At 45.4% G+C, this 72,089-nt stretch overlaps 1 protein-coding gene across 2 annotated transcripts; it reads left to right on the plus strand.

The window, feature by feature from the left end:
• Positions 1-5,482: 5,482 nt before the first annotated feature.
• LOC146870401 (uncharacterized) lies at positions 5,483-46,587 on the plus strand. Of its 2 annotated transcripts, XM_085599667.1 has the most exons (4): positions 5,483-5,579; positions 20,121-20,283; positions 36,189-36,420; positions 45,882-46,587. In XM_085599667.1, exons 2-4 carry the CDS (start codon positions 20,225-20,227, stop codon positions 46,179-46,181), a joined length of 591 nt encoding a protein of 196 aa, XP_085455793.1. In that variant the 5' UTR covers positions 5,483-5,579; positions 20,121-20,224; the 3' UTR covers positions 46,182-46,587. The 2 variants fall into 2 exon arrangements, with proteins under 2 accessions (XP_085455793.1, XP_085455794.1); XM_085599668.1 differs by lacking the exon at positions 20,121-20,283 and having other exon boundaries at positions 5,500-5,579.
• The last annotated feature ends 25,502 nt before the right edge of the window (positions 46,588-72,089 follow it).

The raw sequence follows: 72,089 nt of genomic DNA on the forward strand, positions 1-72,089 counted from the left end.
TGTTTGGAGAGAAGACAGAAGGGCAATTAAGACAAAAACACTAGTGTATCAAAATAGTAAAAAAACAGACTTGCTTGTCAAGGATCAACCCTCATTTTCTCAAGGAGAAGATGAAAATTTATATTGTGTATGCAGGCAAAGAAATGACCCCCGACAACCATATGCCCAGTGTGATTCATGTAAATAATGGTTTCATCCAACTTGTATTGGCTATAAAAGCATTATGGATATAGCATCTATTTCACCATGGTTTTGCCCTAAATGTAAAGCAAAAAAGAACAGTGCCAAGAAATTAAGATTCACAGACTTTGTTTCATTTGCATCTCCTAAAAGATTATTCACATCACAATTTAAGTCTTGTACGAATTCAAAAGAATTAAGTCAAATCTTGCCTATTGAGAGTGGGAATGATAAAGATGTCTCTCAGCCAACTGTGTTAAAGCTTGTTATAACTTCAAAATACCAAAATGAATATGCAACAGTAAATAAAAAAACAGAGGACTCTTCTGAAAAAGCAATTTTCTAAAAAAAGCAAATACTTTAGCCATACAACGTTACAAAAAATGATGCTAACAGACACATCTATGGCTAGTATAAAACAGGAATGCAATCTACCATCAAGATTTAAAATAAAACTAACTAAAGAAGAATGGAAACAGATAAAACCAGAGAGCAGGCAGGGGTATCGTCTGTTATTGAATGGCTCGTCTGACTTAATTTGCAGCAAGCTTAATGAAATTAATAAATTCTGTGTGATTTCTTTCAAATACAATAGAGTCAGATCCAAAGGGTCGCGAAAAAAGCATCTGTTTTCTGGCGTGGCAAAGGACATTGTAAATTTAGTGGGTGCACCAATTATGATTTCACAATTGCCAAAAAACCCACAAAGCATAGCAATGTCATTATTCAAGTGGAGGTGACTGGTGCAATCAACCATACCATTCAACATTTTCACAAGAGGCATACTCGTGGTCAAGAAAGAGAGAAACTGAAATCCTGTTTAGGAGAGACACAACCTTCTCATCTATATATAAAATCCATAGCTAATGCAGATCCAGAACAACTTTTAGCTGGTAACCTGAATACCGTCAAAACAACTACAGTCTTACAGAAAATTTCCAGTGAAAAGAATCTTAGTAACCGAATGAATAAAAATGTATTTTTAGACTGTCTCGAACTGCAACAAAGACAAGATCAAAAAGAACATAATCCAATTGTGACTGCTCATGCTTTCATTCAATATATTGGCATGAGCCCTCTAGTAATTCATGTGTACAACGATGTTCAGTTACACATGCTGAAGGACCTTCAGGCGTTTGGTAATTGTTATTTGTATCTTGATGCAACAGGGTCAGTCATTGCAAACCCCAAAGAGACCCACCACAGAGTCTTGTATTATGCTTTGTGTCTTCAAACAAAGACACCTACCAATCATACAGCCCCAGTTGCAGAAATGTTTTCTTCAGACCAAAGCACACCAACCATTTTGCACTGGTTAAACTGTGTATGTCGTGATTTCCTCAAGCTGTCCAACCGCAGACTCATCCCACAAAAAGTTGAGGTAGACTTCAGTTGGGCAATGATTCATGCAGCTATGCAGGCTTTCAATCAGATTACGCTTGTTCAGTACCTAAAACACTGTTTGAACATGTGCAGTGCTGGAGAGAAAAATATGTTGACTGTGGTCCATATCTGTGCAGCTCGCATGATTAGACTCGTGGCCAATAAAGTGAGCAAAGCGGAAGCCAGAAAAGAAGCCAAAGAGTTGTTTATGTACTCCTTTGCCCCTTTGCAAAATGCAAGTAAATTGAATGAGATTAAAGTACACCTCAGGAGAGTGCTCTATGTTCTAACAGTGAAAACTGAGACAAATATATATTTTGAATATATGACCGAAATGAGAGCATCAATCAACAAACAAAAAATTAAGCTCTGTAGTGATGATTTAGAAGACACATGGTACGCGGACACTGCAGATGACCTTTTGAAAGAGTCCACCTTAAAAGAGTCTTCTCCATTTTCAACAATATTTCAAAACATTTTATCTGAAACTGAGAAAAAAGCACTGAATTCTGAAAATGAAAATAAAAATCTGAGGCAAAACATGAATTGCTGTCCATACTTTGTTAATTTGTTAGGCAAATATGTCACAACCTTACCACTTTGGAGTGGAATAATGTTAGGTGAAAGACAACATAGAGACACTAATGCAACAGTGGAAAACTGGTTCAGGACCGTAAAAAAAGATGTTTTAAATGATAGGTTACATCGGAGATTAGGTGACTTTTTGCAAATAATGAAAGAGTTTGTTGAGGGGAAAATGCGTGAGATTGCACTAGTAAACATAAAATGTGCCACAGGTGAGAAGTGTAAAAGAAAACAACAACACAACATAACATACACACATGCTAGTGAATCTACTACAGACCACATTGCACATGGAGATGAGATAGGTGTAAGCCTAATCCATGGTTCAGAAGATGAAGGACATATGTTAACCCATAAAGAACAATGGAAAAAGAGGCCGAAAAGGAAAATAAAGCAGGCTAAGTACTATAGCTCACCAACACCTAAATCAGTATTAAAGTAAGTTCCAAGCAACTGCCCACCGTGGTCAGGTACAGGAAAGTTGGGAAGAAGAAGCATTAAATTACGTAACACTTGTACAATTAACAACTTGCTATTTGTTATTCACTTGGCACTACAGAAATATCCTCAGGTTTTTAATGAGTTGATGGCTATAGCACCAAACGAGCCATGGATTCAAGCACTTATGACAGTGCATGCACATTTTACTAAAGGACAGTGGGTGAAAGGAAAGATTCAGTGGTTAAACCAATTTGCACGCTTTAAAGGCAAAAGTATTTGGGATGCATTTGGCACTGAAAACGACCTAGTTGTCTGCCGTCTTGACTATCTTCTAATCACTACTGTTAAAGCAAGATGCAATGCCCCCTTTTGCCCGGAACCATTGATCATGAGACAAACAAACTTGATTGAAGTCTGGTAAGAAATGATTCATTATTCATAGCCTGATATTTTATGTTAATTACGTCTGTGGGACATATATGCCTTCTTTACTTGTTCCCACCACAGATCATGGTGGTGCATTAGCTAGAGTTAGGGCATCTCCAATGTTCATTTCATATAGTCGTGGCTGTATAAGAAAAATCAAGGCAGTAGGAAAAGCTTTTCTGAATGATAATGTCTGACCAAAGATGTGTTGCTTATTAGTTCTTCCGAAAGCCTCCTTGACCGCATGTATTTTTGTCTTTTTCAGTAAAATTTTTGATGAAAGAACATTTCCGATGTAGTATGGGGTATAGATTTAAGCAATGCTAAAATGGCCTTAATAATCTACAGACTGGCCAATAAATTTGTGTGATAAAGAAGTCTGCATGTCATCTCATACTGTCAATTGCAGCAAGTGTGTAAACAGGTCTAATCACTAACCGGTTCCACGAAATACAACCATGAAAAGTGTATCACCAAGTATCCAATGTCTGCACTAAAAAAACATCCTGGTCAAGCAATAAAGTGGATTGTTATGCATGGCTTCCTCTGTGCACCTTTTCGTGAATACCATATTTTAAAACTGGCTATGCACTGCTATAATTCAGAGACAGTGGGAAATAAAACTTGTTTCTCACCGTTGCTGCACCATTAAAGAATTCCAGGCTGTTGTGAGAGCACTTTCTGAGAGCCTGTCAGTGCAGAGTAGCTCTTTGCCTCCATGGATAGCAGAGGGTACCTCTTTAAGAGGCCAGGGACGGGAAGGAGGTAGATGACTCTCATGGCAGTGGGGGTGGGTTGCAGGAGGCAAGGTATTTTTCTATACATTTGGCATAGGCTGTAGAGGCCAAGTATGTATGACTCCCCAATAACTGTGAAGAATTAGAAAAAAGGGCTAGATGAGATTGGGGGCATACATAGCATAAAAATATAGATGCGTAAAATGTTAATTTTGGGGATGCTTTTCGCTTTGGGGTTCTGACTGACATCATAGGACAGTTAAGCTTCACTCTATTTGAGAAAACTCAGAACCCCCTGATGAAAGAATTCCTGTCATTCACTGTTTGACACCGATGACTATATATGTTCCAAGCTTCCACATGGAGATAGGCACTTTCAAGTTATAGGACAGAATCTGGAGCATGCTATGGCAGTACATATGATACCTTCAAATGAAGTCATGGCAGCCACCTATCAAACTGTTCCCTCAATCCAGGTGGGAAAAAGTCCTAAAATCAATTTCTTGGGAAAAAGATGTTGCTTTATTCATGGAGGATTTCTCATTCCGTCCTATCTTGGCTTTCCTAGCAGTGTGTTCCTTGAATGTTGTTTGAGCATGAAGGTTAGCTGAGGGAGAATCAAAATGATTCCACATTGTCTATTAGCTATAGAGTGCAGTCATCTTGGTTCGTGTCAGTGAGATAAGATTGAATTTGTGGTTATCTGAAGCTTTCTTGTGCTGAGCTTTGGACATGTATTCGACATCCAGTTGTGGATAAATTTAAGGCAGGTTTGAGTCAAATAACATCCTTTGGTAAAGAGATTTTTAGATATGGTTGTGTGTTGTTGGCAAATTGATGTATCTTGATGGTGTTGGGTGTAATCATTCGGAGGTGTTATATACAGGTTTTAAAATGATGGCGGAGAAGATGAAACCCTGAAGCACTCTGCATAATAGAGGAAGGTTTTTGGATTTTGCATTTTTTTAATTAATCACCTGCAGTGTATGAGGTTGAGGTAAGAGGGGAAACATTTGAGGTTCCTTGATTGCTTCAAGGTTATAGCTCAGTGCTTGATGGTCAGCTGGGTGCGAGGCTGCAGAGTGTTCAAGCAGTATCAGAAGGCAGGCATAATTTCTGTCATTGATGAGTATTGCCAGGTACATGAAGAGCAGCAGTCTCCATGCTGCAGCTTGGTGTGAAGCCTGAAACTAGACTGATTTAAGTGGTGCTTGGGCACTAAGGTAGCTTAGGCAGGAAGACTTGTGAATGACTCGGTCCCCTTGCTGTTTTTTGTGTTTGGGCCATGTGTTGCATGCTGTAGTCAGTGATCAGGACATCATTGAAGTAAGTCATAATGGATGTGATGAAGAATTCCTTTTGGCTGTGTTGTATGATGACGTCAGGTATATCAGGAGGTGGAGTTATTATGTGCTTTGCAGCAATCTTCAGTACACATTAATGCTTTTCATGCACATACACAATTCAATACAGGCATAGTATTTAAAGTGTAGTTTTTCTATTTAATCTGTGGTCTTTTTACAGAAAGGTGGTTCAAACCACAAAACTCTGCCCTTAGCTTTTCAGTAAAACAGGCAACATTTACATTGCAATGTGATAATGTTTCCTGTTTTGGAAGATAACATCAAACCTACTGATAATTATATGTTTAACTACTGAGAATATGTACAATTGGATCAATTTTGATAGCAATTAATAACTAACAATTTGAAAACTAGAGTAATATTTTTTTATGTATTCTAGTTGTGATGATCTCACAAAAATTCAGGAGGTGATGGACAATTGGCTATCAGGACATACTTCTGAATGTAAAAGGAAGATTTCAGGGTAACATTTCCATTAACAATTTATATATTGTATGAACTTTACTGGTAGATGCATACAAGAGGCCAAATGAGAAGAACCAACATTATGACCAGTACTCTTTGCAATATGTAAAGAGGACTGCCTAACATTCTGACCACATATACTTGCTAAATGTTTGCTGCTGTAAAGAGTGTCCCTCAAATACACACTCGTCCTAAACCTGTAAATGTAAATTGATACTTTTATAGCGCACTACTCACCCGCAAGGGTCTCAAGGCGCTTGTACGAATACCGCTGTGGAACCCATCCTGGCTTTCCCTGTGAGGCGTCCACTCCTGGGCACCCCCAAGGTGGAGGCCAGGCATCCTTAGCATTGTGGGGGCCGTTGTGGAGATTAAGCAAGCTATTGTCCAGAGTTGCACTCCATAATTGGAATGGCACTGAGGCGAGAATTATCAGGTCCGTGGAATTTTTGAGCCCAAGACCCGCCGAGGAATTGAACCCTGGTCCCGGGCTAGACCTCTGCATCAGGGTCTGCCGCTCTAATCATTGAGCCACACTTCTCCACTCTTTTATTGAGTAGTTCAAATGTTAATATTGTATGTTCACTTAAAAAGGTAGTACATGAAATTGTTGACTCTAGTCTCCAACATTCATTCTGATCACAGTTCTCTATATAAAAAGTAAAATGTTTCTTCTGTGGCAATCCTAAAACATACATTTCATTTCCTCCAACACATTACTATGGAAAATCTTGTCAAGATCACATTTTTTAGAAATTGTGTTCTGTGTGTAATAGACACTAGTCTACATGCCGGTTCTAGCAAGTGGGTAAACAAACAGCAGTGGATATGTCACATTCTATTTTACTTAAAAGGCAACAGCCACAGTCCTTGTCTGGGTCAATCCCAAAAAACACTAAATTAACTTGAAATTTGGTAAGTACTTTTCGAGTTATGAATTTTTACAGTTTTCAAAAATGGGCACAGTGCAATTTCTCAAGCGGTAATGTTATCCTATGGAGGAAAGCCATGTATTGTGTTTGAGCATTTGACAACGACTTACAGGACTGTTCTTGAGGACTTACGGTGAGTATGTTGCAGGGTCCAAGGCCACTCTAACAGGTCACCTTAGAAAGCTCAGGGGCGACTGGGTGTAGAGGTGTGTTACGGTGTTGGGTGTCCCATTCACTTAAATAGGGAACGGTTTGGTTACAAAGAGGCTGCAAGCTGGGACCTGGAGAACAGTCTGGGGAACCCACAGTGGGGCTCGACACTCGAGATGCTCGGGCATGTATGGGCACCATTGGTCTACTTCTCCATGGGCTGTAGGGCTTGGGTGCAGTGGTGTCTTTTGACGTCAAGTTCTGATGAAGGAGCTACTTGTTTTGGAAGGGGTCTACAGACAGAGGCAGCAGGCGGCGAATGGAAGTCCAGTGTGGGCAAACCCAAGTGTGGGCTTAGCTCTTGTGGGTCTGGGGACCCTGTTGTCACCGTCATTTCCTTTGGACTCAGGCTGTGGAGTGCAGGTGCATGGTTGCTTTGAGGCGTCGTGTGGTAGCGGTTGCAATCTCATGTCTTGTTCTTTGTTTTGCAGAAAAGATACAAACAGGACAGCTGGGCCACTCATGTTGGGGGTCTCTGTGTCCCTAAAGTCCCTTGATGTGCAGGTTAGTCTTCTTCAACGTTGGTGTCAGTACTGGATAGAACAAGCTTTGTTTTCTGCCTGGGGTCCAGTACCCAAGGTATTGGTCATGTGCGGCTTTTGTTGGTCCCAGTGTCCTCCAGATAAGTGGGGGGACTGGTCAGATCTTCAGTAGCACAGGGTCCTCTTCCTAGGAAGCTGCTGTGTGGGGCTGTCTGGTGAGTGGCAACTCGGTGGACTGCACCTTGTGTCTTTGGTGCCTGCTGCTGCAGGGGAGTAGCTTCTCTACTCCAAGGGAGTTTTCTCATGCAGTTTTTGAAACGCTGGCAGCCCTCCTGGTTTCTTGGTGTCTGCACAGCGGAAGGATGAATCTGTTTCTTCCACGATTGTTGGGGGCAGCAGTCAGGTTGGCAGGGTTGGTGCCAAGTCAGTTTTGATGCTTGGTTCTGGTGACGGGACTCTTCTTTGTCCAATTCTGTTCTTGATCCATCAAAAGTCTGTAGTCTTGGTATCAGGGGGTCCCCTAAATACTCAATTTAGGGCCATTAAGGGGAGCGAGGGGAAGTAGCCAATGTGCTTCTTATCTCTGAGGTCACCACACCTCCTAGATGACCACTTCCTTCAGGGAGAGGGCATTACCCTATCAAACAATTCCTAATTCCACCGCACACAAGATGGTGGAATTCTAAATTTGGTGTTCACTTCAGGCTTGGCCACCCTAGAGCTGTGTCCAGCCTGGCAGTGCAACAAGCCTCCTGTATAGATAATTTTCTTGCATGCCTTGGTGCCAAATGGGGTGTAGACGAGGGGGGTTTGGCAGCCCCTCGCCTCTGAGGGAAGCTACATTTGCATATCAAAAGCGACAGGCTCTTTGAAGCTTCCTGCCTTGGAATGCTAATTTACCAGCCTTCCTTAGAGGAGGAGGTGATAACACCTCTCCCCAGAGCAGGCAATGTTTCTGTACTCTGAGAGCAGCGCTCTCACCTACTAGGGGGTCAGAAACACATCTGTGGTGGCAGTTTGGACTGGACCTGTCAGCCAAAACTCCAGAGTAGGTTTCAGGAGGTACCTCTAAGGTACCCTCTGGGTGCATGTATTAATAAATCCATCACTGTAATCAGTGTGGGTTTATTAGTACGAGGTGCTTGATACCAAACACCCTATGTTTCAGTGAAATCATTATGTAGCTGGGGAACTCGTTTGGAGCAGTTCCCAGTACATACCTTAAGATGGCTTACCTGCTCACTTGCAATATCTAGTAATATAACTAGACATCACCGGTGCATATCTGGTCATGCAGATCTGTCCTCACATAAAATATAATGCACCCTACCTTAGGGCTCAAAGTTCTGCTATAGGGGTGACTTACATATATTATATGTAGTGACTTTGGCCTGACACACAGAAGTGTGTCATGCCAAGTCTTCACTCATGGTTTGCACCATGTTACACAGCATGCATTGGCAGTCTGTGTTGAATTTGTAGGTGGGTCCCTTACGGTGGCATCAGATATGCTGCAGCCCTTAGAGACCCTATTTTGTACCTCTGCCCTAGGTACTTGGAGTACCATTTACTAGGGAGTTACATGTCTGCTGAAGTACTTGGCCAACTGTAAGACAATTGGACTTTACCTTGTTTTAGGGAAAGAGCACAGGCACTGAGTTCTGATTTGCAGGCATCGGTCCCCTGTCCGAGTTGAAAATCAGTATCTAGTAGCTAAAAAGAGGGAAAAAATGTTGTGGGGGGTGGCGACTGCAACAAAAGCCCAGTTCCCGACACTAACATCTTTAATAGCTTTTTAATATCCAAAACAAAACAATAGACAATGATGCAGTACAAAGTATTCATGGATGTTCATTAGAATAATAAAAAAATTAAAAAAACACCAACATTATCTCAACTTGTGCCTGAAAGTTATAATACAGTAACCAGGAAATCGGGGATCATCCACATATTCAAATAAGTATAACTTCATGAATTAAGAGGTAATGTACTGGCTAAGCACCTCGTACATATACACATCTTGCTCCGAGTTTGGAGCTGGCACTCTGGGCCTTTCCAATCACGAGTAGGCAAGTACTTAAGGACCCTCGGAGAGAGAGGCCAGGCTTAGGCATGAACTTCTTCTCTATATTTTGGATGTTGTTCCCCATGTCTTGTTGAACTCCAGAGGCCACGACACTCAAGGCAGTCTATTGTCTGATTTGAGCTCTTTTTCCAAGGTAAGGGAGTCCCAGCTGACCATGATTTTATATGCTCCTGCTCTAAGCCTCAGGCATTATGATGTGGCAACCTCAGCCTGCACCCACTTCTAAAGTTCTCTTTTCTGACTCTCGAGAGCAGGAAGCTGTGCTGCCTTCCAGTTTTGTGATATTGCTTATTTGCCAAGCAACAGGGCAGAATCAACAAACTTACAGTTGGACCTGCCAATTTCTAGGCATGACTATCAGTCCCAGCAAGCAAACTTTCCAATTACACAGATTCCCTTTGCGTGCCCATTTGCTTTCCTAATTTGTTACCTGCAACCAGAACGTCTCGGACCATATGACAAAAAGATGTATATGCCTTATGGCAGCTGGGGCATTAGTGTGGAGCCCGGGGTATGTCATAGTGAGGCAATCAAATGTAAGATAAGTGTGATGAATGTCACTAAGTTGCAAATATTGGAATTTCTATGTTTCAAAGATTTTGTCGTGTTTTTGGAGAGGTTATTCGGATACTTAATTACGTAGCTGTTAGTCCCTGACTTCTCTAGTCTGAGGTCCATTCTGGACTGAGCGAGGAAGGGCATGATGGAAAGAGAGTAGGTCATGTGGTTAAGATGAGAGGTCATGGTATACAGGGTTCCTAAGTGTAATCCTCACCGATGGTGTATCAAGTAAGGAAAGACGGGATCAGAAGAGGGCCGTAGCGTTAAAGCTAATGGTAGCAGTGAAAACAGTAATAGCAGTAATAGGGCCTCTGAAGGGTGCAGATAGCTGAAGGAGGCGCGGGATTCGAAGAGGGCCAATGATGATCAGCTTCCACAACACCTTCAACTACAGATCTGTGGTCAAACGCGTCAAACCGTGGGAGTAGGGGTGAGCTATTGACCTTTATGGCTAGCGGGATCCTAGATAAAACTGCTTTGAGTGAGGGAGAGAGGGTTTGGGTAATGCCATTACCATTGATGCCTGGGGGAGCCAAAAGGAGTTTCCCAGAGGCTCTATGTGCCTGCGGAAGTACCTTTGATCAGGGTTTGGCCCTTTTGGAGGAATAAGGTTTAAGCGGTAACTGGGGTCATGCTACAATCAGGGATCGGCCATTATGGAGGAATAAGCGTTACAACAAACAAATGATGGACGGAATGCTGAGAATGCATACATTCTCCCCCAGTCAAGAGATCTGGGTTAAATCCATCGTTCTTTTGCCCACTACACCACCCCAGTTTAGACATGGCCATATGCAAATCAGTCTTGACCCTGTGCCTCATGGGAACAGTCCAACCCGAACTGCCAAGCCATGTCTTCCCTGGACCGGAATTAAGCATCCTAGGACCGGTTTCTGGCTATCAGCCGTCATCAGCCAGGATAGCTTGACTCCAGTGGCGTAGTGAGCACGGGTCCCACGTCTGGGAATACCCATCCCACTTAGGGCGAAAAGCGTTACAACAAACAAATGATGGACGGAATGCTGACAATGCATACATTCTCCCCCAGTCAAGAGATCTGGGTTAAATCCATCGTTCTTTTGCCCACTACACCACCCCAGTTTAGACATGGCCATATGCAAATCAGTCTTGACCCTGTGCCTCATGGGAACAGTCCAACCCGAACTGCCAAGCCATGTCTTCCCTGGACCGGAATTAAGCATCCTAGGACCGGTTTCTGGCTATCAGCCGTCATCAGCCAGGATAGCTTGACTCCAGTGGCGTAGTGAGCACGGGTCCCACGTCTGGGAATACCCATCCCACTTAGGGCGAAAAGCGTTACAACAAACAAATGATGGACGGAATGCTGACAATGCATACATTCTCCCCCAGTCAAGAGATCTGGGTTAAATCCATCGTTCTTTTGCCCACTACACCACCCCAGTTTAGACATGGCCATATGCAAATCAGTCTTGACCCTGTGCCTCATGGGAACAGTCCAACCCGAACTGCCAAGCCATGTCTTCCCTGGACCGGAATTAAGCATCCTAGGACCGGTTTCTGGCTATCAGCCGTCATCAGCCAGGATAGCTTGACTCCAGTGGCGTAGTGAGCACGGGTCCCACGTCTGGGAATACCCATCCCACTTAGGGCGAAAAGCGTTACAACAAACAAATGATGGACGGAATGCTGACAATGCATACATTCTCCCACAGTCAAGAGATCTGGGTTAAATCCATCGTTCTTTTGCCCACTACACCACCCCAGTTTAGACATGGCCATATGCAAATCGGTCTTGACCCTGTGCCTCATGGGAACAGTCCAACCCGAACTGCCAAGCCATGTCTTCCCTGGACCGGAATTAAGCATCCTAGGACCGGTTTCTGGCTATCAGCCGTCATCAGCCAGGATAGCTTGACTCCAGTGGCGTATTGAGCACGGGTCCCACGTCTGGGAATACCCATCCCACTTAGGGCGAAAAGCGTTACAACAAACAAATGATGGACGGAATGCTGACAATGCATACATTCTCCCCCAGTCAAGAGATCTGGGTTAAATCCATCGTTCTTTTGCCCACTACACCACCCCAGTTTAGACAAGGCCATATGCAAATCAGTCTTGACCCTGTGCCTCATGGGAACAGTCCAACCCGAACTGCCAAGCCATGTCTTCCCTGGACCGGAATTAAGCATCCTAGGACCGGTTTCTGGCTATCAGCCGTCATCAGCCAGGATAGCTTGACTCCAGTGGCGTAGTGAGCACGGGTCCCACGTCTGGGAATACCCATCCCACTTAGGGCGAAAAGCGTTACAACAAACAAATGATGGACGGAATGCTGACAATGCATACATTCTCCCCCAGTCAAGAGATCTGGGTTAAATCCATCGTTCTTTTGCCCACTACACCACCCCAGTTTAGACATGGCCATATGCAAATCAGTCTTGACCCTGTGCCTCATGGGAACAGTCCAACCCGAACTGCCAAGCCATGTCTTCCCTGGACCGGAATTAAGCATCCTAGGACCGGTTTCTGGCTATCAGCCGTCATCAGCCAGGATAGCTTGACTCCAGTGGCGTAGTGAGCACGGGTCCCACGTCTGGGAATACCCATCCCACTTAGGGCGAAAAGCGTTACAACAAACAAATGATGGACGGAATGCTGACAATGCATACATTCTCCCCCAGTCAAGAGATCTGGGTTAAATCCATCGTTCTTTTGCCCACTACACCACCCCAGTTTAGACATGGCCATATGCAAATCAGTCTTGACCCTGTGCCTCATGGGAACAGTCCAACCCGAACTGCCAAGCCATGTCTTCCCTGGACCGGAATGAAGCATCCTAGGACCGGTTTCTGTCTATCAGCCGTCATCAGCCAGGATAGCTTGACTCCAGTGGCGTAGTGAGCACGGGTCCCACGTCTGGGACCCGTGGATTTAACGATGGATTTAACCCAGATCTCTTGACTGGGGGAGAATGTCTGCATTGTCAGCATTCCGTCCATCAATTGTTTGTTGTAACGCTTTTCGCCCTAAGTGGGATGGGTATTCCCAGATGTGGGACCCGTGCTCACTACGCCACTGGAGTCAAGCTATCCTGGCTGATGACGGCTGATAGCCAGAAACCGGTCCTAGGATGCTTGATTCCGGTCCAGGGAAGACATGGCTTGGCAGTTCGGGCTGGACTGTTCCCATGAGGCACAGGGTCAAGACTGATTTGCATATGGCCATGTCTGAACTGGGGTGGCGTAGTGGGCAAAAGAACGATGGATTTAACCCAGATCTCTTAACTGGGGGAGAATGTCTGCATTGTCAGCATTCCGTCCATCAATTGTTTGTTGTAACGCTTTTCGCCCTAAGTGGGATGGGTATTCCCAGACGTGGGACCCGTGCTCACTACGCCACTGGAGTCAAGCTATCCTGGCTGATGACGGCTGATAGCCAGAAACCGGTCCTAGGATGCTTGATTCCGGTCCAGGGAAGACATGGCTTGGCAGTTCGGACTGGACTGTTCCCATGAGGCACAGGGTCAAGACTGATTTGCATATGGCCATGTCTGAACTGGGGTGGCGTAGTGGGCCAAAGAACGATTGATTTAACTCAGATCTCTCGACTGGGGGAGAATGTCTGCATTGTCAGCATTCCGTCCATCAATTGTTTGTTGTAACGCTTTTCGCCCTAAGTGGGATGGGTATTCCCAGACGTGGGACCCGTGCTCACTACGCCACTGGAGTCAAGCTATCCTGGCTGATGACGTCTGATAGCCAGAAACCGGTCCTAGGATGCTTGATTCCGGTCCAGGGAAGACATGGCTTGGCAGTTCGGGCTGGACTGTTCCCATGAGGCACAGGGTCAAGACTGATTTGCATATGGCCATGTCTGAACTGGGGTGGCGTAGTGGGCAAAAGAACGATGAATTTAACCCAGATCTCTTGACTGGGGGAGAATGTCTGCATTGTCAGCATTCCGTCCATCAATTGTTTGTTGTAACGCTTTTCGCCCTAAGTGGGATGGGTATTCCCAGACGTGGGACCCGTGCTCACTACGCCACTGGAGTCAAGCTATCCTGGCTGATGACGGCTGATAGCCAGAAACCGGTCCTAGGATGCTTGATTCCGGTCCAGGGAAGACATGGCTTGGCAGTTCGGGCTGGACTGTTCCCATGAGGCACAGGGTCAAGACTGATTTGCATATGGCCATGTCTGAACTGGGGTGGCGTAGTGGGCAAAAGAACGATGGATTTAACCCAGATCTCTTGACTGGGGGAGAATGTCTGCATTGTCAGCATTCCGTCCATCAATTGTTTGTTGTAACGCTTTTCGCCCTAAGTGGGATGGGTATTCCCAGACGTGGGACCCGTGCTCACTACGCCACTGGAGTCAAGCTATCCTGGCTGATGACGGCTGATAGCCAGAAACCGGTCCTAGGATGCTTGATTCCGGTCCAGGGAAGACATGGCTTGGCAGTTCGGGCTGGACTGTTCCCATGAGGCACAGGGTCAAGACTGATTTGCATATGGCCATGTCTGAACTGGGGTGGCGTAGTGGGCAAAAGAACGATGGATTTAACCCAGATCTCTTGACTGGGGGAGAATGTCTGCATTGTCAGCATTGCGTCCATCAATTGTTTGTTGTAACGCTTTTCGCCCTAAGTGGGATGGGTATTCCCAGACGTGGGACCCGTGCTCACTACGCCACTGGAGTCAAGCTATCCTGGCTGATGACGGCTGATAGCCAGAAACCGGTCCTAGGATGCTTGATTCCGGTCCAGGGAAGACATGGCTTGGCAGTTCGGGCTGGACTGTTCCCATGAGGCACAGGGTCAAGACTGATTTGCATATGGCCGTGTCTGAACTGGGGTGGCGTAGTGGGCAAAAGAACGATGGATTTAACCCAGATCTCTTGACTGGGGGAGAATGTCTGTATTGCCAGCATTCCGTCCATCAATTGTTTGTTGTAACGCTTTTCGCCCTAAGTGGGATGGGTATTCCCAGACGTGGGACCCGTGCTCACTACGCCACTGGAGTCAAGCTATCCTGGCTGATGACGGCTGATAGCCAGAAACCGGTCCTAGGATGCTTGATTCCGGTCCAGGGAAGACATGGCTTGGCAGTTCGGGCTGGACTTTTCCCATGAGGCACAGGGTCAAGACTGATTTGCATATGGCCATGTCTGAACTGGGGTGGCGTAGTGGGCAAAAGAACGATGGATTTAACCCAGATCTCTTGACTGGGGGAGAATGTCTGCATTGTCAGCATTCCGTCCATCAATTGTTTGTTGTAACGCTTTTTGCCCTAAGTGGGATGGGTATTCCCAGACGTGGGACCCGTGCTCACTACGCCACTGGAGTCAAGCTATCCTGGCTGATGACGGCTGATAGCCAGAAACCGGTCCTAGGATGCTTGATTCCGGTCCAGGGAAGACATGGCTTGGCAGTTCGGGCTGGACTGTTCCCATGAGGCACAGGGTCAAGACTGATTTGCATATGGCCATGTCTGAACTGGGGTGGCGTAGTGGGCAAAAGAACGATGGATTTAACCCAGATCTCTTGACTGGGGGAGAATGTCTGCATTGTCAGCATTCCGTCCATCAATTGTTTGTTGTAACGCTTTTCGCCCTAAGTGGGATGGGTATTCCCAGACGTGGGACCCGTGCTCACTACGCCACTGGAGTCAAGCTATCCTGGCTGATGACGGCTGATAGCCAGAAACCGGTCCTAGGATGCTTGATTCCGGTCCAGGGAAGACATGGCTTGGCAGTTCGGGCTGGACTGTTCCCATGAGGCACAGGGTCAAGACTGATTTGCATATGGCCATGTCTGAACTGGGGTGGCGTAGTGGGCAAAAGAACGATGGATTTAACCCAGATCTCTTGACTGGGGGAGAATGTCTGCATTGTCAGCATTCCGTCCATCAATTGTTTGTTGTAACGCTTTTCGCCCTAAGTGGGATGGGTATTCCCAGACGTGGGACCCGTGCTCACTACGCCACTGGAGTCAAGCTATCCTGGCTGATGACGGCTGATAGCCAGAAACCGGTCCTAGGATGCTTGATTCCGGTCCAGGGAAGACATGGCTTGGCAGTTCGGGCTGGACTGTTCCCATGAGGCACAGGGTCAAGACTGATTTGCATATGGCCATGTCTGAACTGGGGTGGCGTAGTGGGCAAAAGAACGATGGATTTAACCCAGATCTCTTGACTGGGGGAGAATGTCTGCATTGTCAGCATTCCGTCCATCAATTGTTTGTTGTAACGCTTTTCGCCCTAAGTGGGCTGGGTATTCCCAGACGTGGGACCCGTGCTCACTACGCCACTGGAGTCAAGCTATCCTGGCTGATGACGGCTGATAGCCAGAAACCGGTCCTAGGATGCTTGATTCCGGTCCAGGGAAGACATGGCTTGGCAGTTCGGGCTGGACTGTTCCCATGAGGCACAGGGTCAAGACTGATTTGCATATGGCCATGTCTGAACTGGGGTGGCGTAGTGGGCAAAAGAACGATGGATTTAACCCAGATCTCTTGACTGGGGGAGAATGTCTGCATTGTCAGCATTCCGTCCATCAATTGTTTGTTGTAACGCTTTTCGCCCTAAGTGGGATGGGTATTCCCAGACGTGGGACCCGTGCTCACTACGCCACTTGAGTCAAGCCATCCTGGCTGATGACGGCTGATAGCCAGAAACCGGTCCTAGGATGCTTGATTCCGGTCCAGGGAAGGCATGGCTTGGCAGTTCGGGCTGGACTGTTCCCATGAGGCACAGGGTCAAGACTGATTTGCATATGGCCATGTCTGAACTGGGGTGGCGTAGTGGGCAAAAGAACGATGGATTTAACCCAGATCTCTTGACTGGGGGAGAATGTCTGCATTGTCAGCATTCCGTCCATCAATTGTTTGTTGTAACGCTTATGGAGGAATAAGGCATAAGCGGTGACAGGGGCCAAGATACAAACATGTTAACATGATGTTGGAGCTCCGGGGGAGCTCAGCGGGCGAAGAAGGACTCCCATGAAGTAGTTAGGCCCTGCTGAGGCATCGATGAACAGGAAGCGGCCATTTTTAGACCATGCAGGAAAATGAGAAAACGTGGGTTCCTGCAATCATGATATAATAGTGTTGGAGCTCGGCAGAAGCTCTGAGGGGTAGAAAGGTCACCGGTGAGGAAATGGGAATGCACCGTTAATCCGGTTATTTCAATTCTGGGCAGGGGGCTGCCATTTTAGGAAAATCAGGGTTGAGATATTATAGTGAAGGCAATGTGCTGGCACTTACCCCATCCTCGTGGCGTGGCAATGCGATATATGTGAACATCAAATCAGCACGCCTGAGGAGAGCGAGACCAGGCAGCTTGTTGCGTCGGAGGTGTGCGCTCTCATGTGCTCCCTAAGCAGTCTGAAGCGGGAGCAGCCGCGGGCAGAGTAGTTACCGGGCCGGAGACCGAGAGCTACGAGTACCCTCATATTGGTGGTGGCCGGTTCACGATAGGAGTTTTGGGGGCTCAGAGGACAACAAGCAAAGCAAAGAAGGAGGTTAGGGGGCTCAGAGGTCTGCAAGCAAGGTCCGGGCGACGATTTACGTCCTTGGTATAGGGAATGTGAGAGTCCTGTTCATGACGGAGCTGTTCTTTAAAGTAGTCGGCTTCTGGTGGGAGTGAGAGGGGCTAAGAGCCAAAGTCAAAGCAAGCCCGTCTGCATAGATCAAAAGTGGCAGCCGATGTGAGGCAGGATAGACCGGAGGCAGTCATCCCCAGCCATCTGTAGACCACCAGCTGCAGAGTCGAGGTGGTGTGCAGGGGGGTCAGCTGGCAGGCCGGAGAACCGAAGCATACCAAGCCCCAGGACAGCGGGCAGGGGTCGAAACAGAAGACGGGTGCAGCTGACTGGGTCTGCAAAGACTAGACAGGGAGACAGTAGGTGCTAGCTCAGCTCCACTCGTCAGCAGGCTAAACACGGAGTAGTCGACGCAGGCAGGCAGTACCGGATTTATGGCCGCCCTGTCCCAGTCGCCCGGCGACGTTCCAGTAAGCAGTAGGCACCAGGGCAGTCACAGTAGCGCTGGGACGGTCCCAAAGGGAGCGGTCCCAGATGACCGTCTAGGTCAGCAGACAAGCAAGGTAGGCAACAGACCGACATCCAGACCCCAGATCGACAATGATGGCCCAGAAAGCAGCGGACCTCAGTCTCCGAGAGTCAAGTCCAACTCGTCGGGAGGCCACCAGGGGTGAGGCAGAGAGGAATGCCAAAAGCTGGCAGGCAGGCAAAGTTAGCGGTTTGGAGGTGAAGTTCTGGCAGGATCGATCAATACCATCCCTGGGGGGTGAGTCAGCTTCATGGCGGCTGGGGTCGTCTCAGCCGTGGATCAGTCTCCACTGGGCCCTTCTCAATCCGTGGCTTATGGATGAGCAGAAGGAGGGCACAACGGCTTTGGTTGTCAAACGTCGGCAAGGATCGTGAAAATAGGGCAGGTCCGTCCCGGACGATCCCTGCTGTCGAGATCAGTGAAGGGTAGCGTGTCGTCGATCCCGGTGGGCAGAGTTTGCCAAGAACATTGGGGCAGATGAGCTGTCGAGGCTCTACCGCTCCTGGGCCAGCAGTTTCACAGCAGGTACGTGGCTTCAAAACTCGGTATCGATCCCTTCTCTGTCGAGATCAGTGAAGGGTCGCAAGTCGTCGATCCCGGTGGGCAGAGTTTGCCAAGAGCGTCGGGGCACATGAGTCGTCGAGGCTCTACTGATCCTGGGAGAGCAGTTTCACAGCAGGTAAGTGGTTTCAAAACTCAGTATCGCTGTGTTGAGTGTCGCATGCAGATTGTAGGTGAAAATTGTGTTTTGATGGCTGGTTATCCGAGGGATATCTACCGATAAGGTAATCCCTAACCAGGAGCTCTAGGAAAGAGCTCCTACTCGGCGGCCATCTTGCTACCAGGGTCATGAATTACATTTGATCTAGCATTATAACCTTTTAACTTATTATGGGAACTTGTGAGCTGAAATCATATAATGGACCAGTGCATTTACAAAAGGCACAAAACTATGCCCACAGCACATGTAGATAGCTGAGCAGTTTCTCCCAAGTAAGACCCCCCTGCCATTCCCACATGTACCCCTTATCTCCAACCAATTGGCTAACCCACGCTTCACTCCTCAGGGGTTTTTGCCCTTTTACTCCCTCGCTGTTGGAGAAATACTTAATTATTTATCAAGTCCATAGTATGTTCTCCATTTCCCTCAGACCTTGTGAATCACTGCATTTTTGTCTAGTAAAATATATTTCGTATCATATGACCACAATCCACACCATGTAGCAGTGTATCATCCTTGTTTTCACTAAGATTATGTTTTTTTGTTCCCAAAGGACATCAAATTCTCAAGCTTCTTGCACTTAGACACTTTTAAGGAGTTGACCACATCAGCATTGCCAGAGAGCATATTACACAGGCGAATTCTAAATGACCTAGTGTCCCTACATCAAAGATTACCATGTGCTGGGGCACCAGACTCTGTTTCACTTAGTGTGAAATGCGTTTGGTGAAACCTCTGTGGCTGAGTCAGGGACGAGAGGTTTAGTGCATCCCCTAATCAAAGCCCTTCCACAGCATGGATAAGCTTGCAAATGCTCCCCAGGTACACCATAGTTGGCCCTTCACCTGACACCCTGGCCAACCCACCACCTCATTAATTGTTATCTACTATGGTATCTAACTCACATTTATCACATGATCAGGGCAAGTGGTAAATATGAGAGGAGGGTGCCACAAGCTAGGAAAACATTTCTTGTTTATCCCTGTAGCTCATGGTCAAGCAAGCGATTCCTCTTTCTGTGGACTTCAACTCAGAATGCTCAGATCTTGGTTGGAGATATCATCTGGAATTGGCAATTTTAAGCCCAGGAATTTTCACGCTTGACTTTGGGCAATTTGGAATGGGACCTTCAGGATGTAAGGTCTTTAAATCTTTTTAATTACTAACTCCTCAAAGATCAGTGGCTACATAGATGGCTTCCTCAACTATTGCCCTCTTCTACTCTGTCATACGTCATTCATGTTGGTTTTTCAAGTACAGTGTTCTGTTAACAATTATAATAAAGATTTATTATTTGATGGTGAATGAGGGTTTATTAGCCGTTTATTCTGTCAACAAGTTGGTAACACTGTCCTAAAAAATACCAACATAAAGAGTTACAGTATAGCTTACTGTCATGCCAATAACACTTATCTAAAGGGTATATTTACATTTTTTTTAAACTGTGGATCACGTGCCTTAGATTGATTAAAAATTTGAATGCATGTTTTCTTCTCAGGAAAGAGATACAGTGTCCTGGTATGAGGACGTATTCCAACAGAAAGTTTGAGCACGGTCTGCCATGCATATTGATTATTGCAGCTTCAGCACCAACAAAAAATAATGCCACATCACACCCCAATTCCTGACGATCTTCAAATTATTAGTATACAAGGCTGCAGGTAAGTCAGTTGAATTTTTAAGAGAGGCATGGACTAGTGCCCAGGAACCCACAACCAAAATCCTAAAAGACATACTCCCTAAAGCCTACAAACGCACCATAGGCCAACTAACACATATACCTACTTTAAAAATGTTTAATGGCACAAGCAAAAAAAGGCACCAGCAATACTCCTCCTGCCCCTATAAGATATCTAGACTTAGTAATACCTGAACATTTCATAATGACACCTTACAAGGAACTTTTCCTATTATATGGCAACATAAACAATGATAAAGGAATCCTAATATCTTCTGCAGCAAATAACATACTAATACTATACCATTGTCAAACCTAGATGATGGATGGGAACTTACGTGGTACACCTTCAAAATTTGTCTCAATCCATTCACTCAGAAATGCAACATACATGGTGAATATCACAACACAAATATTCCTTTTATAGGTGCCCTACCACCAAATAAAAAAGCAGCACTTACTATGAACTCTTAGACCACACTAAACATAAAAAATATATCTACTACCCACAAAAAATAATCATAGAATTTGAACAAGCAGCCGGTAATCATCCCCTGCAGCAGAGACCCTCACGTGCAATCCATGTTTATATAGCCATTTAGTGCCTCAGTCTTGTAATCGATGCTCTGTTAGCTGCCTCACCCCTCCTGGTGCCACAGTTAAGTGTTATGAAAATGTTCGCGCTCACTGAAAAATGCCTGGACCTAAATTGGCGGCTGGCATTCAACCCCCGCAACACCGTCCTTAACCTTCCAAGTTATGTGCTGATAGACATTCAGCCCAGCTTGCCGCCTCAACAAGAGTTGGCCAATTTAGATTACTTCACCATGTTAACTCCGCCACTTCATGACCCTCACATGAAAATGCCTAGACCTAAAACTGCCTGGAACCTAAAATGGCGGCCGGAGATCGACCCTCTTTGGAGTACCACAGATTGGTCCGGAAACTGGCCGACCCCGACAGTGCGCCTACGGAGATCGACAGCATTGAAGGAGCCTGCGGAGTCAGAGGAGGCTGTTCCAATGAGACTTGCGATGGCAGGCTCATTATCTGGAGAGCCCATGTAACTTCACTCTGCCTTTTTGCTATCGAGAACTAAACAAAAGTCTCAACCACAAATAAAACCACTTGAAACTAAAGAAGGACCCTGGCTCTACGTTTACAATGTTTCAGCGGTAATCAAAGAAGGACTTTGACCCTACCTCAAGAGATAAGAATTGAACGGCCATCTTTGAACAACGCTTTGAGCTCCCTGTTTCTGTAATAGGAAACAGACTCCCCGTCACCCTGCCTCACTATATTCGCAGAAATCATGACGCTAATCCTATTTGCTACATCCCACTGACCACTGGTTTCCCCTAAAATATTCAGATGCTGCTTCTCTCCTCTACCTTCCTGCCTGTTTTTATCCTCGTTAGGTATCTCCTTTTGGTCCTGATATGTCCTCACTCCTGTTGGTTTATTTTCACTCGATTTCCGGAATATGCACCCCCCTCTTATTATACTTCTTTGCGCTATCGCTACCCTAGTGGCCCCTTTTTCTACCCCCCATACCACGCCATCACCTCATCTCCTTATCATGGCTTCCATTCGAATTAAGTCTGGAATTAACGGCTTCAAAGTAATTTATCCCCCTAATCTGTCCAAAGCAGCAGCAAAAAAGTTCAAGCATAACACCATTGAACAATTTACAGATTCCCTCTTTGTTGACCAATTCCATAATGGGCGTCTAGGGAAGATCAAAAATGACTTCATTTTCTTCACTCACGACATCGCTTCCTGGTCCTCCAGCTTCTTCAATTCCTTCAACGTCTCCTCCTCCTCTTCTTTCACACATGGGAAGCGGTTAAAAATGTCTCCCTCCGCTTGCTTTAATGGCTCTCTCACCATTACACTTTATAATAATGGCACTGTCATGATCTAAGCTGCAGACTCCTGTCTCTCTCTCTTTGACCACCTCTTCCACTCCCTTCGTCCCACCCCTGCGACTACGATCGCTCTCGATTCTTCTTCTTCTTTTTCTTCTTGCTTGTCCTCTTTCTCCCTTTCTCCCCCATGACCCTCATACATTCCTTAAGACAGCTCTCCCGGGAGTCACAGGTCTACCCTTTATATACCCCTTCTCTTGCTCCCTCCCCTCCCATTCTGCCCCCTTCCCAACTTGATCCCCCCTTACCTCGTCTGCTTTACCTCCCGCTTCCCCTCCCCACCCTGCATCTCCCCAATACTCCAATTCCATCTCCTGCCCCCTAACGCCCCTATTCCTACCCATTTCCCCCCTACTTAATCCACCTTTCTGACAACCAGAACTTCTGATCAACTCGCCTTACCCATCCCCTTTCCTCCCCCATTCTCCTCATCCCTTTCTGCCCTTCCCCTTCTCTCGTACCTTCAATTCTGCTCTTACACCTCCCATCTCTCTACGACCTACACTCCCCCCTCCTATGCCTCACCTGCCTCCCCTCTTTGTAATTACACCCTCTTCCCTCCCTCTGACCTTATAGTCCTTCCTCCTATGCTTCACAACCCTGTTTTCCCTCTTGGTAATTCCGCCCTCTTCCCTCCCTTTGACCTCACAGTCCCTCACCCCTCCCACAACTACCATTTAGCCCAACCCCCTACTCTGCCTGGTGCCTGTCCCCCTACAATCACCTTTCATAGCCCATGGTACCTGGCCTGCACCCTCTCTCTTCTCCCCATTCCTCTGGCCTTCCATTGACCTCCCTCCCTTCCCTGTACAGCCCCTTCTCCTCTCAGCTTACCGTATCCCTGGCCTTCCCTTAACCCCCCTCCTCTCCCCCTCCACCTCTCGCCCTCCCTTTCTACTTCTCAATTTTCTCCTCCTACTTTTGATCTCTATTCTTCACCTCTGCTCAACACCAGTAAAAATATCACTGTAACTCCATCCACTCCTTTCTACCACCATCTTTCCCCACCTTCGACCCTTGCACCCCGACACTCTCCCCAGTCCCCCTCATCCCCTTGTCCTCCTTTGCATACTTCACTCCCTCCCCCACCTTTGACCCTCGCACACCAACACTCTCCCTGGTCCCCCATATCCCCTATCCTCCTCCGCCTACTACACTCCCTCCCTTAACCATTGAGTCACCCAACACTCTGTGCTCAGCCCACCTATCCCTGGTAACTAAACTTGATTCTCTCATCTCTTCCATTTCCCAGCTTGAAGCGTCCATTTCACTTTTAAGTGCTAAGATATCCCCCTCCCCTAATATCCAGAGGAGTTCCCTGCTAGCGTGCCCCAATAAAGCCAACCACAGTCTGTCCTCCACAGACATCACCAACTTACTGGCTAGCTACAAGACTACCAACGTCCATCCCCATCCACTCTCCTCTCCTAACAACTGTGAGAAAGTGCCCTCTTTCTTGCATGGTATGCCCCTAATTTTTGCTAAATTGCTGAATGTACTTTTACTGAGTGTACCCTGGACTCCTGCCAATCAGGTGCCCAGGGCCTATGTTCCTTCCTTGAAACACACAAACTCCCAATTGGCAAACCCTGGCCACATGTCAGCCCCTAGTAAATGGTACCCTAGGTACCCAGGGCCTTGTGACCAGGGAAGACCCCTAAGGGCTGCAGCACTGATTGTGCCACCCTTAGGGGCCCTGTACCCTTACACACACACACTGCCTTTGCAGGCTGAGTGTCTGGGTGCAGGACAAAATGAAGAGTCGACATGGCACACATCTCTGTGTGCCATGCCCAACACCCACACTGCCAAGACATATGTCAGTCACCCCTCTGGCTGGGTGCCTTATGCCCATGGTGTGGGCACAGGAGCAGGAGCCCTGTGCCCCTACAGTACCCAGGTCCATTCCCGGGCACTGTAAGTGCAGTGCTGCCATTTCAGAGTACATGGTGCTGAGAGCTCGTCAAACACGAGCTCCACAGCACCATAATGGCAACACTAAAGACTGGGAAGTTTGGTATCAAACTTCTCAGCACATTAAACATACACTGATGCCAGTGTGAGATTTAATGTACCAAGCACCCCAGAGGGCATCTTAGAGATGCCCTCCTACAACTAACCTACAATCCACGTCTGCTCTGAGGCTGCCCAGGCTGCCACACAGCAGACACGTTGCTGGACCCCTGGGTGGGAGGGCCCCTGCTCTCCTGGGCCTGCAACAATGCACATCCTGGGTGAGGTGATAGATCTCCTCCCCCAGGATGAGCAAAGAGAAGCTTCAAAGGCCTGTCGCCTCTAGGAGTTTCCCCAGGCCACTGCAACCCCCCACTCTGGCGGGAAGCTTGGCCGGAAACCCCATACAAGGACAGGGGATGTGCCAGCCTGCCCACCCCACCCCTCAGGTGGGGGAGGCGAGGTGAAGCACATCTCCGGGCTCTCGCCATCTTGAAGATGGGAGGCCCTACCCTATCAGGATTAGGCTACTGCCCCCCTCCCACAGGAGAGGAGCAGGATAGGGGGTGTACCCACCCCAGGACAAGGACCCATTGGTCCCTGGCCTTTACCTACCTGTGACGCCCCTAAATCTAGTATTTAGGGACACCCTGAACCTTCCTTCCCAAGATTCCAGATTCCGAAACTACAAGAAGAGCGAGAAGAAAAGAAGACCTGCCCTGCAGCTGCAAAGGAGAGGGAGACACCAACTGCTTTGGCCCCAGCCCTACCGGCCTGTCGACCTCGGACTTGCTCCTGCTCCAAACCCGGCATCTCTTGTGGCCAGCAACCTCAGAAACCCCGGAGGAGCTGGCTACCTTTGAACTCTGATCCCCTGGGACTCCCACGAGTAGAGGCTCTACTCAGAACCTACCTTTCACCCCTGGCAGCAGCCCGGAACCGCGATCCCAGCCCACTCTGCACTCGCCAAGCCTGGCCGGTGCCGGAGTGAACTAAACCCACGAGGACGACCCCACGGCGACTGTGACCCCGAGTCCGGCACCCAAGGACCCCCCTCGACTATCCTGAAGAAGCTTGCAGCCTCAGAACCGAGTGCCACCCCAACCGCGATCAACAAGAGGGTAAGATTTCCGACATCAAAAGGCACCCCTGCACCCGGCGCCCCACGGCCCTCTGTGCCCAATCCCGGGGTACCTACCTATCCTCCAACTACCAAACTTACCCCTCGAAGTGGTGGTGGCACCCGAAGAGTCCTTGTCCCCGAGCCTGCAGTCTTTTTCCAATCCGGAGATTTCCCATAGAAATCAATTGAGCGCCCGACGGCTCAAAAGCACCCTGCAGCCAGCCGCCCGAGTGGCCCTGGCAGTGAAAACTCTACTCTAACCTACTTCCCCACTTGCCCTGAGTAAGTGACCAGGAGCTCAGCTCCCACAGCCGCGTGGCTTGCCCGACAGCAGCCACCAACCCAGGCCCCCCTATCCCTCATAGGATAACATTGGGCCTAACTCTCTCTGCACCCGGCCGTCCTGAAACCGCTGAGGGTGAACTGACTGTACCTACCTGACACTGGGGGGAACCCCTGAGTCTATGCCCAGAACTTCAACTCTGCCAGTCGAGTACTTACCCTTAAACCGCTAACTTCATTTTCCTCATGGGGTAACATTGACTGGTTTCTTCTTGAAAATTCTTCTAAGTGTGAACTTTTCAAAACTCAAAATATTCACCAAAAATCAACCGAGTACCAAAAACGAATTTACTCACCTGCTCTTAGGTGAGCTCCCAGTGCTGGATCTTGGTGCCCAGCACTGACTCTGAAAAGTACCCACAACTATACTTACCTTTAACTCATTTTTCTTCCATAGGAAACCATTGACTGCTTTTCTGTGAAATTTCTTCTAAGTGTTGATTTCTGCAATGTCTAAATGTTCCTCAAAAATCGTATAACATCTGAAAACGTAATTACTTACCTGTTTTGGATAAATGTCCCAGTACTGAGCCCAGACACCCAGTACTGGATTACAAAAGTAACGATAACCTACTGTCCTGTAACCTATATTTCCTTCCATAGGAAATCATTGATTGTTTGCTCTGAAATATTTTCTAAGTGCTCACTTTTGAAATAGCTAAATATTAGTTAAAAATCAGTACCGTACCAAAGTCGACTTTCAACAGCTGATTCTGAGAACTGACCCAGGACTGGATCTAGGATCCAAGCCTGGAATTACAAAAGTAATCTGAAAGTAATCTGTTGCATATAATTTGAATTTATCATTGAGCTCAATGTATTGTGTTTAGAAATAGAGTTGCCTACTGCAACTATTTGTAACTGTTTACTAAAAAGTTTATTGCATATACAAAAGTATTTGTATGAAACATCTCTTGTCGAGAAAGTATATTTTAATTCCAAGTGTTGGTTCTAAAATAAAACAAGCATATATTTTTTTATATACAAACCATTGGCCTAGAGTTCAGTTATTGAGTGTGTGGAGCTATTTGCTGACTGAGTGTGTACAAAAATTATGCTTTACACGTCCTCTGATACTGCCTTACTGCTCGACCAGGCTACCACTTTGGAGAGTAAGGTTATATCTAACTTTAACCTCTGTTAAACCCTTGGGGTCTGTGGACTCTGTACACCCTGTACCTATTAAGGAACAGTATATACAGAGCCACTTTCTCACATTGGTGGATCAGCGGGGGGATACAAACTTGCATTTGTTGGACTACTTGGTTACCATCTGACCACACGACAGAACTCCTAAAAATTGCCTTTAGAATTCTGATTGGTCTTTCCAAAATTACTAAAAGTCTTGCTAGGGCCTTGCTTAAATCCCATTAGAATTTATACAGTCAGGGTAGAGGGTTAGAACTGTCAGGTTAGAATGTCTCAAACAATCCCAGCTATTAGTGATAATAATAACATGGACCTGGTGGAGGAGCTCGACCTCACACCTTACTTACACTTGTCTTTCAAGGAATTGAGGTCCTTATGCAAACTAAAACAATTACAAATGGGCCTGCATCCAACCAAACTAGGGCTCCAGGAGCTCTTGGCTGAGTATGCTAAGGACCACCCATCTGAACATAGTGATGGCCAGTCAGATGAGGAAAGGGAAGCAGAGGAGGTTGACAACAACCCCTCCATGCTATTCCCTAGGGAGGAGAGGGCACCCATACCCTCCCTTTCAAGGATTAGCATCTGGGAACCTAGAGACTACACAGGTGGCTCTGGTCCCAGAGAGAACACTGGGGGACCCCCCAGTGAAGAGGACATCCTTGTGAGGCTGGCCAAAAGATTAGAGCTAGAGTCCAGGCTCCTGGCTCTAGATAAAGAAAGGAGAGAGATGGGTTTAGCACCCATCAATGGTGGCAGCAATAATAAAAATAAGGATAGGAAGGAAACTTCTGAACTTAAAATCCCCAAAGGGATTGTCCCTAAATTTGAGGAAGGTGATGATATCTCCAAATGGTTCACAGCCTTTGAAAGGGCTTGTGATATCAGAAAAGTGAAGAAACCTCTCTGGGGGGCACTCCTGTGGGAACTGTTCTCTGGTAACTGCAGAGACAGGCTTCTGACCCTTTCTGGGCCAGAGGCAGGATCCTATGACCTCATGAAGAAAGCTCTGATTGAGGGATTTGGATTCACCACTGAGGAGTATAGAATTAGATTCAGGGGGGCTCACAAAACCCAGACCCAGTCCTGGATTGATTTTGTAGATTTATCAGTGAAGACACTGGATGGTTGGTTAGCTGGACATGGTGTGCAGTATTTTAATGGATTGTACAATTTATTCATGAAGGAACATATTTTGAGTAACTGCACAAATGAAAAGTTGCATCAGCATTTGGTAGACCTAGGTCTAATTTCTCCCCAAGAATTGGGAAAGAAGGCAGACCACTGGGTCAAGACTAGGGTGACTAAGACAACCACTGGGGGTGACCAAAAGAAAGTGGTCCCAAAACCTCCCCAGGGGAAAGGTGGTGAGAACCCCCAAGATAAAAAGTTTGAGTCTTCCAAAGGGCCCCAAAAACCTGTTCAGGTGGGTGGGACCCAAACTACTCCCTATGTGCCCCAACCATATAGGGGGAAGAACTTTGATCCCTTAAAGGCCTGGTGTAATACCTGCAAGAAGCAAGGACACTTAACTGTAGCTTGCCCCCAAAACAAAGCCCCTAAGGCACCCAGTACAGCTACTCCTGGGGCAGCAAGCATACAAATGGGATCAGAGGTGTACCCTGAGCAAATCTGGGAACACACTGAAGCCAGTCTAGTCTCCTTGGGGGAAGTGGAGATTGCCACTGTAGCTGTGTGGCCACCCAACTTAAAGAAATACTTGCAGTACCCCTGGGTGAATGGAACTAGGATAGAAGCTCTGAGGGATACAGGTGCCAGTGTCACTATGGTGAAAGACACACTGGTTTCCCCTGAGCAATACTTGATTGGGAAGTCTTACCCAGTCACCAACGCTGACAGTGTCACCACTAGTCATCCCATGGCCATGGTAACATTAGGCTGGGGGGGGGTTACTGGCCTGAAACAGGTAGTGGTCTCTCCAAAGTTGCCAGCTGCCTGTCTGCTTGGAAATGATCTGGAAACCTCAGCCTGGGCTGAGGTTGAACTGAAGGCCCATGCAGCCATGCTGGGCATCCCTGAATTGGTGTGTGTGCAAACCAGAGCACAGAGCAAGAGGAAGGGTGAACAAGTAGGTCTGGAGCCTGGAATAATGGCCCAGCCAACCAAGAGAAAAGGAAAGAAGACTGGGGAACCAGCTTCTACACAGCAAACCATTCAGGACCCCTCTCCCCAGGGAGAGGATTTGGATAGCCCCGAAGGAACTGAGTCCATGGAGCTTGACCCTTACCAGGTTGAACTCTTGGGCCCAGGGGGACCCTCTAGGGAAGAGCTGTGCCAGGGTTAGCGAGACTGTCCCACTCTTGAAAGCCTGAGGCAGCAAGCTGTTTCAGAAGCCAGGGGAGATGTCAGTGGTACCCACAGAGCTTATTGGGAAGAGGGATTACTGTATGCTGAGGCAAGAACCCCTACTCCTGGAGCCACCAGGAGGGTGGTAGTGCCACAGAAGTACAGGGAGTTCCTCCTAACTTTGGCTCATGACATCCCCCTAGCTGGGCATCTGGGGCAATCCAAAACTTGGGAAAGGCTAGTGAGTCACTTCTACTGGCCCCAGATGCACCAAAAGGTGAAGGAGTTTGTCAGCTCCTGTGTCACCTGTCAGGCCAGTGGCAAGACAGGTGGCTACCCAAAGGCCCCCCTCATTCCACTACCCGTGGTGGGGGTCCCCTTTGAAAGGGTAGGAGTGGACATTGTGGGTCCACTTGAGCCACCCACAGCCTCAGGGAACAAATTCATTCTAGTGGTAGTGGATCATGCCACTAGGTACCCTGAAGCAATTCCCCTTAGGACTACTACAGCTCCTGCAGTAGCCAAGGCCCTCCTGGGTGTCTTCACCAGGGTGGGTTTCCCTAAGGAGGTGGTTTCAGACAGAGGTTCCAACTTCATGTCTGCTTACCTAACACACATGTGGAAGGAGTGTGGGGTGCAGTATAAGTTTACTACCCCCTACCACCCACAAACCAATGGCCTTGTTGAGAGATTCAACAAGACATTGAAAGGTATGATCATGGGGCTCCCTGAAAAATTCAAAAGGAGATGGGATGTCCTGTTACCATGCCTGCCTTTCGCTTACAGAGAAGTGCCACAGAAGGGAGTAGGTTTCTCACCCTTTGAACTTCTGTTTGGTCATCCTGTAAGGGGACCACTTTGTCTTGTAAAAGAGGGCTGGGAGAGGCCTCTTCAAGAACCCAAACAAGACATAGTGGACTATGTGCTTGGCCTAAGGTCCAGATTGGCTGAGTACATGGAAAAAGCATCCAAGAACCTTGAGGCCAGCCAGGAGCTCCAGAAGCACTGGTATGACCAAAAAGCTGCACTGGTTGAATTTCAACCTGGGCAACAGGTGTGGGTTTTGGAGCCAGTGGCACCAAGGGCTCTCCAAGATAAATGGAGTGGCCCTTACCCTATCCTAGAAAGAAAGAGTGAGGTCACCTATCTAGTTGACCTGGGCACTAGCAGGACACCCAAGAGGGTCATCCATGTGAACCGCCTCAAGCTCTACAATGACAGGGCTGACATCACCATGCTGATGGTGACTGATGAGGAGCAGGAAGGGTTAGGGGTCATTGAACCCTCTGAGAGCCCCTGGGCCAGCCCAGTGGTTCTAGTCACCAAACCTCATCAACAGGGTGAAAAGAGAGAGATGAGGTTCTGTGTGGACTATAGAGGGCTCAACTCTGTCACCAAGACAGATGCTCACCCTATCCCAAGAGCAGATGAACTGATAGATAAATTAGGGGCTGCCCTATTCCTCAGTACCTTTGACTTAACTGCAGGGTACTGGCAGATTGGCATGGCCCCAGGAGCAAAAGAGAAAACAGCATTCTCCACCCCTGATGGGCATTATCAGTTTACTGTTATGCCCTTTGGGTTAAAGAATGCCCCTGCCACTTTCCAGAGGCTGGTGAACCATGTCCTGGCTGGGCTGGAGTCCTTTAGTGCAGCTTATCTTGATGATATTGCTGTCTTTAGCTCCACCTGGAAGGATCACCTAATCCACCTTGGAAAAGTTTTAGAGGCCCTACACAATGCAGGCCTCACTATCAAGGCATCCAAATGCCAGATAGGGCAGGGCACTGTGGTGTACTTGGGCCACCTTGTAGGTGGAGGCCAGGTACAGCCCTTGCAACCGAAGATCCAGGCCATCATGGACTGGATAGCTCCAACAACCCAGACCCAAGTCAGGACATTCCTTGGCTTGACTGGATACTACAGGAGGTTTGTGAAGGGGTATGGGTCCATTGTGACCCCCCTCACAGAACTCACCTCTAAGAAAATGCCCAAGAAAGTGAACTGGACAGTTAGTTGCCAAAAGGCTTTTGACACCCTGAAAGAAGCAATGTGCTCAGCACCAATTCTAAAAGCCTCAGATTATGCCAAGCAGTTCATAGTGCAGACTGATGCCTCTGAGCTAGGGATAGGAGCGGTCCTATCCCAGACCAATGATGAAGGCCAAGACCAACCTGTTGCTTTTATAAGCAGGAGGCTACTCCCCAGAGAGCAGCGTTGGAGTGCCATTGAGAGGGAGGCCTTTGCTGTGGTTTGGTCCCTGAAGAAACTGACCACAGACCTCTCAGATGGCTAATGCAGATGAAAGGGGAAAATCCAAAGCTATTAAGGTGGTCCATCTCCCTACAGGGAATGGACTTTGAAGTGGAACATAGACCAGGGACTGCCCATGCCAATGCAGATGGACTTTCCAGGTTCTTCCACTTAGACAATGAAGACTCCATAGGACAAGGTTAGTCTCATCACCTTTCGTTTGGGGGGGGGGGTTGTGTGAGAAAGTGCCCTCTTTCTTGCATGGTATGCCCCCACTTTTTGCTAAATTGCTGAATGTACTTTTACTGAGTGTACCCTGGACTCCTGCCAATCAGGTGCCCAGGGCCTATGTTCCTTCCTTGAAACACACAAACTCCCAATTGGCAAACCCTGGCCACATGTCAGCCCCTAGTAAATGGTACCCTAGGTACCCAGGGCCTTGTGACCAGGGAAGACCCCTAAGGGCTGCAGCACTGATTGTGCCACCCTTAGGGGCCCTGTACCCTTACACACACACACTGCCTTTGCAGGCTGAGTGTCTGGGTGCCGGACAAAATGAAGAGTCGACATGGCACACATCTCTGTGTGCCATGCCCAACACCCACACTGCCAAGACATATGTCAGTCACCCCTCTGGCTGGGTGCCTTATGCCCATGGTGTGGGCACAGGAGCAGGAGCCCTGTGCCCCTACAGTACCCAGGTCCATTCCCGGGCACTGTAAGTGCAGTGCTGCCATTTCAGAGTACATGGTGCTGAGAGCTCGTCAAATACGAGCTCCACAGCACCATAATGGCAACACTAAAGACTGGGAAGTTTGGTATCAAACTTCTCAGCACATTAAACCCACACTGATGCCAGTGTGAGATTTAATGTACCAAGCACCCCAGAGGGCATCTTAGAGATGCCCTCCTACAACTAACCTACAATCCACGTCTGCTCTGAGGCTGCCCAGGCTGCCACACAGCAGACACGTTGCTGGACCCCTGGGTGGGAGGGCCCCTGCTCTCCTGGGCCTGCAACAATGCACATCCTGGGTGAGGTGATAGATCTCCTCCCCCAGGATGAGCAAAGGGAAGCTTCAAAGGCCTGTCGCCTCTAGGAGTTTCCCCAGGCCACTGCAACCCCCCACTCTGGCGGGAAGCTTGGCCGGAAACCCCATACAAGGACAGGGGATGTGCCAGCCTGCCCACCCCACCACTCAGGTGGGGGAGGCGAGGTGAAGCACATCTCCGGGCTCTCGCCATCTTGAAGATGGGAGGCCCTACCCTATCAGGATTAGGCTACTGCCCCCCTCCCACAGGAGAGAAGCAGAATAGGGGGTGTACCCACCCCAGGACAAGGACCCATTGGTCCCTGGCCTTTACCTACCTGTGACGCCCCTAAATCTAGTATTTAGGCGCCCCTAAATCTAGTATTTAGGGGCACCCTGAACCTTCCTTCCCCAGATTCCAGATTCCAAAACTACAAGAAGAGCGAGAAGAAAAGAAGACCTGCCCTGCAGCTGCAAAGGAGAGGGAGACACCAACTGCTTTGGCCCCAGCCCTACCGGCCTGTCGACCTCGGACTTGCTCCTGCTCCAAACCCGTGCCAAGCCTGGCCGGTGCCGGAGTGAACTAAACCCACCAGGACGACCCCACGGCGACTGTGACCCCGAGTCCGGCACCCAAGGACCCCCCTCGACTATCCTGAAGAAGCTTGCAGCCTCAGAACCGAGTGCCACCCCAACCGCGATCAACAAGAGGGTAAGATTTCCGACATCAAAAGGCACCCCTGCACCCGGCGCCCCACGGCCCTCTGTGCCCAATCCCGGGGTACCTACCTATCCTCCAACTACCAAACTTACCCCTCGAAGTGGTGGTGGCACCCGAAGAGTCCTTGTCCCCGAGCCTGCAGTGTTTTTCCAATCCGGAGATTTCCCATAGAAATCAATTGAGCTCAAAAGCACCCTGCAGCCAGCCGCCCGAGTGGCCCTGGCAGTGAAAACTCTACTCTAACCTACTTCCCCACTTGCCCTGAGTAAGTGACCAGGAGCTCAGCTCCCACAGCCACGTGGCTTGCCCGACAGCAGCCACCAACCCAGGCCCCCCTATCCCTCATAGGATAACATTGGGCCTAACTCTCTCTGCACCCGGCCGTCCTGAAACCGCTGAGGGTGAACTGACTGTACCTACCTGACACTGGGGGGACCCCTGAGTCTATGCCCAGAACTTCAACTATGCCAGTCGAGTACTTACCCTTAAACCGCTAACTTCATTTTCCTCATAGGGTAACATTGACTGGTTTCTTCTTGAAAATTCTTCTGTGTGAACTTTTCAAAACTCAAAATATTCACCAAAAATCAGCCGAGTACCAACAACGAATTTACTCACCTGCTCTTAGGTGAGCTCCCAGTGCTGGATCTTGGTGCCCAGCACTGACTCTGAAAAGTACCCACAACTATACTTACCTTTAACTCATTTTTCTTCCATAGGAAACCATTGACTGCTTTTCTGTGAAATTTCTTCTAAGTGTTGATTTCTGCAATGTCTAAATATTCCTCAAAAATCGTATAACATCTGAAAACGTAATTACTTACCTGTTTTGGATAAATGTCCCAGTACTGAGCCCAGACACCCAGTACTGGATTACAAAAGTAACGATAACCTACTGTACCTGTAACCTATATTTCCTTCCATAGGGAATCATTGATTGTTTGCTCTGAAATATTTTCTAAGTGCTCACTTTTGAAATAGCTAAATATTAGTTAAAAATCAGTACCGTACCAAAGTTGACTTTCAACAGCTGATTCTGAGAACTGACGCAGGACTGGATCTAGGATCCAAGCCTGGAATTACAAAAGTAATCTGAAAGTAATCTGTTGCATATAATTTGAATTTATCATTGATCTCAATGTATTGTGTTTAGAAATAGAGTTGCCTACGGCAACTATTTGTAACTGTTTACTAAAAAGTCTATTGCATATACAAAAGTATTTTTATGAAACATCTCTTGTCGAGAAAGTATATTTTAATTCCAAGTGTTGGTTCTAAAATAAAACAAGCATATATTTTTTTATATACAAACCATTGGCCTAGAGTTCAGTTATTGAGTGTGTGGAGCTATTTGCTGACTGAGTGTGTACAATAAATGCTTTACACGTCCTCTGATACTGCCTTACTGCTCGACCAGGCTACCACTTTGGAGAGTAAGGTTATATCTAACTTTAACCTCTGTTAAACCCTTGGGGTCTGTGGACTCTGTACACCCTGTACCTATTAAGGAACAGTATATACAGAGCCACATTCTCACAACAACTCTGCTCAATTCACCATTAAGACCATCTCTTCGGTCAGAACTTACCAGCCTCCCTCCCAAGGGGCACCCTTATTGAAGAATCTAATCCCTATCCCCCTTATCAGCCCAAACACTCCCATCACCAAAACAGTTGCGTCAGAGCTACATTGTATGCTCCACAACTGCAGATCTGCAACCAAACACAAACTGGAAATCTCTGACACTATCACCTACCACAATCTCGACATGCTCTTTCTCACTGAGACCTGGTTTAATGACTCCTCTCACACCTTGTTTGATCTTCTGATACCTACCGACTACTCTATCCTCAGAAACGACAGAACAGACAAGATCGGGGGAGGTGTTGCGATTATCTTCAGAAACTCCCTTCAAATCAAAGCCTCTCCCACCATCTTCTTCCGCACATTCGAATGCCTATCCCTAGAACTTCAAGTTCATCGCGGCTCACCCTTCAGGTTCCATGCCATCTACCACCCGCCCGGTAACTGCTCTTCCTTCATGGAGGAATTCACCGACTTCATTAGTGACCAATATTCACAAAGCGACAGGCAGATCTTCCAAGGTGACTTCAATCTCCACTGGGGCTCCGTGGAATACTCGGCTGCCAACAAGCTTGCAACCTTTCTCTCAGCTAACGATCTTGTCCAACACTGCTCGGAAATTACACACGCCAATGGCTCAATTCTGGACCTTCTTATTTCTAAACCAGACCAGCTTACTATTGCTCCCCCTATCCATGTAGACTGGTCAGACCATTTCCTCATTCCCTTCCGTTTTCACCTCTCGCACATTAGAACTCTCGGCCAACCTAAAAGGGCTTCTACCTGGTTCCGCAACACTAAAAACATTGATCTTGAGACTCTGTGTGCTTCTGCTATGCATTCACTTCCTAGTCTAGACCCTAACGCGGATGTCAACGATCTCACTCCCCATTGCCTCTCAATCCTTGCAGTCAAATCGACAATGTCTCTCCACTCCAAAGCAAAAGGAAAAGACCACCCCCTCAGCACCTTGGTTCAATAAAGCTGTCTATGACGAAAGGAAAAACCTTAGAATCTTGGAGAAATATTGGAGACAATCCCCATCCACCTCCAATCTCTCTCTTTTACATTCAGCAAGATCCAAATACCACAAGCACATCTTCCATGAAAAAGCATCACATTTCAGATCCCTCCTCAACTCAGCTAAAAACAGACCCAAAAAACTTTTCGACCTCATCAAAAATCCAAACTGTTCTGCAATAAATGACATGCAAAATTTTCTTCATCGATATTAAAAACTTCACTTAAAAAGATATTCTTACCTATGATATTACTGTCGATGATACCAGCTTTGGATTCCAGACACAACATGGATCAAATTAGGTTTGGGATATATAAACAGTTCAATTACCTTACTCCATTCCTCTGGTTGTCCATTGTTTAGAAAAATGCAAATTTGATAGAGCTTTCGTAGGATACATTCTCTTGAAATGCATGCATAATAAAAAAATAAATGTTGCTAAAAACTTATATCAACTCTGTTTTTACCTAAAATAGGTATAAACCAGTGGCCATCACATACCATGCTGCTGCACACTTTGTGTGCTTTCATTGCCTGTATAGTGATAACTACTGGGTGTTTTACGATGGAATGAAAGAAATGTACAATCCAGGCAATGGCCACACAGTTTGCACAACTGAAGCTATGGAACGAGAAATAACATCATCACATACAGTGGGGCATATTGTTTTAGTTCGCCTGGATGAAGCACCATCTGATGCTACAGAGGTAATAAAGAAATGAGTTAATATAAGAGTTAAAAAATGCTAGTACCACTGTTTTTGATCGCTTACCTAGCAAGGCACCTAACTCAGGTGAACCGATTGATTCTAAAGTTGTCATTCTAAAGTTTTGCGATGGTCATCACTTTGTTCAATAACTGACCTGAAAATGGTAAATCTTTGATGAACATTGACTTCTGCCACTACTGAATTTAGCTCATTATCACAAATAGTTATTGTTCAGTTTTCTTGAGATTCAAAATACACTTTAGCATCATGCAAGTTATAAATATTTCAGTAGCATGTCATATGTTTTTACATAACACCAAAAGCATGTGGTATCATGGGCATTTATGACTGCTATTTCAACTACAGAGCATAGTTGTTTTAGGTAACTCGAGATTTATTTTAGAACACTGATAATAAGGCCCTCAATGAATGTATGGTGTTAACCAAATCAGACATCTTCAGTGGAGCAGGGAGAAGGGATAATGTTATGGTGTGAAAAGCAGGATAATAAATATTTTTTGGTGTCAAAAGCAACTGTTTAGTGGTACCTGGTCCATTTTGGAACGGATGAGTTCTGCTTATTCACTGACATAGTAAAGTTTAAGCTTGTCTAACAAAAAGAGCCTTATAGTTCTGAAGAGCATGATGAATGGTTGTAATATTGGCTATGGGTAAAAGAAGTCCTATAACGTAGTGCACTGTAACCCGAGTGATCACCCTCTTTGTTTTGCTTATTTAATTGGGGTGCTTGAGGCCTCCTCAGATGTTTGGTGGGGACGTAACAAATGCAGTTTCTCTATACAGCTAAGTCACTTGCCTTCAATACTTTGAAAATTGGGAAATAGTATTTTCTGTGTTATCCTTTGTCTCGCTAGGACTAGTGTAGTGATTAAACCATGGCTATTATTTGTTATATCTTTTCAATGGCATATTATTTAACCTTGTTCTATATTCTACACATTTCTTTCACTTCTTTCCCCAGTACCCACAGTCACCTATGGCGTCTGATCTTTGTTTTGGGATCACATTTTTGAACATCAGAAACAAAAGAATCATGTGATAGGAATATGGTGTCAAAACAATCGAGGGCCTGGGGCGTGGCCAAGATGGGGCCTGGTTGAGACGAGCCTCTGTGTCTCGCCACTCTCACGCGTGAGCCAGCCCTGAGTAATGCCCGTAAACTCAAGGGGCCATCGGCGAACCTGCATGGCATCTGACCGCTGGGACCACTGGGGGAGCAGTGGGTGCTAGTAGGTCGACCTCCAAAGGCTTCTTTGGCAAAGAACATTGAGCTGCTGTGAGCGGCGATTGCGGCTGACTGAACATCGCTGGCGTGGGGCGGCAACAAAGAGCCCGTCGCTAACTGCAGTTTAGGCCGGCAGCGCGGTCACAGCAGGGACCCCCCTTTGGGATATTGAGGTGGTGGAGAAGGGCTGTGTATCGCGGACACAGGCAGGTCGGTGTTGCGGCCTGCCCTGGAGCGGAGAGTGCTGCATGGACCGCGACCCACATTACTGAAGCTGACTGGGACCTAAGCGTAGGCCTTGAATAAGCAGTGCGGCCACTCCAGACAGCAAATGAACCTGTGAGAGAGCCACCATGAAATGAGATGATGGAGTGGAGCAGCCCGGGGGTATCACCATGATGTGAGATGGAGGTGAGGAGAGTGGCGGCCGGGGGGGATGGGGGCTCCCGGACTAGCAAAGAACATTGGCGTTTGCAGTCTGAAAAAGCCTGTAGCTGGGACTCCAACCCCCCTTCGCCTTTGACAACTGTGGCAGCCCCACAGGAACAATCACCAAGCACGGCTGGTCGGAGGTCTCGGGCGTTGGGAGAGACGGAGCTTGTTTTGCCATTCAACACACCAGACAGTCATATTGGGGCCTTGCTTCAACCCCAACACGCCTGGACCAACATTCAGACCACTGAAAGCGGTGGGGGGGGTGGCACGCCCATGCCCAAGGTGGTGACTGCTGGCAAAGGGGAGGCTTGGGGGCTCACACTCTCTCCCAGGCGAGGCACGGAGTGCCGGTTGGCAGGCCTTGGGCGAAATCAATAAAGGCCCATATTGAGACTATAAGAATACTGCCTAGACAACTGGGCGGCCTAAGATCCCACTGGACGGCGAGAGCAGACCTCCCCGGGGCCGGGGCTTTGTACCCCCGCCTCCCCCGCATAGAGCACAAGGAAGGAGTTTGGCTGGCAGAGGCACCATTGAACTATCGAACTGGAGTTTGCTCCACTATCCATGCATTCTCAAGGATCTACCTACATGGTAGCAGTGTCTGGATGGAGCAGTCCAACCTCTTTTCAGTGCCTCGCGAGCCTTGCCCCGCTCACAAATGAGGGTCCACCCTCCCCATCTGTTCCTGGAAAGTGCCTCAGAGCCGCTACTAAGGGCATTGGAGACCCCAGGTTCTGGAGGCACCACTTTGGAGTTGTGGGTCACGGCCTCACCTAGAATCATGGCCCCCTCCTGCTGACGGGCCCACAACTGCTGATCAACCTTGGAATGGAGCCCTGACACCTCACAGAGGCCTGAACACGATAACCACCAGCAAAGGGAGAATAGACAGGTCAGTCAAAGACATGCTTCTCAAAACTCCCAGCCCCTCCTCCAAGGGCCACATCCAACAACAGAATGTGGATGACCCCGGAGAAACAAGCGGACCAGAGGCCACCTTCATTGAGTCATTGCTCTCGTCCCTACGGGAAGACCTGCAATCGATAAAGAAAGAGCTGTCCAGTGAATTGAGATAGGTCCGCCAGGATGTAGATTCTCTAGGTGACTAGATCAACACCCTGGAAAAACATGAGATCAGTATAGATGAGGAAATAGAATGCCTTCAACAAGAGGTACTACGCCTACGCGAGCAAAATCTGGATCTCCAAGCTCACACAGAAGATTTAAAAAACCGCTCCTGGCGCAACAACATCCGCCTTACGGGCATTGTGACTGGAGCTCAGGACACAAACATAAGATAAGTGGACATACATAGAGGACTTCGTCCCTGATCTCTTTTGTGCAATTCTGGGATAGACACCAGACTTTGAAATTAAATTGGACCTCACACACCGAGTGGGACCCAGTAGAGCAGTCCCAGCCCCACCCGCCGATATTTTGATGTGCATTCACGACTTCCCCCTTAAGGAACGCATTCTTCGCAAAGCTAGGCAAAACCCCACATTTCAATTCAAGGGCCAAAAACCCACACTTTAACAGGATTTGGTTCTGTCTAATTTGCAGAAACACAAAGCTTTCTGGCCCATCGCTGTTCACTTGCAGGCCTCTGGGGTCTCCTACCCCTGGGGCCACCCAATCAGGTTGTTTTTCCAGTTCCAAGGGGAGCTTTGACAAATACGCTCAGTAACCGAAGCAGGGAAATTGCTAGGAGTTGACCACACCACTACTGACGATGCACAACCAGTCAAGCCAGATCGGAACTGCTGAAGCAGCCACAGCTGGACAACAATCAGACCCTCAATCTCAAGACTATGCCCTGACCACGACAATATGGCTAAAGAAAGACAAGCAGTACTAGCATCAATAGCGGAGGACCTCCCTGGCTCCCAGACGCCATGAATCGGATGGAGTACAGAGCAAAGATATGCCTGGCCTCTTCTTCTCTCATCCAGTACTGAGGGTGCAAGGGCAGGGAGACACGGCCATTGGTACCCTCTGTCCATTATTGCTTGGAGCACGACGGTCTGGACTTTGACTATTCGTGAGATGCTTATTCGATTGTTTGCCACAGTTGGGGTTTGTTTGGTTTTGTTCACCCCCCAGAACTATACATGCTCCCCTTCGTATATGTCTCATCCAACCTCCCTAAGTCCACACATAAGGTGGCAAGAGAATGCGCAGACACCGGGCCCCCCAGGTCAACAGCGAACTTACTCCTAGCTTCTCAACCACAATTGAGTCAACATGGTGGCGGACATCAAAATCCTTACTTTTTAAATGTTAAATGGCTGAACAATCCGATTAAACAAAGGGCTATCTTTTCCTATTTAGAGAATTTGAGTGCCCATATTTGCCTTCTACAGGAAACCCACCTTCTGGATGTGAATAGGCTCTGATCGAAGGCCTTCCCATTTCAGTATTTTTTCTCCAGCAGGGGTGGCGATTCTTGTCTCTCATTCCTTTAGAGGAAAGGTGGGTCCCAAACAGACTGAATTCAAAGGAAGACTCTTAGACCACTCTATAACCATAGATACACAAACTGTCACACTAGGCTCAATCTATGCCCCAAATGAGGGACAGGAGGCTTTCCTCGATCGGGTGGTGACAGAATTGACAAGCTCACCAGACAGGCAGGTGCTGATGGGTGGGGACATTAACATGGTCTTTGGCAACAACTTGGACCGCTCGGCCCAGTGGCAGGGACAATCAGGGGCCCTCTCGAGAGACGGGTCAAGATAGTTATGGGAGATGTGGCTGGTGGACTTCAGGCAGACCCTACACCCTCTTAACTCAGTTTATACATTCCATTCACATGAACATAAGACGTTCTCTAGACTTGATCATTTTATAGGATCCAGAGAATTGCTTCCACTGGCCCAATCCTCAGATACAGAACCTCGCCCACTCTCAAACCATGCGACAGTGACCCTTACGTTAGACACCCCGTTCGCGGGCAGACCCTCACACTCATGGCGGCTATGCGACACATTACTTCAACTGCCCGCCGTGGTACAGCAGCTCACAAAAACACTAGAAGAGGTCCTGACCCTCAATTACACCCCAACATGTCCCTCACCGCCCTGTGGGAAACACTCAAGGTAGTGGCACGAGGGGCCCTTACTGCAATTTCCTTTGCGGATAATAAAATATGCAGGGACAAAAGAGACAATCTTACTAAACAAGTGCGCAAGCTGGTTTACATTCACAAAAGGACGGGAGCTCCACGGGTCTGGCGTCAGCTGGAAGCGGTGCGATCACAGCTAGCTGGCCTGGACATGGACATAGCATAGTACGCTGCCTAGCCACAGAGATTTTCTTTTTATGTGGGGGTGTACAGATGTATACTGCTTCTAGCTAACAAACTACAGGTGCAAAGCCAGGAGGCCACTGTTCAAACTGTGTGGGACGAGACTGGCTCTGAACACACTGATGACTTGTACATAACACAGATGTTCCGTGATTCCTATGCTGATCTCTACACAGCACAACAACTTCCTGGGGAGGGATCATTGGCATACCTCCAAGTGGCAACCCTAGCCAAATTGACCTCAGACAAGATTGGACAGCCCGATCCGTATAGATGAGGTGATTTCTACCATTGTCCGTCTCAAACCTCATAAAGCTCCAGGCCCAGACGAGTTCTCCGCCGCATTTTACAAAACCTTGTGTAATATCATTGCGCCAATATTAACTAAACTGTATAACGCAATTGGCAACTCCGCTGACGTCCCATCTATGATGCTACTGGCTTCCATAGTTGTAATCCCAAAACCTGGCAGGGATAGAAAGCAATGTTCCTCCTACCGACCAATATCCCTCCTAAACTTTGATCTGAAGCTCTTCATCAAGATCTTGACGGCCAGTATAGACCCGATGCTGCCGGGGCTGGTGTAACCCAAACCAGGCATGCTTCGTTGCAACACGACAAAGTACGGGATAACATACGAAGACTGATTCATCTCATAGATAGGGCCCAAAATCAGGATTTGGAACACACACTGCTATCTATCTATGCCGTGAAGGCGTTCGAAAGGGTACACTGGCGATAATTAGAAGCCACCCTCAAACACTTTGGAATGGGGGACCGATTTAGAAAATGGAAATTCAGCAGCTATACCTGCCCATCAGCAGCAGTGCGGGTAAATGGACACACTTCAGCCCCCTTTCCGATCACCAGAGGGATGAGGCAGAGGTGTCCACTATCACCCCTCCTATTCGCTTTTTACATGTAGCCCATAGCACAAAGTGTATGGGAGAATCCCCTGATTAGAAGGGTGTAGTTTGGAGGAGAAAGGCACACAATTAGCTTATATGCAGATGATGTCATCACAACTCTGGAAGACCCCCAGGTCTCAATACCAGCATTTCTTCTAGAGCTTGAAACCTTCTCCCAAGCAGTGGGCTTTAAGGTCAATATACAAAAATCCCAAGCTCTTGGAGTTTCCCTCCGCTCTTCTCCTGTAGAGGCCCTGCAACAGTCATGCCCAATACAGTGAGCGGCAGACTCAATTCCTTATTTAGGGCTCAAGCTGACAACTTCCACCCAGGACACCGCCTCCCTCAATTACAAATGCATGCTTGACAGGAAATACGCCGCTGGAGGCCGAGGATTCACAGAGAACTGACTTATAGACACCTGAGGGAAGTTGGCCTGGGAATACCAAATATATACTGCTACTATCAAGCTACCCAAATTCGGGCGCTCCATCAATGGTCCAGCAATAAAAAAGCACTGGCTTTTCATGGATAGAGCCATAGCTGGCCAGTTACTGTGGAAGATTCCTTTCCTCCACAAGACCCAGCGATCAAAAAGGCTAAACCGCTCCCCTGTCACAAGCGCTACATTGAAGGCCTGGGACTCGACTGATACTAGTTTCGGGCTTACTTCCTTCCCCTCGCCCCTGACACCGATTGTCAACAACCTGGATTTCACTCCAGGTCTCAACACATTAACCTTCAACCACTGGGACCGAGAGGTTTGTAGATCACTTGGCCACATCTTTGATGAGGATGGCCATATGTCTTTTGAGAGCTTCTGCACCGACATGGCTATGCCGGAATCTGAATGCTATCATTATCAACAGGTGAGACACTGGGTTATGCATCCCACAATATGACCTAAAGTTCAAAGACCCCTTACCCCATATGAGAAATGCTTGCTCACCAAAACCTGTAACACACTCCTCATTACCAAGCTATAAAACCTCATACGCCCACCGGAATAGATTACTAAATACCCAGGACAAAGGCGCTGGGAGACAGAACTGGGGCGCACACTTACTCATAGGGAGTGGGGTGATATAAATCACTGTGCGTGGCACACAGCCTGTAACATTTCCGACAATGACCAAGATCGCAATTTATTGATGCCTCACACCATCCAGATTTCACAAAAGCAATCCAAACTGCAGCCCTGACTGTTGGCGGAAATGCGGGTTCCTAGGAACATTAACACACATATCGTGGGACTGCCCCACCATCGCTCCTTACTAAACACAAGTCCTCGATGATAGATACACACTTCCAAACGCAATTACATCGCTTTCCAGCATATGTCATCCTGAGCCTTCCCAATGCACTTACATTCCCAATTAAATCACGCAGAGTTAGACAAATAAGCTTAGCCTTCGGCGCAGCCTTGAAAAACATACTAGCCCACTGGGACAGAGACCGGATCCCTACGTATCAGGGGTACCTATATAAACTGTGGCACGTGTTGGGGATGTAACGCATTTCCTTCTACAGGGTAATGGATCCACTTTCGGAGACCTATGGTGCCCATTCCTTTTCTTACTGAGCACGGAGCTGCGGCAGCTCACCTGTCCAAGATTCCTAAGCCATTTACTGCTCACAGACCCCCTCCCTAATACAGCATAGAACTGCACCGATGAGCCCGAATCAGAGCTGAAGAGAGGGCCCAGGCTTTCCCTCCTTCGTTAAAAAAGGTTTACCAGGATATAGATATTGGTGAGGTACATATATGTGGAGTTATACATAGTAAAACGTTGCTTGCCTACAGAAACTTACCTATACATTATTTTTGTCCTCTATATTTTGACACAGTATTTTGTCCTACAATATTTTTTTTTCCAATATTCTGTCAAAACTCCTTTTTTTGTTTAGCTTACTCAAAGGTGTTGGAAGCAATCTATATGTGTTTGCAATTTGGAATCCAATGTGTATCTCTAAATTGCAGGGGCCAAATGTTCCTATCATTGTTTTCAAATGACTTCACACTGCAGTAATGAGCTTGATTTCATAATCTGTCTGAAAGGGTTTCGTTGTTGGAAAAACTGTACCCAAGACACACTTTGTTGTCCCCTGCCTTGCATTGTAGAGCTCTCGTGAATTGCTAGATTGAGTACTAGCTGAATTCTTAGAGCAAGAAAGTATCTACATGGTTCCAGCATGCGCACTCGTGCCTTTCAACTTACACACCGAGTACTCCTGTGGGTCAAACAACCATCTTGTACCCTTGATACTGTGCATATGTTGATCAGGAGTCAAACGGACCTCAGGACTAGAGAGCGACATTTTTAAAACAGCTGGAAATAATAACCCATAAGTAGGAGATAAGTATATCTTAGCGATTCCATAACTATGAACAGAGAATCAGAAACATGTGATTTTAATGCTGTGGGATGTGTTTCGTTCCTTTACAGGTTTCCCTATTTGTATTGTACATATTTGTATTTTTTCTCGTATTTGCAATTACAACCACAAACAATGTTTGGGAACTTGGCATAATAGGGGAGGGAGATCAAATCTTGTGTGCTATCTTTGTTCTATGAACAAGGCAGTATCCAGATTCATATATTGCAAACAGATCACAGTGGGCCAGATTCATAAAGGTAAACTTACACATTTGTGTAAATTTACTCTTCCTTGAAATTATCAAAATTGTAATTTAATAGACTCAGCAATCTGGACAGAGAACTTAGCACCTAAAAAGATAGGACTGTTCTATCTTTTTATGTGCAGAGTTCTCTGCACAGATTGTGGTGCGTCCGCAGTCGTAAAGTTCCTATTAACATCTTGCTTGTGAATACCAACACAGTGTTAACTTACACCAGCATGTAACTTTACCTTTATGAATCAGGCCCTCGGTGTGCAAGTTAGTGGTGTGTAAGTTAGTTGTACAACTGAATTGTATTGTGTTATGTTGTTTAACTATATTTAGATACTTTTCATCCAGCAAGCACCATTTTACCTCACTTTGTTTTGATATTCCATCATTATTGCAGATATAATGACTGTATTGTCCTCTACCTCATGTCAACCATCATACCACAGCCTTTAAGCTATGCATTGACTGCTCAACCAAGCTATCTGGAGAGTCAAGGATGCTCGGCAGTCTCGACTTTACATCACAAACCAAGTACCCAGTATCATAGTTAGGGTGGATCACCAGCAATGTCAAATTTGAAATTGTAAGGTTGTCTCTATGACTGCAAATATCTGTAAATAGGTTTGACAGGGGGAGTTCAGACAGGTTCCGAAGCTGTTAGCAAACTCAATTTTAAAAAATGACAAAACTATTTTTCCATATGTTTCAAATATCGGATTTCATCCAACAAATCTTGTGATTTCCCTCATTAATAGTGGAGATAAGGTCTGTTCATATTTGGTCTTAAATTTGCTGATTGGATTTACTCTGCGGAGACTGGCATTAAATAGTTCCTAAAAATGCATCCACAATGAAAAGACACTGAAGTAAAACATTAAATGTGGTCACTTGATATTTAAACTTTTACATATAATTCTTCATTTTACAGGGGATAAGAATGTTTCATGATACTCAGGCAGCAAACAAGTGGCTTGAAGTGAACATGCACAAAATGAATGGAGGAATATGTTCACCAAAGATCCTCTGCATGGAAAAAACAGAAGTGGAGAAAACACTTGCAAAGTATGAAGAATATATAAACTCTGAGGACATTTATGTTGGTAGCAGCAATCATTTAGAGCTATTTGTTTTTACTTTTCATAATATTATGGATATGGATTTATTTTTAACAGAGACAAGCGACAAACAGCAACTGCGTGTACATGCAACGTATGAGGAAAATGTTTAAAATATCATCACGTTTGTATATAGAAACAACTTTCCTGGAGTAGCAAACTGATTGTAAAGTACCTATTTTTTATATCTTCATTCGGTACTCTAAAACCCCACATAAAGCACTTGAATACAAAAGTTATTTGTTTTATGGCATTTCTGTTTGTAAATTGTAAAATTATTTGGTTTACATGTATATTAACTAGCCATATCAGTTCAACAGACAGCAGACACATCAAATGGCAAATTACAAGTATTATTTCCTCCATTGATCATTTGGACAGTATCTACAAATTTCACAAAATTCCTATGAATGCAGCATCAATAAGCATAACTAACATCAATAAAAACATACTTATAATCAATATCTATACAGCCTAAGAAAGTGAATCCTTGAATTTGAAATACATTTTAATGAAGTTGCTGTGGTCCATCTTTTACTTTGATGCGATGTAGAATGCGAGTGTGATAAAGGGGCTTAGACTATTTGTATACAAATACCAGGCAGTATCTGTCTGAATACATATTGGACTGTATTTTGTTGGTTGTTGTCTCCAGGACAGTGAAGGTATTAGTCCAGAAGCAGTTGCTGCATCTTAATTGTGTGGGAGTTTGAAACAGAAGTATACTTTACATATGTACTCTAGACAAACTCTCATGGAAGCTATTCATTTCATGGATATAGCAAACCAGAGAGAAACATTTTCCAATCAACATATTATTGCTGAGTACGAATCCAAGGTTTTTTGATAAGAACTTGAGCCTCCCGGTATAGAAACATTTTCAGCGTGGAGCTTGAGCATTAGCACTGACTATCAAGTTTCTTTTCAGTTTTCAAACATACAAGCTATCTGTTGTAGTTTCTCCCTCTTCTCCTCTGCCCTTGGTACCTTCCCTCCTCCCCTCTCCATTTGGAACGTTCCTGGAGTTCGCCTTAGAATGTTGCCTGTCTGCGACCTGTCATAACGAGAGTGCAGGACTGTCATTAAAGACTCATAATTCTTACCAACTGCCTCGTGATTATTCTTTACAATACTGCCAACAAGCAAGATAAAGGGGGCCTGCAGTCATCTCCCCTTTCAGTGCTCTCTCCACCGTATGAAAATAAGGGGTGATTTAACAAAAGAGTGAAGATTGCTGCGGAAGGTGCCTGTTGTCTGAATATTGAATCAGGACCATAAAAAAACTGTTCGGCAACACTCCTTCGAATAATACAACGGAGGTACAGCCAGTAGAAGTGTGTCGTTATCTGAGCGTATGCGGTGGCGCAGCTCGAGGCTTAGCCTTGGTATAAGGTGACAAAGCAATTTAAGAGGTGTGCGGAGCCTGGGCATATCAGCTGCTGAAACCGAAGAGACAGGAAACATCTGTTTTCTCTCAGATGTCAAATTTGTGCATAGCTAAGCTCTAGAGGAGCACGGTAGCTGAAATCCACCAAGTGAAGGTCACCAGTGGTGGAACTGCCTTGCCTGGCTGAATTACAGTTAGAGGGTGAGGTGTTCGCTGTGTTTGTGGCCGAGTGAGGAACCGGGAATCCTGTCAGAACAGAGTCTTCACAGGAACTGCAAGCGTCTTCGGAGCCTGTGCACATCGGAGAGCTGCTGCCTCATAACTACTTTCCTCTAAAAAGAAAAGAACCACAAGCCGGTGTCAGTCAGTTGGCTTTGCTTGCCTTTGAACCTTCAGGGAGCCGAGAAGGTACTGAAATTGTTATGCTCATCAGGGTGGGGGCTGCCCTGTCACGTCAGGGGGATAAACACAGCACTGTCTGGCCAGCTTAGTCTGCACAAACTGGTTGGTGTCATAAGTGAGTGTGCATGCTACAGACAGAGACACCTTATGTTCTTTCCTATACCGGGGTGCAGGTGAAAGTATACTGTGATTGTTGACGCCGTGCAGTTTCAGCATTCCAGCTAAATTAAATTACGTTAGAATAACGTTCCTTGAGAAAGTCAATCTGCTCATCAGCTTCACATAAAGCACTCGTCAAGTCGTTTTGGATTACTATACAGTTCTCCCCTTGCACCTACAATGGCGGTACCAGCATTAAGCCAGCCACCTGCCTTCCTCAATGAAATTAGCGAGCCAGAAATCCACTGGAAGGACTGGGTAAAGCTTTTTGAGGCTTACCTTATTGCCATGGGGGGAGGAGCGTTTTTCAACTGTGCGGAAACAACACATACTGTTGCACAACCTAGGTGTCCATGGAAGGAAAATTTACGAGACTTTACCGGAACCTGATGGAGATGAGTATGATGATGATAAAGATGTATTCAATGTCACCTTGTTAAAGCTGCAGTTACATTTTGGGGACAAAGTGAATGTAGTACTAGAGAGACACAAATTCTTAAACCGCACGCAAGGGAAACAAGAGTCAGTTACAAACTATGTGGCAGCTCTGAGAGGTCTTACTCCGTTGTGTTAGTTTGGTGAAGTAAATGATTCCTCGATCAGAGACCAATTGGTAAGGTGCACAAATAATAAGCGCATACAAGAGAAACTGTTGTATAAAAATACTACACTTAAGGAAGCAATTGATATAGCCACATCAATAGAGCACACAGCTAAGTGCGTAAGAGAAATGAGAACCCCAAGTGAAGTTGTTGCTAGTATCCAGCAACAAAGCAATCCATAAAGCAATGAGAAGGAGAGCGAAGTAATAAAAGTCAAAACTAAAGAACAGACTATAACCAGACAAAGCAAGGTAACTGATGGGCTGAGATGCTTCATATGTGGACGAAACAACCATCTGGCTAACAGCCCCTTTAGTTCTGCACGTAATGTCACTTGTAAAAAGTGTAATAGAAGAGGCCACTTCGCGTGAGTTTGCAAGGACGGGGACAGGAATCAAGTGAAAGCTATCTACAGCGAGGGTGACCAAGTACCAAAATATGTTTTTCAGGTGAAAGAGAAAGAGGGAGAGGATACTCCCATTTATCCTAAATGTACTGTGTACCTATAAAGTAAACCCATAGAAGCGTCAGAATGGTTGGCTCCCATTGTTCTGACAACCAAGGCCAATGGCGAGGGGATCTGTTTGTGTGTGCACCTGCGCAGCCTCAATGACAACATATGGGTTGAGAGGTTTCCCCTTCCACACATTAACGAGATGCTAAGCACCATGAGCGATGCAAAAATATTTTCTGTGATTGACTTATCCATGGCATACTACCAAGTGGAGTTGCACCCACAGTCTAGACCCCTCACTGCATTCACCACTCCTTTTGAGGCTTACATGTTTAAGAGGATGCCGTTTGGCCTAGCATCGGCCGCTGCAGTTTTTCAGAAGATAATTCAAACACTGTTGAGCGGCATAGAAAAGACGTTCTGCTGCCAAGATGATATCTTAGTATACGGAGCACTGTAGAAGAGCATGATTCTACATCACGAAAAGTGTTCAGTAAATTGATGGAAGTTGGCTTGACAGTGAAGCAGAACAAGTGTAAAATCAAAGTCAGCTCCGTAGACTACTTGGGGCACACAATATCACAAGAGGGGATCAAACCTAAGCACAGCCTAGTCCAATCAGTTAAGGATGCCCCGATCCAAAAAACAAGGAAGAACTCAAATCCATTCTAGGGTTAATCGAATACAAGTACATCAAAGGGTTCTCAGAGAAATGCGAATGTCTACGTGATCTCTTAAGGAAAGGCAATGATTTTGTTTGGGAAACAAAACACAGCACCACGGTAGACAACCTGAGAGATGAGATAACAAGGTCACCTGCGTTGGGGTCATTCAACCCCAAAAAGAAGACATTCTTGACTACTGATGCATCTAACAAGGGATTGGGAGCCACCCTATCGCAAAAAGGAGAACATGGCGAGACCATCATTGCGTATGCTTCCCGATGCCTAACCTTTGCAGAATGTAATCATTCCGTAGTGGAAAGGGAAGAACTTGCTGTTTTCTGGGCAATGTTACATTTCAAATTTTATCTTTGGGGCATAAAATTCACCATCCTAACGGACCACAAACCGCTCACATTCATGTTTTCAACCAAGAAAACTAACTGCGGATCTCCCCGCATACCCAAATGGAGATTAGGCCTTGAGGGTTATTGTTTCAGGATCGAGTATTTACCAGGAGGTGACAATGTCATAGCAGACTACCTCTCCGGGGCACCAGTAGAAGGGGAAGTGCAAGATGAACTTCTGGACATGCCTGTCCTTGCCATACAATTACAAGGCATAACAGAACGTGAATGGAATGATGAGATGGTTTCCGACAAAACGTTAAGCTCGTTCAAAGAACTACTTGTCAAAGGATGGCCTGAGAAGCGCAAGGACCTGAAAGAAGATCTGCAGAGCTACTGGGAGGTCAGACACAAACTATCCATGATTGGTGGGAAGGTATACAGGAATGACAAAGCCATACCACCTACCAAATTGAGAGGAAAAATTATAGACTTAGCTCACGAAGGGCATTTAGGCAGTAGCATAACAAAAAACTGAGCGAGGAACCGTTTCTGGTTCCCCAATATGGACTCTTGGGTGGAACAAAAAGTAGAATTGGGCATAATAGGTCCTATGGAGAACCTAGGACAGCAGAAAAGATTCATGATGGTACTCATCGACTACACCTCCCACTGGATAAGATATAAATTTGTGACGCACACTACTACGAAAATCTATTTTTTTTTTTAATACATTTTTTTATTGAGCAGAGCAGATCAGATAACCAAAAATATATCGTATATACATTTAGACCTACGTCCAACACCTATATCGTATATACAGTTAAAAACTGGAACACTTCAGACCAAGATACAAGAAGATGAATAAAAATAAATGTAAAAAATATTTTTTAAACGAGAGTCCGGAACACCCTATGTTCATAAACATCAAGAAGCAATTAATTACACCCTCTCCATCTGAAACTGCCCTAAAGTGACTAGTGCCAGGTAATCATCAAGGATACAAGTAAATCAGTTGGTTCATCAGTAGCTTTTTTTTTTTTTTACTACGAAATCCTTGTTGAATTTTTGAATGACTTGTTCAGCTGCAAAGGGATTCCACAAACTCTAGTCACAGACAATGGGGTACAATTTGTGTCAGAGGAGATGAAAGGATTTTTTTTTAAGCAACATGGGAATCACATATGAAAAAACTGCATTATATTGTCCCAAGGCCAATGGCCTCATAGAAAGAGCGAACTGCATGATTAAAGAAAGCATCCAATTAGCCATGGTTAATGGACATGATGTAGAAAAGTCATTACGCGAGTGCCTATGGTCTTACCACACATCCCCCAACTTAATAACAGGAGTCTCCACTTTTGTGTCCCTCAGGGGTAGAGAGCCCTGCACAAAAATGAACCCCATTTGGTTGAATGGTGGGAGGCCTGTGTACACAAATGCACCCCTCATTAATGTGAGAAGGAATAAACACCAGCTCAAGTACAAAAGTTGGTACGACTCCAAAGAGGGAGTCAAGAAACAGGATTGGGAAGTTGGAGATTCTGTAAGAGTTAAGATACCTACCAGAGAAAAGTTAAACCACAGCAAGTTCTACCCGAAACACCGACTGACTGAGGTCAAAAGAAATGTAGTCCAGCTTGATAATGGTTAAGTCTGGAGCAGGAGCAGAATTGTGAAGGCAGGTATCAATTAACACATGTGTGCCTAAGCTCCTATAGTTCCCAGTCCTCTCCTTCCCTCCTCAGCCTTTGCCTTCATACTTCCCTTTACAGTACTATCTTTCAACAATTTTTTATGTTTTGAACCTCTGTCCTGCTATTTCTGGATAAAGGCTTCCCATTCTTTCAGCCTTGCAGGTACCTTATTGACAGATGACAGGACATCTTAAATGCCACAACGCAACTCATCCTTTGTATTTTTAACATATCTGTATAAAAATGCGTTAAAGTGTACATGGATCATGTGTAATGCTCCATTTATTATGATCAATAAAAACATTTGTAAGTGAAGTTCATCTTCATGGAAGAAAGGACAGTTATTTATTAGTCTATAACTTGATAGGAACGCCTTTGCTTGAGGGTGAAACAGTAGGTAAAGGTGAAAAACGTTGCTTGGCTCAGGATTAATCCTTATGGATAGTATAGGGGTGTGATGTGCTTGAAAAACAAAATATGTGTTTGTGAGCAATGAGATTTTCCTATAAGGGACATGCAATTAACTATTCAGACATAATACATTGAGGTGAGGGGACCCTGTTTGATGCCACCTGTTGTGACAAATTTTGACCAGCTCAAGGAATTGACATATAGGTAGTGTGGAGGGGTGTTCTCTTTATTAGGACCAGTATGAAAATGGGTGAGCCAAGCTGATCTTCATGGTAGAAAGGATGGTTACTTATTCGTTTATAACTCCATAGGAATGCATTGGCTTGAAAGTGGCGCAGTGGGCACAAGTGGAACCGTTGCTTGGCTCAGGATAAACCCTTATGGAGCTTGTAGGGGGATGTGGTATGGGTGAAAACCAAAATACATTTTTGCGAGCCAATGTGTTTTTCCTATAAGACAACCACAGTTACTTATTTGCATGGAACTATATAGGAATGCATTGAGGTGACGGCCACCAGTTTGGTGCCACCTGCTGTGGCAAATTGTGCTTGGCTCAGGCAGTTTACATATCAGAAGTGTAGAGGGGAACTTCCTTTATTAGGACCAGTATGAAAATGGGTGAGCCAAGTTGATCTTCATTGGAGAAAGGATGGTTACTTATTCGTTTATAACTCCATAGGAATGCATTGGCTTGAAAGTGGCACAGTGGGCACAAGTGGAACCGTTGCTTGGCTCAGGCTAAATCCTGATGGAGCTTGTAGGGGGATGTGTTATGGGTGAAAAACAAAATACATCTTGTGAGCCAATGTGTTTTTCCTATAAGAGAACCACAATTAGTTATTTGCATGGAACTATATAGGAATGCATTGAGGTGACGGCCACCAGTTTGGTGCCACCTGCTGTGGCAAATTGTGCTTGCCTCAGGCAGCTAACATATCAGAAGTGTAGAGGGGAACTTCCTTTATTAGGACCAGTATGAAAATGGGTGAGCCAAGTTGATTTTCATTGGAGAAAGGATGGTTACTTTTTCGTTTATAACTCATTAGGAATGCATTGGCTTGAAAGTGGCACAGTGGGCACAAGTGGAACCGTTGCTTGGCTCAGGCTAAATCCTGATGGAGCTTGTAGGGGCATGTGGTAAGGGTGAAAAACAAAATACATCTTCTGAGCCAATGTGTTTTTCCTATAAGAGAGCCACAATTAGTTATTTGCATGGAACTATATAGGACTGCATTGAGGTGACGGCCACCAGTTTGGTGCCACCTGCTGTGGCAAATTGTGCTTGCCTCAGGCAGTTTACATATCAGAAGTGTAGAGGGGAACTTCCTTTATTAGGATCAGTGTGAAAATGGGTGAGCCAAGCTGATCTTCATGGTAGAAAGGATGGTTACTTATTCGTTTATAACTCCATAGGAATGCATTGGCTTGAAAGTGGCACAGTGGGCACAAGTGGAACCGTTGCTTGGCTCAGGCTAAATCCTTATGGAGCTTGTAGGGGGATGTGGTATGGTTGACAAACAAAATACATTTTTGCGAGCCAATGTGTTTTTTCTATAAGAGAACCACAGTTACTTATTTGCATGGAACTATATGGGAATGCATTGAGGTGACGGCCACCAGTTTGGTGCCACCTGTTGTGGCAAATTGTGCTTGGCTCAGGCAGTTTACATATCAGAAGTGTAGAGGGGAACTTTCTTTATTAGGACCAGTATGAAAATGGGTGAGCCAAGTTGATCTTCATTGGAGAAAGGATGCTTACTTATTCGTTTATAACACTGTAGGAATGCATTGGCTTGAAAGTGGCACAGTGGGCACAAGTGGAACCATTGCTTGGCTCAGGCTAAATCCTGATGGAGCTTGTAGGGGGATGTGGTATGGGTGAAAAACAAAATACATCTTGTGAGCCAATGTGTTTTTCCTATAAGAGAACCAAAATTAGTTATTTGCATGGAACTATATAGGAATGCATTGAGGTGACGGCCACCAGTTTGGTGCCACCTGCTGTGGCAAATTGTGCTTGGCTCAGGCGGTTTACATATCAGAAGTGTAGAGGGGAACTTCCTTTATTAGGACCTGTATGAAAATGGGTGAGCCAAGTTGATCTTCATGGTAGAAAGGATGGTTACTTATTCATTTATAACTCCATAGGAATGCATTGGCTTGAAAGTGGCACAGTGGGCACAAGTGGAACCGTTGCTTGGCTCAGGATAAATCCGTATGGAGCTTGTAGGGGGATGTGGTATGGTTGAAAAACAAAATACATTTTTGCGAGCCAATGTGTTTTCCTATAAGAGAACCACAGTTAGTTATTTGCATGGAACTATATAGGAATGCATTGAGGTGAGGGCAACCAGTTTGGTGCCACCTGTTGTGGCAAATTTTGCTCGGCTCAGGCAGTTTACATATCAGAAGTGTAGAGGGGAACTTCCTTTATTAGGATCAGTGTGAAAAAGGGTGAGCCAAGCTGATCTTCATGGTAGAAAGGATGGTTACTTATTTGTTTATAACTTCATAGGAATGCATTGGCTTAAAAGTGGCACAGTGGGCACAAGTGGAACCGTTGCTTGGCTCAGGCTAAATCCTGATGGAGCTTGTAGGGGGATGTGGTATGGGTGAAAAACAAAATAAATTTTTACGAGCCAATGTGTTTTTCCTATAAGAGAACCACAGTTAGTTATTTGCATGGAACTATATAGGAATGCATTGAGGTGATGGCCACCAGTTTGGCGCCACCTGCTGTGGGAAATTGTGCTCGGCTCAGGCAGTTTACATATCAGAATTGTAGAGGGGAACTTCCTTTATTAGGACCAGTATGAAAATGGGTGAGCCAAGTTGATCTTCATTGGAGAAAGGATGGTTACTTATTGGTTTTTAAGTCCATAGGAATACATTGGCTTGAAAGTGGCACAGTGGGCACAAGTGGAACCGTTGCTTGGCTCAGGCTAAATCCTGATGGAGCTTGTAGGGGGATGTGGTATGGGTGAAAAACAAAATACATCTTGTGAGCCAATGTGTTTTTCCTATAAGAGAACCACAATTATTTATTTGCATGGAACTATATAGGAATGCATTGAGGTGAGGGCAACCAGTTTGGTGCCACCTGTTATGGCAAATTTTGCTTGGCTCATGCAGTTTACATATCAGAAGTGTAGAGGGGAACTTCCTTTATTAGGATCAGTGTGAAAATGTGTGAGCCAAGCTGATCTTCATGGTAGAAAGGATGGTTACTTATACGTTTATAACTCCATAGGAATGCATTGGCTTGAAAGTGGCACAGTGGACACAAGTGGAACCGTTGCTTGGCTCAGGATAAACCCTATGGAGATTGTAGGGGGATGTGGTATGGTTGAAAAACAAAATACATTTTTGCGAGCCAATGTGTTTTTCCTATAAGAGAACCACAGTTACTTATTTGCATGTAACGATATAGGAATGCATTGAGGTGACGGCCACCAGTTTGGTGCCACCTGCTGTGGCAAATTGTGCTTGGCTCAGGCAGTTTACATATCAGAAGTGTAGAGGGGAACTTCCTTTATTAGGACCAGTATGAAAATGGGTGAGCCAAGTTGATCTTCATTGGAGAAAGGATGGTTACTTATTCGTTTATAACTCCATAGGAATGCATTGGCTTGAAAGTGGCACAGTGGGCACAAGTGGAACCGTTGCTTGGCTCAGGATAAATCCTTATGGAGCTTGTAGGGGGATGTGGTATGGTTGAAAAACAAAATACGTTTTTGGGAGCCAATGTGTTTTTCCTATAACAGAACCACAGTTACTTATTTGCATGGAACTATATAGGAATGCATTGAGGTGAGGGCAACCAGTTTGGTGCCACCTGTTGTGGCAAATTTTGCTCGGCTCAGGCAATTTACATATCAGAAGTGTAGAGGGGAACATCCTTTATTAGGATCATTGAAAAAATGTGTGAGCCAAGCTGATCTTCATGGTAGAAAGGATGGTTACTTATTCGTTTATAACTCCATAGGAATGCATTGGCTTGAAAGTGGCACAGTGGGCACAAGTGGAACCGTTGCTTGGCTCAGGCTAAATCCTGATGGAGCTTGTAGGGGGATGTGGTATGGTTGAAAAACAAAATATATTTTTGCGAGCCAATGTGTTTTTCCTTTAAGAGAACCACAGTTACTTATTTGCATGGAACTATATAGGAATGCATTGAGGTGAGGGCAACCAGTTTGGTGCCACCTGTTGTAGCAAATTTTGCTCGGCTCAGGCAGTTTACATATCAGAAGTGTAGAGGGGAACTTCCTTTATTAGGACCAGTATGAAAATGGGTGAGCCAAGTTGATCTTCATTGGAGAAAGGATGCTTACTTATTCGTTTATAACTCCGTAGGAATGCATTGGCTTGAAAGTGGCACAGTGGGCACAAGTGGAACCATTGCTTGGCTCAGGCTAAATCCTGATGGAGCTTGTAGGGGGATGTGGTATGGGTGAAAAACAAAATACATCTTGTGAGCCAATGTGTTTTTCCTATAAGAGAACCACAATTAGTTATTTGCATGGAACTATATAGGAATGCATTGAGGTGACGGCCACCAGTTTGGTGCCACCTGCTGTGGAAAATTGTGCTTGGCTCAGGCTGTTTACATATCAGAAGTGTAGAGGGGAACTTCCTTTATTAGGACCAGTATGAAAATGGGTGAGCCAAGTTGATCTTCATTGGAGAAAGGATGGTTACTTATTCGTTTATAACTCCATAGGAATGCATTGGCTTGAAAGTGGCACAGTGGGCACAAGTGGAACCGTTGCTTGGCTCAGGATAAATCCTTATGGAGCTTGTAGGGGGATGTGGTATGGTTGAAAAACAAAATACGTTTTTGCGAGCCAATGTGTTTTTCCTATAACAGAACCACAGTTACTTATTTGCATGGAACTATATAGGAATGCATTGAGGTGAGGGCAACCAGTTTGGTGCCACCTGTTGTGGCAAATTTTGCTCGGCTCAGGCAGTTTACATATCAGAAGTGTAGAGGGGAACTTCCTTTATTAGGATCATTGAAAAAATGTGTGAGCCAAGCTGATCTTCATGGTAGAAAAGATGGTTACTTATTCGTTTATAACTCCATAGGAATGCATTGGCTTGAAAGTGGCACAGTGGGCACAAGTGGAACCGTTGCTTGGCTCAGGCTAAATCCTGATGGAGCTTGTAGGGGGATGTGGTATGGTTGAAAAACAAAATATATTTTTGCGAGCCAATGTGTTTTTCCTTTAAGAGAACCACAGTTACTTATTTGCATGGAACTATATAGGAATGCATTGAGGTGAGGGCAACCAGTTTGGTGCCACCTGTTGTAGCAAATTTTGCTCGGCTCAGGCAGTTTACATATCAGAAGTGTAGAGGGGAACTTCCTTTATTAGGATCAGTGTGAAAATGGGTGAGCCAAGCTGATCTTCATGGTAGAAAGGATGGTTACTTATTCGTTTATAACTCCTTAGGAATGCATTGGCTTGAAAGTGGCACAGTGGGCACAAGTGGAACCGTTGCTTGGCTCAGGCTAAATCCTTATGGAGCTTGTAGGAGGATGTGGTATGGTTGAGAAACAAAATACATTTTTGCGAGCCAATGTGTTTTTCCTATAAGAGAACCACAGTTAGTTATTTGCATGGAACTATATAGGAATGCATTGAGGTGAGGGCCACCAGTTTGGTGCCACCTGCTGTGGCAAATTGTGCTTGGCTCAGGCGGTTTACATATCAGAAGTGTAGAGGGGAACTTCCTTTATTAGGACCAGTATGAAAATGGGTGAGCCAAGTTGATCTTCATGGTAGAAAGGATGGTTACTTATTCGTTTATAACTCCATAGGAATGCATTGGCTTGAAAGTGGCAAAGTGGGCACAAGTGGAACCGTTGCTTGGCTCAGGATGAATCCGTATGGAGCTTGTAGGGGGATGTGGTATGGTTGAAAAACAAAATACATTTTTGCGAGCCAATGTGTTTTTCCTATAAGAGAACCACAGTTAGTTATTTGCATGGAACTATATAGGAATGCATTGAGGTGAGGGCAACCAGTTTGGTGCCACCTGTTGTGGCAAATTTTGCTCGGCTCAGGCAGTTTACATATCAGAAGTGTAGAGGGGAACTTCCTTTATTAGTATCAGTGTGAAAATGGGTGAGCCAAGCTGATCTTCATGGTAGAAAGGATGGTTACTTATTCGTTTATAACTCCTTAGGAATGCATTGGCTTGAAAGTGGCACAATGGGCACAAGTGGAACCGTTGCTTGGCTCAGGATAAATCCTTATGGAGCTTGTAGGAGGATGTGGTATGGTTGAGAAACAAAATACATTTTTGCGAGCCAATGTGTTTTTCCTATAAGAGAACCACAGTTAGTTATTTGCATGAAACTATATAGGAATGCATTGAGGTGAGGGCAACCAGTTTGGTGCCACCTGTTGTGGCAAATTGTGCTTGGCTCAGGCAGTTTACATATCAGAAGTGTAGAGGGGAACTTCCTTTATTAGGACCAGTATGAAAATGGGTGAGCCAAGTTGATCTTCATTGGAGAAAGGATGCTTACTTATTCGTTTATAACTCCATAGGAATGCATTGGCTTGAAAGTGGCAAAGTGGGCACAAGTGGAACCGTTGCTTGGCTCAGGATGAATCCGTATGGAGCTTGTAGGGGGATGTGGTATGGTTGAAAAACAAAATACATTTTTGCGAGCCAATGTGTTTTTCCTATAAGAGAACCACAGTTAGTTATTTGCATGGAACTATATAGGAATGCATTGAGGTGAGGGCAACCAGTTTGGTGCCACCTGTTGTGGCAAATTTTGCTCGGCTCAGGCAGTTTACGTATCAGAATTGTAGAGGGGAACTTCCTTTACTAGGACCAGTATGAAAATGGGTGAGCCAAGTTGATCTTTATTGGAGAAAGGATGGTTACTTATTCGTTTATAAGTCCATCGGAATGCATTGGCTTGAAAGTGGCACAGTGGGCACAAGTGGAACCGTTGCTTGGCTCAGGCTTAATCCTGATGGAGCTTGTAGGGGGATGTGGTATGGTTGAAAAACAAAATATATTTTTGCGAGCCAATGTGTTTTTCCTTTAAGAGAACCACAGTTACTTATTTGCATGGAACTATATAGGAATGCATTGAGGTGAGGGCAACCAGTTTGGTGCCACCTGTTGTAGCAAAGTTTGCTCGGCTCAGGCAGTTTACATATCAGAAGTGTAGAGGGGAACTTCCTTTATTAGGATCAGTGTGAAAATGGGTGAGCCAAGCTGATCTTCATGGTAGAAAGGATGGTTACATATTCGTTTATAACTCCATAGGAATGCATTGGCTTGAAAGTGGCACAGTGGGCACAAGTGGAACCGTTGCTTGGCTCAGGCTAAATCCTTATGGAGCTTGTAGGAGGATGTGGTATGGTTGAGAAACAAAATACATTTTTGCGAGCCAATGTGTTTTTCCTATAAGAGAACCACAGTTAGTTATTTGCATGGAACTATATAGGAATGCATTGAGGTGAGGGCAACCAGTTTGGTGCCACCTGTTGTGGCAAATTGTGCTTGGCTCAGGCAGTTTACATATCAGAAGTGTAGAGGGGAACTTCCTTTATTAGGACCAGTATGAAAATGGGTGAGCCAAGTTGATCTTCATTGGAGAAAGGATGCTTACTTATTCGTTTATAACTCCGTAGGAATGCATTGGCTTGAAAGTGGCACAGTGGGCACAAGTGGAACCGTTGCTTGGCTCAGGCTAAATCCTGATGGAGCTTGTAGGGGGATGTGGTATGGGTGAAAAACAAAATACATCTTGTGAGCCAATGTGTTTTTCCTATAAGAGAACCACAATTAGTTATTTGCATGGAACTATATAGGAATGCATTGAGGTGACGGCCACCAGTTTGGTGCCACCTGCTGTGGCAAATTGTGCTTGGCTCAGGCGGTTTACATATCAGAAGTGTAGAGGGGAACTTCCTTTATTAGGACCAGTATGAAAATGGGTGAGCCAAGTTGATCTTCATGGTAGAAAGGATGGTTACTTATTCGTTTATAACTCCATAGGAATGCATTGGCTTGAAAGTGGCAAAGTGGGCACAAGTGGAACCGTTGCTTGGCTCAGGATGAATCCGTATGGAGCTTGTAGGGGGATGTGGTATGGTTGAAAAACAAAATACATTTTTGCGAGCCAATGTGTTTTTCCTTTAAGAGAACCACAGTTCCTTATTTGCATGGAACTATATAGGAATGCATTGAGGTGAGGGCAACCAGTTTGGTGCCACCTGTTGTAGCAAATTTTGCTCGGCTCAGGCAGTTTACATATCAGAAGTGTAGAGGGGAACTTCCTTTATTAGGATCAGTGTGAAAATGGGTGAGCCAAGCTGATCTTCATGGTAGAAAGGATGGTTACTTATTCGTTTATAACTCCATAGGAATGCATTGGCTTGAAAGTGGCACAGTGGGCACAAGTGGAACCGTTGCTTGGCTCAGGCTAAATCCTTATGGAGCTTGTAGGAGGATGTGGTATGGTTGAGAAACAAAATACATTTTTGCGAGCCAATGTGTTTTTCCTATAAGAGAACCACAGTTAGTTATTTGCATGGAACTATATAGGAATGCATTGAGGTGAGGGCAACCAGTTTGGTGCCACCTGTTGTGGCAAATTGTGCTTGGCTCAGGCAGTTTACATATCAGAAGTGTAGAGGGGAACTTCCTTTATTAGGACCAGTATGAAAATGGGTGAGCCAAGTTGATCTTCATTGGAGAAAGGATGCTTACTTATTCGTTTATAACTCCGTAGGAATGCATTGGCTTGAAAGTGGCACAGTGGGCACAAGTGGAACCGTTGCTTGGCTCAGGCTAAATCCTGATGGAGCTTGTAGGGGGATGTGGTATGGGTGAAAAACAAAATACATCTTGTGAGCCAATGTGTTTTTCCTATAAGAGAACCACAATTAGTTATTTGCATGGAACTATATAGGAATGCATTGAGGTGACGGCCACCAGTTTGGTGCCACCTGCTGTGGCAAATTGTGCTTGGCTCAGGCGGTTTACATATCAGAAGTGTAGAGGGGAACTTCCTTTATTAGGACCAGTATGAAAATGGGTGAGCCAAGTTGATCTTCATGGTAGAAAGGATGGTTACTTATTCGTTTATAACTCCATAGGAATGCATTGGCTTGAAAGTGGCAAAGTGGGCACAAGTGGAACCGTTGCTTGGCTCAGGATGAATCCGTATGGAGCTTGTAGGGGGATGTGGTATGGTTGAAAAACAAAATACATTTTTGCGAGCCAATGTGTTTTTCCTATAAGAGAACCACAGTTAGTTATTTGCATGGAACTATATAGGAATGCATTGAGGTGAGGGCAACCAGTTTGGTGCCACCTGTTGTGGCAAATTTTGCTCGGCTCAGGCAGTTTACATATCAGAAGTGTAGAGGGGAACTTCCTTTATTAGTATCAGTGTGAAAATGGGTGAGCCAAGCTGATCTTCATGGTAGAAAGGATGGTTACTTATTTGTTTATAACTTCATAGGAATGCATTGGCTTAAAAGTGGCACAGTGGGCACAAGTCGAACCGTTGCTTGGCTCAGGCTAAATCCTGATGGAGCTTGTAGGGGGATGTGGTATGGGTGAAAAACAAAATAAATTTTTACGAGCCAATGTGTTTTTCCTATAAGAGAACCACAGTTAGTTATTTGCATGGAACTATATAGGAATGCACTGAGGTGAGGGCAACCAGTTTGGTGCCACCTGCTGTGGCAAATTGTGCTTGCCTCAGGCAGTTTACATATCCGAAGTGTAGAGGGGAACTTCCTTTATTAGGATCAGTGTGAAAATGGGTGAGCCAAGCTGATCTTCATGGTAGAAAGGATGGTTACTTATTCGTTTATAACTCCATACGAATGCATTGGCTTGAAAGTGGCACAGTGGGCACAAGTGGAACCGTTGCTTGGCTCAGGATAAATCCGTATGGAGCTTGTAGGGGGATGTGGTATGGTTGAAAAACAAAATACATTTTTGCGAGCCAATGTGTTTTTCCTATAAGAGAACCACTGTTACTTATTTGCATGGAACTATATAGGAATGCATTGAGGTGACGCCCACCAGTTTGGTGCCACCTGTTGTGGCAAATTGTGCTTGGCTCAGGCAGTTTACATATCAGAAGTGTAGAGGGGAACTTCCTTTATTAGGACCAGTATGAAAATGGGTGAGCCAAGTTGATCTTCATTGGAGAAAGGATGCTTACTTATTCGTTTATAACTCCGTAGGAATGCATTGGCTTGAAAGTGGCACAGTGGGCACAAGTGGAACCGTTGCTTGGCTCAGGCTAAATCCTGATGGAGCTTGTAGGGGGATGTGGTATGGGTGAAAAACAAAATACATCTTGTGAGCCAATGTGTTTTTCCTATAAGAGAACCACAATTAGTTATTTGCATGGAACTATATAGGAATTCATTGAGGTGAGGGCAACCAGTTTGGTGCCACCTGTTGTGGCAAATTTTGCCCGGCTCAGGCAGTTTACATATCAGAAGTGTAGAGGGGAACTTCCTTTATTAGGATCAGTGTGAAAATGTGTGAGCCAAGCTGATCTTCATGGTAGAAAGGATGGTTACTTATTCGTTTATAACTCGATAGGAATGCATTGGCTTGAAAGTGGCACAGTGGGCACAAGTGGAACCGTTGCTTGGCTCAGGCTAAATCCTTATGGAGCTTGTAGGGGGATGTGGTATGGTTGAAAAACAAAATACATTTTTGCGAGCCAATGTGTTTTTCCTATAAGAGAACCACAGTTAGTTATTTGCATGGAACTATATAGGAATGCATTGAGGTGACGGCCACCAGTTTGGTGCCACCTGCTGTGGCAAATTGTGCTTGGCTCAGGCAGTTTACATATCAGAAGTGTAGAGGGGAACTTCCTTTTTTAGGACTAGTATGAAAATGGGTGAGCCAAGTTGATCTTCATTGGCGAAAGGATCGTTACTTATTCGTTTATAACTCCATAGGAATGCATAGGCTTGAAAGTGGCACATTGGGCACAAGTGGAACCGTTGGTTTGCTCAGGCTAAATTCTGATGGAGCTTGTAGGGAGATGTGGTATGGGTGAAAAACAAAATACATCTTGTGAGCCAATGTGTTTTTCCTATAAGAGAACCACAATTAGTTATTTGCATGGAACTATATAGGAATGCATTGAGGTGACGGCCACCAGTTTGGTGCCACCTGCTGTGGCAAATTGTGCTCGGCTCAGGCAGTTTACATATCAGAATTGTAGAGGGGAACTTCCTTTATTAGGACCAGTATGAAAATGGGTGAGCCAAGTTGATCTTCATTGGAGAAAGGATGGTTACTTATTCGTTTATAAGTCCATAGGAATGCATTGGCTTGAAAGTGGCACAGTGGGCACAAGTGGAACCGTTACTTGGCTCAGGCTAAATCCTGATGGAGCTTGTAGGGGGATGTGGTATGGGTGAAAAACAAAATACATCTTGTGAGCCAATGTGTTTTTCCTATAAGAGAACCACAATTATTTATTTGGATGGAACTATATAGGAATGCATTGAGGTGAGGGCAACCAGTTTGGTGCCACCTGTTGTGGCAAATTTTGCTTGGCTCAGGCAGTTTACGTATCAGAAGTGTAGAGGGGAACTTCCTTTATTAGGATCAGTGTGAAAATGGGTGAGCCAAGCTGATCTTCATGGTAGAAAGGATGGTTACTTATTCGTTTATAACTCCATAGGAATGCATTGGCTTGAAAATGGCACAGTGGGCACAAGTGGAACCGTTGCTTGGCTCAGGATAAACCCTTATGGAGCTTTTAGGGGGATGTGGTATGGTTGAAAAACAAAATACATTTTTGCGAGCCAATGTGTTTTTCCTATAAGAGAACCACAGTTACTTATTTGCATGGAACTATATAGGAATGCATTGAGGTGACGGCCACCAGTTTGGTGCCACCTGCTGTGGCAAATTGTGCTTGGCTCAGGCAGTTTACATATCAGAAGTGTAGAGGGGAACTTCCTTTATTAGGACCAGTATGAAAATGGGTGAGCCAAGTTGATCTTCATTGGAGAAAGGATGGTTACTTATTCGTTTATAACTCCATAGAAATGCATTGGCTTGAAAGTGGCACAGTGGGCACAAGTGGAACCGTTGCTTGGCTCAGGCTAAATCCTGATGGAGCTTGTAGGGGGATGTGGTATGGGTGAAAAACAAAATACATCTTGTGAGCCAATGTGTTTTTCCTATAAGAGAACCATAATTAGTTATTTGCATGGAACTATATAGGAATGCATTGAGGTGACGGCCACCAGTTTGGTGCCACCTGCTGTGGGAAATTGTGCTTGCCTCAGGCAGTTAACATATCAGAAGTGTAGAGGGGAAATTCCTTTATTAGGACCAGTATGAAAATGGGTGAGCCAAGTTGATCTTCATTGGAGAAAGGATGGTTACTTATTCGTTTATAACTCCGTAGGAATGCATTGGCTTGAAAGTGGCACAGTGGGCACAAGTGGAACCGTTGCTTGGCTCAGGCTAAATCCTGATGGAGCTTGTAGGGGCATGTGGTATGGGTGAAAAACAAAATACATCTTCTGAGCCAATGTGTTTTTCCTATAAGAGAACCACAATTAGTTATTTGCATGGAACTATATAGGAATGCATTGAGGTGACGGCCACCAGTTTGGTGCCACCTGCTGTGGCAAATTGTGCTTGCCTCAGGCAGTTTACATATCAGAAGTGTAGAGGGGAACTTCCTTTATTAGGATCAGTGTGAAAATGGTTGAGCCAAGCTGATCTTCATGGTAGAAAGGATGGTTACTTATTCGTTTATAACTCCATAGGAATGCATTGGCTTGAAAGTGGCACAGGGGGCACAAGTGGAACCGTTGCTTGGCTCAGGCTAAATCCTTATGGAGCTTGTAGGGGGATGTGGTATGGTTGAAAAACAAAATACATTTTTGCGAGCCAATGTGTTTTTTCTATCAGACAACCACAGTTACTTATTTGCATGGAACTATATAGGAATGCATTGAGGTGACGGCCACCAGTTTGGTGCCACCTGTTGTGGCAAATTGTGCTTGGCTCAGGCAGTTTACATATCAGAAGTGTAGAGGGGAACTTCCTTTTTTAGGACCAGTATGAAAATGGGTGAGCCAAGTTGATCTTCATTGGCGAAAGGATCGTTACTTATTCGTTTATAACTCCATAGGAATGCATAGGCTTGAAAGTGGCACAGTGGGCACAAGTGGAACCGTTGCTTTGCTCAGGATAAATTCTGATGGAGCTTGTAGGGAGATGTGGTATGGGTGAAAAACAAAATACATCTTGTGAGCCAATGTGTTTTTCCTATAAGAAAACCACAGTTAGTTATTTGCATGGAACTATATAGGAATGCATTGAGGTGACGGCAACCAGTTTGGTGCCACCTGTTGTGGCAAATTTTGCTCGGCTCAGGCAGTTTACATATCAGAAGTGTAGAGGGGAACTTCCTTTATTAGGATCAGTGTGAAAATGGGTGAGCCAAGCTGATCTTCATGGTAGAAAGGATGGTTACTTATTTGTTTATAACTTCATAGAAATGCATTGGCTTAAAAGTGGCACAGTGGGCACAAGTGGAACCGTTGCTTGGCTCAGGCTAAATCCTGATGGAGCTTGTAGGGGGATGTGGTATGGGTGAAAAACAAAATTAATTTTTACGAGCCAATGTGTTTTTGCTATAAGAGAACCACAGTTAGTTATTTGCATGGAACTATATAGGAATGCATTGAGGTGTTGGCCACCAGTTTGGCGCCACCTGCTGTGAGAAATTGTGCTCGGCTCAGGCAGTTTACATATCAGAATTGTAGAGGGGAACTTCCTTTAGGAGGACCAGTATGAAAATGGGTGAGCCAAGTTGATCTTCATTGGAGAAAGGATGGTTACTTATTCGTTTATAAGTCCATAGGAATGCATTGGCTTGAAAGTGGCACAGTGGGCACAAGTGGAACCGTTGCTTGGCTCAGGCTAAATCCTGATGGAGCTTGTAGGGGGATGTGGTATGGGTGAAAAACAAAATACATCTTGTGAGCCAATGTGTTTTTCCTATAAGAGAACCACAGTTACTTATTTGCATGGAACTATATAGGAATGCATTGAGGTGAGGGCAACCAGTTTGGTGCCACCTGTTATGGCAAATTTTGCTTGGCTCAAGCAGTTTACATACCAGAAGTGTAGAGGGGAACTTCCTTTATTAGGATCAGTGTGAAAATGTGTGAGCCAAGCTGATCTTCATGGTAGAAAGGATGGTTACTAATTTGTTTATAACTCCATAGGAATGCATTGGCTTGAAAGCGGCACAGTGGGCACAAGTGGAACCGTTGCTTGGCTCAGGATAAACCCTATGGAGCTTGGAGGGGGTGTGGTATGGTTAAAAAACAAAATACATTTTTACGAGCCAATGTGTTTTTCCTATAAGAGAACCACAGTTACTTATTTGCATGTAACTATATAGCAATGCATTAAGGTGACGGCCACCAGTTTGGTGCCACCTGCTGTGGCAAATTGTGCTTTGCTCAGGCAGTTTACATATCAGAAGTGTAGAGGGGAACTTCCTTTATTAGGACCAGTATGAAAATGGGTGAGCCAAGTTGATCTTCATTGGAGAAAGGATGGTTACTTATTCGTTTATAACTCCATAGGAATGCATTGGCTTGAAAGTGGCACAGTGGGCACCAGTGGAACCGTTGCTTGGCTCAGGATAAATCCTTATGGAGCTTGTAGGGGGATGTGGTATGGTTGAAAAACAAAATACGTTTTTGCGAGCCAATGTGTTTTTCCTATAGCAGAACCACAGTTACTTATTTGCATGGAACTATATAGGAATGCATTGAGGTGAGGGCAACCAGTTTGGTGCCACCTGTTGTGGCAAATTTTGCTCGGCTCAGGCAGTTTACATATCAGAAGTGTAGAGGGGAACTTCCTTTATTAGGATCAGTGTGAAAATGTGTGAGCCAAGCTGATCTTCATGGTAGAAAGGATGGTTACTTATTCGTTATAACTCCATAGGAATGCATTGGCTTGAAAGTGGCACAGTGGGCACAAGTGGAACCGTTGCTTGGCTCAGGCTAAATCCTAATGGAGCTTGTAGGGGGATGTGGTATGGGTGAAAAACAAAATACATCTTGTGAGCCAATGTGTTTTTCCTATAAGAGAACCACAGTTACTCATTTGCATGGAACTATATAGGAATGCATTGAGGTGAGGGCAACCAGTTTGGTGCCACCTGTTGTGGCAAATTTTGCTCGGCTCCAGCAGTTTACATATCAGAATTGTAGAGGGGAACTTCCTTTATTAGGACCAGTATGAAAATGGGTGAGCCAAGTTGATCTTCATTGGAGAAAGGATGGTTACTTCTTCGTTTATAAGTCCATAGGAATGCATTGGCTTGAAAGTGGCACAGTGGGCACAAGTGGAACCGTTGCTTGGCTCAGGCAAAATCCTGATGGAGCTTGTAGGGGGATGTGGTATGGGTGAAAAACAAAATACATCTTGTGAGCCAATGTGTTTTTCCTATAAGAGAACCACAATTATTTATTTGCATGGAACTATATAGGAATGCATTGAGGTGAGGGCAACCAGTTTGGTGCCACCTGTTATGGCAAATTTTGCTTGGCTCAAGCAGTTTACATATCAGAAGTGTAGAGGGGAACTTCCTTTATTAGGATCAGTGTGAAAATGTGTGAGCCAAGCTGATCTTCATGGTAGAAAGGATGGTTATTTATTCGTTTATAACTCCATAGGAATGCATTGGCTTGAAAGTGGCACAGTGGGCACAAGTGGAACCGTTGCTTGGCTCAGGATAAACCCTATGGAGCTTGGAGGGGGATGTAGTATGGTTGAATAACAAAGTACATTTTTGCGAGCCAATGTGTTTTTCCTATAAGAGAACCACAGTTACTTATTTGCATGTAACTATATAGGAATGCATTGAGGTGACGGCCACCAGTTTGGTGCCACCTGCTGTGGCAAATTGTGCTTGGCTCAGGCAGTTTACATATCAGAAGTGTAGAGGGGAACTTCCTTTATTAGGACCAGTATGAAAATGGGTGAGCCAAGTTGATCTTCATTGGAGAAAGGATGGTTACTTACTCGTTTATAACTCCATAGGAATGTATTGGCTTGAAAGTGGCACAGTGGGCACAAGTGGAACCGTTGCTTGGCTCAGGATAAATGCTTATGGAGCTTGTAGGGGGATGTGGTATGGTTGAAAAACAAAATACGTTTTTGCGAGCCAATGTGTTTTTCCTATAACAGAACCACAGTTACTTATTTGCATGGAACTATATAGGAATGCATTGAGGTGAGGGCAACCAGTTTGGTGCCACCTGCTGTGGCAAATTGTGCTTTCCTCAGGCAGTTTACATATCAGAAGTGTGGAGGGTAACTTCCTTTATTAGGATCAGTTTGAAAATGGGTGAGCCAAGCTGATCTTCATGGTAGAAAGGATGGTTACTTATTCGTTTATAACTCCATAGGAATGCATTGGCTTGAAAGTGGCACAGTGGGCACAAGTGGAACCGTTGCTTGGCTCAGGCTAAATCCTTATGGAGCTTGTAGGGGGATGTGGTAAGGGTGAAAAACAAAATACATTTTTGCGAGCCAATGTGTTTTTCCTATAGGAGAACCACAGTTACTTATTTGCATGGAACTATATAGGAATGCATTGAGGTGACGGCCACCAGTTTGGTGCCACCTGCTGTGGCAAATTGTGCTTGGCTCAGGCAGTTTACATATCAGAAGTGTAGAGGGGAACTTCCTTTATTAGGACCAGTATGAAAATGGGTGAGCCAAGTTGATCTTCATTGGAGAAAGGATGGTTACTTATTCGTTTATAACTCCATAGGAATGCATTGGCTTGAAAGTGGCACAGTGGGCACAAGTGGAACCGTTGCTTGGCTCAGGCTAAATCCTGATGGAGCTTGTAGGGGGATGTGGTATGGTTGAAAAACAAAATATATTTTTGCGAGCCAATGTGTTTTTCCTTTAAGAGAACCACAGTTACTTATTTGCATGGAACTATATAGGAATGCATTGAGGTGAGGGCAACCAGTTTGGTGCCACCTGTTGTAGCAAATTTTGCTCGGCTCAGGCAGTTTACATATCAGAAGTGTAGAGGGGAACTTCCTTTATTAGGATCAGTGTGAAAATGGGTGAGCCAAGCTGATCTTCATGGTAGAAAGGATGGTTACTTATTCGTTTATAACTCCATAGGAATGCATTGGCTTGAAAGTGGCACAGTGGGCACAAGTGGAACCGTTGCTTGGCTCAGGCTAAATCCTTATGGAGCTTGTAGGGGGATGTGGTATGGTTGAAAAACAAAATACATTTTTGCGAGCCAATGTGTTTTTCCTATAAGAGAACCACAGTTAGTTATTTGCATGGAACTATATAGGAATGCATTGAGGTGAGGGCAACCAGTTTGGTGCCACCTGTTGTGGCAAATTGTGCTTTGCTCAGGCAGTTTACATATCAGAAGTGTAGAGGGGAACTTCCTTTATTAGGACCAGTATGAAAATGGGTGAGCCAAGTTGATCTTCATTGGAGAAAGGATGCTTACTTATTCGTTTATAACTCCGTAGGAATGCATTGGCTTGAAAGTGGCACAGTGGGCACAAGTGGAACCGTTGCTTGGCTCTGGCTAAATCCTGATGGAGCTTGTAGGGGGATGTGGTATGGGTGAAAAACAAAATACATCTTGTGAGCCAATGTGTTTTTCCTATAAGAGAACCACAATTAGTTATTTGCATGGAACTATATAGGAATGCATTGAGGTGACGGCCACCAGTTTGGTGCCACCTGCTGTGGCAAATTGTGCTTGGCTCAGGCTGTTTACATATCAGAAGTGTAGAGGGGAACTTCCTTTATTAGGACCAGTATGAAAATGGGTGAGCCAAGTTGATCTTCATTGGAGAAAGGATGGTTACTTATTCGTTTATAACTCCGTAGGAATGCATTGGCTTGAAAGTGGCACAGTGGGCACAAGTGGAACCGTTGCTTGGCTCAGGCTAAATCCTGATGGAGCTTGTAGGGGGATGTGGTATGGTTGAAAAACAAAATATATGTTTGCGAGCCAATGTGTTTTTCCTTTAAGAGAACCACAGTTACTTATTTGCATGGAACTATATAGGAATGCATTGAGGTGAGGGCAACCAGTTTGGTGCCACCTGTTGTAGCAAATTTTGCTCGGCTCAGGCAGTTTACATATCAGAAGTGTAGAGGGGAACTTCCTTTATTAGGATCAGTGTGAAAATGGGTGAGCCAAGCTGATCTTCATGGTAGAAAGGATGGTTACTTATTCGTTTATAACTCCATAGGAATGCATTGGCTTGAAAGTGGCACAGTGGGCACAAGTGGAACCGTTGCTTGGCTCAGGCTAAATCCTTATGGAGCTTGTAGGAGGATGTGGTATGGTTGAAAAACAAAATACATTTTTGCGAGCCAATGTGTTTTTCCTATAAGAGAACCACAGTTAGTTATTTGCATGGAACTATATAGGAATGCATTGAGGTGAGGGCAACCAGTTTGGTGCCACCTGTTGTGGCAAATTGTGCTTGGCTCAGGCAGTTTACATATCAGAAGTGTAGAGGGGAACTTCCTTTATTAGGACCATTATGAAAATGGGTGAGCCAAGTTGATCTTCATTGGAGAAAGGATGCTTACTTATTCGTTTATAACTCCGTAGGAATGCATTGGCTTGAAAGTGGCACAGTGGGCACAAGTGGAACCGTTGCTTGGCTCAGGCTAAATCCTGATGGAGCTTGTAGGGGGATGTGGTACGGGTGAAAAACAAAATACATCTTGTGAGCCAATGTGTTTTTCCTATAAGAGAACCACAGTTAGTTATTTGCATGGAACTATGTAGGAATGCATTGAGGTGACGGCCACCAGTTTGGTGCCACCTGCTGTGGCAAATTGTGCTTGGCTCAGGCGGTTTACATATCAGAAGTGTAGAGGGGAACTTCCTTTATTAGGACCAGTATGAAAATGGGTGAGCCAAGTTGATCTTCATGGTAGAAAGGATGGTTACTTATTCGTTTATAACTCCATAGGAATGCATTGGCTTGAAAGTGGCTAAGTGGGCACAAGTGGAACCGTTGCTTGGCTCAGGATGAATCCGTATGGAGCTTGTAGGGGGATGTGGTATGGTTGAGAAACAAAATACATTTTTGCGAGCCAATGTGTTTTTCCTATAAGAGAACCACAGTTAGTTATTTGCATGGAACTATATAGGAATGCATTGAGGTGATGGCCACCAGTTTGGCGCCACCTGCTGTGGGAAATTGTGCTCGGCTCAGGCAGTTTACGTATCAGAATTGTAGAGGGGAACTTCCTTTAATAGGACCAGTATGAAAATGGGTGAGCCAAGTTGATCTTTATTGGAGAAAGGATGGTTACTTATTCATTTATAAGTCCATCGGAATGCATTGGCTTGAAAGTGGCACAGTGGGCACAAGTGGAACCGTTGCTTGGCTCAGGCTTAATCCTGATGGAGCTTGTAGGGGGATGTGGTATGGGTGAAAAACAAAATAAATCTTGTGAGCCAATGTGTTTTTCCTATAAAAGAACCACAATTATTTATTTGCATGGAACTATATAGGAATGCATTGAGGTGAGGACAACCAGTTTGGTGCCACCTGTTATGGCAAAATTTGCTTGGCTCAAGCAGTTTACATATCAGAAGTGTAGAGGGGAACTTCCTTTATTAGGATCAGTGTGAAAATATGTGAGCCAAGCTGATCTTCATGGTAGAAAGGATGGTTACTTATTCGTTTATAACTCCATAGGAATGCATTGGCTTGAAAGTGGCACAGTGGGCACAAGTGGAACCGTTGCTTGGCTCAGGCTAAATCCTTATGGAGCTTGTAGGGGGATGTGGTAAGGGTGAAAAACAAAA

The sequence above is a fragment of the Triturus cristatus genome, chromosome 1_1 (genome assembly GCF_964204655.1).
Source record: "Triturus cristatus chromosome 1_1, aTriCri1.1, whole genome shotgun sequence".
NCBI lineage: Eukaryota > Metazoa > Chordata > Amphibia > Caudata > Salamandridae > Triturus > Triturus cristatus.

What these genes read in the sequence shown, in the direction of transcription:
- LOC146870401 (XM_085599667.1), top strand. Translation starts at nt 20,225, where the DNA reads ATGCCACATCACACCCCAATTCCTGACGATCTTCAAATTATTAGTATA. An exon ending in ATTAGTATACAAGGCTGCAG is followed by an intron (nt 20,284 to 36,188) that starts GTAAGTCAGTTG and finishes TACCTAAAATAG; the next exon opens with GTATAAACCAGTGGCCATCA. An exon ending in CACCATCTGATGCTACAGAG is followed by an intron (nt 36,421 to 45,881) that starts GTAATAAAGAAA and finishes TTCATTTTACAG; the next exon opens with GGGATAAGAATGTTTCATGA.